Below are 58,462 nucleotides of genomic sequence, written 5' to 3' on the forward strand. Positions count from 1 at the left end.
AACCAGGACTAGAGGAGTGGGCAGCGGGTTGACTTCTCTGAAGAGAGAGTGAAGACACATGCACGGATGGGTCATGGAGGAGGGGAGCTCCAGCCATCCCTGTTTCTATCACCTTGCAGAATGCACAGCTGGTGGGAAAGGTAGATTTGGAGCACTCACTTGCTCGATTTATATCCTGCTTTTCCTGCAGGAACTCAAGAGGGTATGTACAGCAATCTTTCCCCCACCTTGTGATGTGGATCGGCTGGGAGAGAGTGAGTGGCCCAAAATGATCCAGGGAATTTCCATGGCTGAGGGCAGACCCAGGTTTGTCTTGGCACTCCCAGTGCAACACCTTCACCATTGCACCACATTGGTTCTCCTAGATTGTTCTACTCACAAATCACTTCAGTCAATTATGCTCTTGGAGTAGGACTTTAGGGCACCAATCCAGGACCCTAAAATCCCCAGCAGGGGGAACTCAGTGCAGCAAGGCTGGTTTGCTACATTTTAAGTAAAGCAAAGTTTGTAATATATATGTCAAATGGGAAGAGGGGTATATGATAATTAAGTCCAGAGCTGGGCCCATCAAGTCAACCAAAGGAGAAGTGAAAATGTTTGGGAGAGCTGAGGACCCCCAACCAGATGTGGCTACAAATTGGGAGCTGTATTTGGATGGAAAATTTGGGGATCTTTGCTTTTGGGGAAAATAGTGGTGCACATTGGTTGATTTGAGTATGTGCCATCAAGCTCCTGAAAATATCATAGACAGCCATGCTTAGTAACCACACAGATAGACCTTCTTCTGGATGACCTATCTCCAATCTGGCCCTTCAGGTCTTTCAAAGGTGCCACCCATTGCTGCTGTGACCTAGTCCAACCACCTTGCTGCTGGCCACCCGCTTCTCTTTATTTCTACTTTTCCCAGCTTTATGGACTTCCCAAGAGAGCTAGGTCTTCACATAATGTGTCCAAAATATGATAGTTTTGAGCCTGGTCATTTGTGCCTCAAGTGAAAACTCTGAATTGATTTATTCTATGATCCATTTGTTTGTTTTCTTGGCTGTCTATGATATTTTCAGGAGTCTTCTCCAACACCAAAGTTAAAACTGTCAATACCCTTTCTAACCTGCTTTTTCAAAGTCCAACTTTCACTTCCATAAAGTGTCACAAGGAAAACATAGGTAATCTTAAATTCTGGTCACATAGTACACCTCTATAACCACCCCTTTACACTGTAGTTTACTGTAGCTTATATTATTCTATTTCCACTGCTGTATATTGAGGAACCTTCTTCTCCACTCTGTAAATTGGAGCCCAAGACTTCTGCCCCCAAGATCTACCTTGATAACACCAGTGGAGAAAACATCTCACAGAGTGAAAGAGACTCCCAAGTCAGATCTGGGAGAACTTGAACATGCTTAGCCAGAGGATGTTGAAGGTTGAGAGGAAAAATGTAAAAGTAATATGGGAGAGGTTAAAAAGGATGAAGAAAACATGGAACTGGGTGGAGGGAAGAACAGCTGACTTTCAGAAAATCTGAACCATCACTTTTTAAACTGTCACCTTTTCTTAAACCCTACTAGGACTTTTTAAAACATTGTTGGAGAGAGCCATGTAAGGCTACAGTAGTCAAAAATCATGAGTCTGATATCTCCTTTTCAGACCAACAAATTCTATTAAAAGACACACTCACAAAAGCTTCTGTCTCTTAATAAAATTTGTTAGTCTGAAAAGGTGCGATCAGACTTCTTCCGATTTTAGGATTTTTAAAAAAATTATTTAAAACATTTTAAAACATTTTTAATGCTCACATTTTGGAAATAATAAAAGACATGGGCTAACCTCTTTCACTGGCAGCACTATTTATAGGTAGTGTGAATTCATGCATAAAAATACCCAGAAAGGCCAAGAACCAAAAAGCAGTTTCAACATTTTACCAGCAGACCACTAGGATATTAACAAACCAATAATTGAAAAATGTGATAACCTTCCATATTGCTTGATACTGAGCAAAACCTATGCATTGACTCTTTTGCGTTTTGAATATGGTATACATCAGACTTCTTCAGAAGTGTTTGGGTTACTAATCCCTAGACTCTCGCCCAGATGTTTCTGCTGGCTGGAAATTCTGAGCATTACAGCCCCCCATCTGGAAGAGACCACATCAGGAAAACTTTATTGAATTCACACATATTGCTGGGCCATAGTTGAGTTTAACCCCCATTTATTAAATAAACTGTTGTGCCCTATAAACCATGGTTTACAAATCACAAGGCTGCTAAGACAAAACCAAGCAAACCATGTGACCGCACAGCACCATGTGTGAACTGAGCCATACAGGTCAGTTTTGGATTTCATCTCCCATCAACCACAGCCAGAAGGGCCAAAGGCAAAGAATTGTGGGGAGCAGTGGCCCAAAACATCTTGAGAGTGCCTGTCCTTCTTCTAAAGGAGTTCTCCTTCAGGACCTTGGACAGTCCCATCAAAGCAGCAACTAGGTTTGCCCCATGGTCAATTTGACTGTACCTCCAGGGTCTGCTCCTTTTGTCCAATGGAGATATTTAAAGCTGGGTTTCTCAACCTTGGCAACTTTAAAATGTGTGGGCTTCAACTCTCAGAATTCCCCAGCCAGCATGCTACTTTACACTGCCTGATTTCATTCAGGTTCAGGGAGTCATGGTGAGAGTGTCATAGGCAAGGAGCCCCTTGATTGGGTCAGCCTCAGGGACTGCAATCACTGCTGGTTCTAAATCAGAGGCCTTGGGTCTCTGGTCTCAGGGCCCATAGCCAGTGCAACTAAAAATTGCTCTGTTGGCTTCCATGATGCCTCTGTCCATCTAAGTCAGGATCCTTTTTTTTCTCCTGGAATTCTGGGTCTTGGCAAGTCCCATTTTATTTATTTATTTAGTTAATGATATTACCTGTTTCATCCAAGGATGCATGGTGGTACACATAGCGCTCCCTCCTCCTATTTTTCCCCATGGCCACTCTGTAAGGTGGGTTTGGCTGACAGAGAGCAACTGACCTAGAATCATCCAGTGAGGTTCTGTGGTTGAGGATGGCCTTGAACCTGGATCTCCTTGGCTCCAGTTCACTAACTTAGCCAGTAAACCACCATGTCTCTCAGAAGTTCTGCATGCAGGTCCAAGATCTGAAAAGGTTGATGACTTTCTTGTCTATTCAAGGCTGTGAACACTCTGCAGCCTATGCAGAAGAACCCCCTGGCCAAGCTGTAAGGGCTGGAAACAAATATTACACCAGCAAGATCCAGCTGAAGTCAAGCTTTCCTGGGTCCGAGTCTGATGAAGACCCTCCATTTTTAAGTTAGTGAGCGAGGATGAAAAAGACTATCAGCCCCTTGCACATTGTTGACTTGAAGACTCTTGATGAAAGATTTTGATACGTGTGGTGAAACACAATCAGTTGACTGTGTGGTGGCTTAGTTGGAACATATCTGAAAAGCCATATTGTGGTTCTTTAGGTTTGACTTAGCATGTTCTATAAATCCATCTGTTGTGGATTAGACAACAAACCACAGGTTTTTTAAAAATTACATCTTAATGCAATAAAGAACCCAGCCTTAACATATTGTGCGAACGCAGGCATTCAGTATCAAGATCGGCTTTCCTTTTCCCATCTCTCCAAATACCCTTTTGCTTCACTTCTGAAGGCCAGATTGTCCAGGAACTGTAAGAAGCAAACACTTCCCTTAAACAGAACAACCAGGCATGCTATTTTATTGAATATGTTGCCTGGGATTCCTTCCCTTCACAGCTGAAACCTCCTTGTAAAAAAACATCCAGGTGGCCTTCTTCTTGGATTCGGGTGTCACCCTTTCCTCTGCTCTGAAGAATGAAGTTAGACTAGTAGCCAGCCTACCTGTCATTGTGATTTAGCATCCCTTTCCCCATCCATTTCTCTAACTTAAGAGTCCACACAGACTCTGATGCCTGCTGGTGCCCGCTTGGAATCCATTCACTTCAATGCCAATCCATGTTCCTTTTCATTCCCCTAATTTCATTATGCATTTTCCTTTGTTTAAAAGGTTTGCAGCCCCAAGGACCGTCCTCAAAACACAAATGCAAAAATTAAACCCTGGAACCTGGAAACGCCATGGATATCCTTCCAGGAAATTGCCCTCATCCCTTCAGAAATGTTTGTTTCGGCTCCTCTTCCGCCTGGAGCAACGTTGAAGAAGCCGTGGGGCCATCCAGCAGCTGCTGTGGGGTGCCTGTGTGAAAAGAACAGGGATGTGCAAAAATAAAAATCAAGAACCTGTTGCTCAGAAATGACAGTGGGGAAAAGCAGGGAGTGGGAGAGCTGAGGAGGGAAGCAAACTAAACCCAGCCTTGGAGATTAGGAAGGCTGTCGCCTTGCATCAAAATGCTCCGGCAGGGAGGTGAATCTACCCCTTTGGCAGCTGAAAACCACCATGTGTAGCAGAGGCAAGCTCCCAGAGTTGTGCCAACTGAGAGGCAAGGCAGGAGGAAGAGACAAGAGGAAAAAAGGGGGAGATTTATGCAAGGCGGATGGGAAACAAGGAATTCAGCTTTCTTCCTTTGAAATAGAAGGGAAGGAAAAGGCAAGGGGGCTATGCCAGCTCAACCAGCAAAGGAGAGCAATGAAATGTATGCACGTCTCCCTCCTGCACCCCCTTCTAAGCAGTTGGTAGATCCGGCAGGCGTTCCAGGCAAGCAACTCACAGTCTGCTGATACCCAAAGCATCTTGCAAATTGAGGAAGAGGGATGCTCCAGGAGACCATGGAGACTGACTAGACACAGGGGGTGCACATGCTTCAAGGCAGATTCCGTGAATTATTGTTCTGCTCCTGCTCCCCGATCTCGCCTGAGAGCCCTCCTTGGAGATCAGCCCTTCCATTTCTCCACAACTCCCTTGGTAAGTATGTCAGCTTGGTTCTCCTTTCGTTGGAGTGGAAGGAGGAGGGGTTGCACTTTCCATGTAGGAAGGAAGGGTGGGTGGGTGGACTATGGTGGGGTAGGTTACAGGTAACTCTCAACATTATTCATCTGGTTGGCTGGATGCAATCTGTTGATGAGCCAGCTAGTCAGGGGACTAGCCTCCTTAAGGTTTGAAGAACAAAAGAGGATGACCAGACAAGGTGGGAAAGGATAGGAAGGGCTTCTCTGGAAAAGCATGGGTGTGCAATGCAAGGTAATGAAACTTTCCAGGATGCAGCATTTGACGCCCCAGCTGCTTCCATCTCATGGCCTGGGTGCATTATGAGGTTAATGAGCATTCTGCAAAGATTCCAAGCCAACGTGGTGCAATTCCCAAAGGGAAGCAGGGAAGGGCTGCAAAGCCTGAAACCTCTTCGAGGGTGAGAGGGAGGGGTTAGAAGGTATGGGCGCGGTGGGGAGGTTAGATGAGCAGGGCTCATCTGTTGCTGCGGCCAAAAGGACATCAGAACCAGGGTTCCTGTGACACCTTAAAGGCTAACCATTCCTAATGCCATGAGGATGGATGGAGAGCATCAGCGAGGCAAGGCTGGGATTTGCTTGGCAGAGAATTGCAGATATCCTGTTGTAGGGGTCAGTGTGCAAAAATGTCCCCCCTGGAGGCTTTGGTTTCACTTAACTGGGCTTTTGTTTAATTGGGTGTTTGATATTAGCCAAAGGTTGGAAAGTTAGGGCATATTGAGAAAGAGAGACCATTGTGTGAGTGCCAAAAATTAGGCAGGTAGGCAGAATTTGATATCAATATTTTGTGACAATATGTCAAAAGGTAATGCAGCCAACCAACAGGAACTTCTCATTAAATCCCAATTCTTTCCCACGCGTACACCATGCAGGGTGGGCTTACACATTGGAGTAAGCCCATCGTATAGCATTCATTCTTGGCTGCGTGAACCCAACCGTAGTCTCTTGCTCTCTTACCAACAGCCAGACTCTTAGAGACACAAATGATCCAGCACCCAGCTCCTTTCATACTATAAATGTGCATTTCAGAAATCCACCCTCCACCCACTCGTGCCCTACTTAAGCACTTCCAATTTCTTCCTCTCACTTTCCAGCTTTTCTGGTCTAGATCTGGAAGGGAAGCTTCAATTGCAATCATTAGAACGGTGCTGGCATATCCAGTCCTCATCTTGTGCAAAGGAATTTGCTCATTCGCCTGCTGCTAATCTTCCTGAAGTTGAAGCCCACCAATTAAATCGCATGATCCAAATCTATGACGAAGCTACCTGGGTCAGAGGTGATAGGTTTCAACTCTGGCAGATTAGCTTTTAGTAGTGCAGGGAGGCAATGATTTCTTTTATTTCTTTTTTTTAATGTCTGTTTGCATGAACTGAACCATTTTGCTGCCCCTGAGGACCTCATAGCAATGTACAACTTTAAAATCATATCCATCAGTTAAGGGAGGTTCAGGCAGCAGAATCAAACAGCAGCTAATAAAAATGAAATATCCTGCTTTGTTCGCAGAATTCTACAAGAGTGCCAGATGATGTCACCTTTCATTTGTGCCCTTTTGTATTTCCCACCATTTCTTCATTTTTTTCCCCTTGTTCCTTATCAGAAAAATCAAATTAAGGAGAGAAAGATGGAACAGCAGCCCAATCCTTTTGATTGCTGGCACCAGGGGGTACCTGTAGGAAAACACCAGCAGTTTTTGCAGCTTTCTTAAACCTAGACCAAAATGAGGCTAAGATGACCTCTCCCAAGACTGAGTTCTACCACCAGAGTGCTGACACAGAAAAGGATGTGATCTGAAGCTCTACCAGCTTTAGCTGTCATGTCAGTGGCGCACCTGAAAGGGCCTATGCATTATAGGAAGGTAATAGTACCTAATTGTCCTTGGCTTTTCTAGAAAACTAAGTGGAATTGTCCCTGGTTAATATTTGGAGGAGAGACCACTAGGAATTGTCCAGCCTGTAGATTAGATTGGAAAGTTGGGGGAAATATCCTGGAAGAACACAGTGGCAAACCACTTCCATAAGAAAACTGCACAGATGTGCCCATGTAAATCACCAAGAGCCAAGCTCAATTTGAAGACATTTTTCTTACATGGAAAAAAGTGATTTCTCACTTATCTTGCTGACAAAGGATGTACAGCTTTATAAAGAAGAGCTGGCACATTGAACTGAAAGAACTTGGAAATGCAAAAGCCGCTTGGCTCAACTCCCTGCAGATGTAGGAAATCAGTTGGTACAGCATCTGGGATAACAAGGGATCACCTGTCCTCTAAGCTTCAAAGGAGGAAAACCCACAAACAGTTACTGGGTTGCATAAAGCCTTATGTGTCTGTCTGCTTCGTTTTTTGTCTTTGGCTTAGTCTGTTGGATCAAGCCAGCTATAGTGGCTTGGAACCATTGATTATACTTTAGTTTGGGGGGGAGGGGTTGTGCCTTTGAGTCAGTTTTTGATTCCTGGCAACTGCCTGGACTAGTCCCTCCAGTTTTCTTGGCAAGGTTTTTTGGAAGTGGCTTGCCATTGCCTTCTTCCTAGGGCTGAAAGAGAGGGACTGACCCAAGGTCACCCAGCTGGACTTATGCCTAAGGCAGGACTAGAACTCACTGTCTCCTAGTTTCTAGCCTGCTACTGTAACCCCTGCACCAAACTGGCTCTCATACTTTAGTACTACATGCAATTCAAGTCCCTATAGCTTCCTGAGCAAAACAAGGTTAAAAGCAAAAAGTATTGCTTAGTGCAAAATGTGATCCCAGCCGTTTTTCCTCTACTTATATCCTGGGAATCTCTTCCCTTGTGTTTAGTCTATATCCTGTTTCTTGCTGTTTGACTCTTGAAGTAAAGAAGACACATAGGGCTTGTGATTAATCAACATTTCACAACTCTTCACCAAAAGTGTGAGTTCTTTCCATTGACACCATGTCATGTGAAAATCTGTCAATAAGCATTTATCGCAGTTGTCTTGTTCACTCCTGCAAAGGATGTAGAGAAACCAGAATAGGTTCAGAAAAGGCCAGTAAGGATATGGAGTATGGAGGGAAAAACCCTATGGCCTGGAGGAGAGGGAAAAACATGATCACATTCTTCCAAAAAACCACCAGATGTCACATAGAAGTAGGTACTGACTGCCATTTATTATTTCCACTCTCCCCAGTAACTGGCAATCAAACGGGTGATTACATCTATTTCTCTTTCATGCCACATTCACTTCCTGGGCTCAAATTAAGGGAAGATGAACAAGCAGGCTGCATTCATGAAGAGAACAAGCAAGTCCATGTTATATTTCCCACAGTGGAGTTCTTGGTGCTCTCTGAGCTTGGTTGTTTACTTGCAGACATTTCATGGCCCAACTAGGTAACATCATCATCTCACACTGATGATGTTACCTAGTTGGGTAATGAAACGTCTGCAAGCAAACAACCCAAGCTCAGAGACCACCAAGAACTTCACAATTCAACCCTGAGCTACAGATATTCATTTCTATTTCCCACAGTCCTACGTAGCATCACTCAGGAGCATTTTCTTAAGTGGTAGCTTCTCTGGGTGCAAAGATCTCAAAGAAACTCCAGCACGAGCAGGTCCTGTTAAAACGTGAGGACGTAAGAGCTGCCTGCATAATGCAAAATGCTGGTATGGACCTTGCCTGGAATCTCAACACAGTTTTAAGATGTTTTTAAAAAAATAACTATGCAACAGGAAAGTAAGTGTTAACTTTTTAAATGGACACTGGGCATTTGAGGAGTAGTTCTGATAAACCTCAGAAAAGTCAAAGTCACCAATGGCCATTACAGCTACGGGCTTTGCCTTCCTGTGGCAGAGTCACCTTTCATGCATGCACCTGTTGCAGGCACACTTCCTTTGTCAAGAGAAAAGGGGCAACCTTCCTTGGAACATGAATTTGCAGACTATAGTTGCTAGCAGGGCTTTAACAGCATGCCAAAAGCAGATGGTAAAGTGCCTGGAAAAGGAGGGGGGGTGAGCATCTGTAAGACTGTCTGGGGAAAGAACAGCTGAAGAGGATCTTCTTTGAAGTCGTGGGTGGCAGCAGCTGGCAGAGTGATCCTTGAAGGTTTTCCCTTCAGCTGACTACCCCAATTATCTAGTCTGAGAATAGCAGTAATAAAGCCAGCAGGCACACACGCACGCACGCACACACACACACAGAGAGAGTTAATAGGACTGTATCACAGAAAGCTCCCATACTGTATCATCTTCTGGGTCTGTCTAGCCCAGCATCATCTAGATCAGTCTTTCCCAACCTGGCCAACTCTGTGATCTATGGATTTCAACTCCCAGAATCCCCCAACCAGCATGGATCTACACAATGGTTGAGAAACTTTTGGTTCTACAGATATTATTGACCTCCAGTTTCCACCACAACAGGTGGTTCGGAAGGTGGGGTGTTTTTCAGCTTTAGTTAGAGATGTTGCTGTCGTTAGAAGAAGAGAATGAGGTTAGATCAGGGATGGAGAGGTTCTAGAGTGGAAAGATCTACTTTGTTTTCATAAAACGCTGAGTTCCACCAACTGGAACTAAGGCCAATAAGAGATGTAGGAAGGCAAGCATACACCACAGGAAGCCATGGTTTGCCTATGAAGTTTAACTATAACAATGTGGGAATCAGGTCCAATCCAAATCAAATAGCCAGCTTCATTCAGAAAATTAATTCAGTTCATATCAAGCCACTTCAACAAATCATTTGATCTGATTAAATAAACCAAATCATCAATCCATATCAGCATGTTGATTCAATCTGGAGATTTGATCAAATCGCTTTTCCAATAAAATCTCCCCAAAGGAAGGCTTTGCCTTGTCCTAGCTTTTGAAATAAATTACCTTTGGCTGACTTAATAAGACATGTTAAGCCAAAACTGAACAAACCACAAACTAATTCAGGACAAACTTTCTTTTTAACAAGAACTGACCAACCCTAATGAGCATGTTTCTGATGTGTATGGCTTGGGTGAATGAAAGTTTATTTGGGGGGGGGAATCTACTTTACATCTACCCTAGTTGAGATACTTGACCAATCTAGAGATCCTGGTGTCATTTCAGGGGAAGTATGACTGAGGTGGAGCCTGTGCTGGATTTTGCATCATCAGGGCGCACTGGCCGAAGAAACGCCTTGCCGGACATCCTGGGCTCACCAGCTGGCGTCAGCCCCACTGACTTGCCCCTGAAACTGGCAGAAATGTCTATTAACTCAGGTAGACATCCACTTTATTTGTTTGACTTCCTACATCATTGGAGCTCTTTGCCAATGGAATAGTTCCCTGTTTCTTCATGTGCAATGCTTTTGTAAATGTGCCCTTTTCTGGACTGGGAGGCCTTGCTCAAGGTCACTCATGCCTTCGATAATTGAAATGCACTCTACATGAGGCTGCCCATGAAGACCACCTGTAGGTTACAACTGGTCCAGAATGCAATGGCGCATGCAGTGTTGGGCGCCTCTAGGTTTGCCGGCATTAGTCCCCTGTTCTGTAAGCTGCACTGGCTCTCCATTGCTTTCTGTGCAGGGATACCACCTCATAAAATAGTTTCCATCTCATTGCTGGCCTGCTGCTGAGACAGGCCAAAGCCGGCCACGGTGTTCAGGGTTGAAAGTAGGGTTTTCCCTGGGAAAAGAAAACCTCCCAGCCAGAGTTCTAGATCACATGGAAGAGTCATCTTTGCTAGGCTCCAGCTGGCCTGCTGCAAGACTGCCCTCTCCCTTCCAGTGGCTGGGCTCTGCGCCTCTGTGGCTGTTTGTGCTTGGGTTGCTAGAAATGTACCCAGGAGCAACTTATTTGTGGTTGAGATTTGGTAAAGAGATGATGGACCTTATGGAAGACTGAATGTGGGTCCTCCGTGGGGTTTGCATTCCCTTTGGTAAGGAGAAAGCAAGAACAGTGGCTGATTTGCTCTATCCCCTCCAATGCTTAGGACTAACGATCAATGGCAACAGCAAAATAAGGCCACTTAGTTGAGGAGAAGGGGTGAGGGCAGCATTGGAGCCCCCTCTTCCATCCTCGCTGGGGCAAAGAGCATGGGATGTGCTTATGGCTACCTTTAGAGAGCCATGGAGATGGCCTTCAAGGGAATGTTCAGAAGCCATTACAGAAACAAGGGCAGAAGCATTTCTTAAGCTCCGGGAAAGGCTGTAAGACTAAGAGGAGGCAGGCTGGCTTCTTCCTGACTCAATGAGGTAGAAGAGGAAGAGAAAGTAAAACACAGGCAGACTTGCAAGATTGTGGTACTTTAGCCCAGTGTTTCCTCACCTTGGCAACTTTAAGATGGGTGGACTTCAATTCCCAGAATTCCCCAGCTTGAGAAACACTGCTTTAGCCTATCTCAATAAAGTGTAGTTCTTCCTGTGGAGTTGGTTTTTTGATCTGGTCACCCTCATAGGGCTGACACTATCCTGCATGGAACTCAAAGGCCTTATGCTCAATTGACACCCAATTAACTATGGTGGCTTCTTCTTCTTTCCCTCTTCCTGTTGCCGAGGAGTTCAGCCAGGGGGTGGAGGTGACTCTTAGCTGTCCCCTGCCAGCAGCACAGAATGCATGGGGGTGTGTTTTCAGTTCTTCTATGTAATAGGAGAAGGTGCTCCATGTTGCCTGGTCAATTTCACTGCTGACACCTGGAGCACTTTCCTCTCCTACAGGGAGGAACAAAGTGAGGAAAGGCTGAAGTTGACCAGGTTAGATGGTGGAGAGAACCACTTAATGTGGACAACAGCAGTGACCAGTCTCATTGCTGAAGCCTGGCAAGGGTAGGCTGCGAGGACAGCCCTTTTCATATCCAAATGCTTTCCTCCCACATCAAGGACAGGAGAAAAGCCCATTTACATTGTGGTGTGGCTGCATCCTGAGAGTTTTCTGCCAAAGAAGTCTGTTGCTGAATAAGGGTTAAGCATCTGGAGAGCTGAGATTTATGGCCATGGGCTCCCTGGAGCCACCTCTGGCATAGCGTTTTGTGAGAACTTCACCAATTGCAGTTTATCAATAACCCACAATTAAACAAGCCATGGCTTAGCACAATGGGTGGAACTAGTCAGTAGTGTTATTTCCTAGTCACCTACTGACTAATACTCTTTATATTTCCCTGCCTTTCTCTCCCCAGACAGATCACAAGAAATGCAGTCACCAGCCACAGAGGTGCCCCCACCAGCACCCCAAAGTCCAGAGTTGAAAGATACCTCTTAACCCTTCCTCCTGGAAGTCAACTGAAGAAGGAGAAGCTTCTTAACATCCAAAGAAGTTTGCCTGGATTTTTCTGGGGTTGCCTGGCAAAACTTGTCTTAACATCCCGTGGCATGAAGGAGGGACACAAGAGGATGGAAAAAATAAGCAACCATACATTTTATAAAGACCTGGGTGAGACCTTTAGAGACTCCTTCTTCAGAGGGGACTTGAGGAACTGCAAGTCAGAATGGAAGGGGTTGTTACAGAGTTAAGTTTGTTTCCACAGTTCTGATGCAGAGAGCAACAATGAGCAGGAAGTCCCATCATGTTGCTTTGGGGTCATCTAGTTCAGGACTGTCTTGCTTGGAAGCTGCAAGTCCCCAGAGTTTCAGCCAGGGGCCTTTTTGAAGCTCATCTGGAGATGCCCAGAATTGGGCATGGGACCAGCTGTGTGCAAAACAAAGGCTGTTCCACTGAACTTAATCCTTAACTGTGCATCTGGTATGGATTTGGGGATCCCAAACATTATTCAAAAGTCCATGGGCTGTTTTTATTTAACTGTGCATTTTTCACAGTATGTATCCGTCACTGTGATGTTTGGAGGCAAAGCCTTCCTCTTTAGGAGATTGTGTGTTGGTTTCATCACCAGGCCTAGCGGTCCTCTCTACAAAACATTTTAGAGGCAACGTTTCAGGTGAAAGGTCAGTACCCCAGCTCCTCCCACCCTTGTTGTTGAATCCTTCTCAAGGGGTAGTTCTTTCCAAAATGATATTCTGCCTATTTTGGAAATTGCTCTGGCTTGTAGAATAAAATGAAAAGCATCTCATGTAAAGGAAATCAATATGGCAGTTATTACCAAAGATGCTTGTCACAGCCTCACCTATGAGATTTTTCAGGTCAGTACATTCCAAATATAAAAATTGGACAATATATTCACCTTAGAGACCACTTAGTCCTCACTGGAATTAGACTGAGTTTCATACTTTGGGAGGGGTACCACTGAAGTGGAATTCCAACTGATAACTTTTTGATGAACAAAGTTTTCAGTTAACAGATTGGGAAGAAAGATCTTCCATCTTGCTTTTTGTGGCAGTCTTCTAAGTTACTATTTTTAGAAAACAGTACAGAAGGGCACATGTAGATAAAACAGCTTTTGGTAAAAACCAAGCACCATTGGAAGACCTGAAAGACCAGGTTAGGGATAGATCATCATGGAGAAAATCTATCTATGTGGTCACTAGGAATCAAAAATGATTTGATGGCACATAATCAAACCAAAAACCCTACTATTTATTTACTTATAGAGTCTTCCAGTCCCAAGTGATTGAGTGGCTCCCACTCTGATATGCGGTAACAAAATTAAAAGCGTTCTGTAATATCCAGTAACACTCCCAAACAAATGAATAACAGATGCTCCTTCTCCAGAAGGCAATAGGTGCACCGTTGGAAGATCTGAAGGACCAGGTTGGGGACAGATCATCATGGAGAAAATCTATCTATGTGGTTGCTAAGAGTTGACACTAACTTGATAGCACTTAAGCAAGCAAGCAATCTTCCCCAGAAGGAACCCAAAATCATATTGATCGCTCGTGTGAAGATAGATCTGAAAAATACGGCAGCTATTAGTAAACAATCGAACTGAGGAGAGGGAGGGTGCAAAACATTTTCAGGAGTTGAAGATAAATGAAGCACAGAGATTGTATAGTCCCAAGGTTTTTATAGCTGCTGTCTCTAAAGAGGAGCAGCATTTATCACAATCAGATAGGCATTAAGACAGGATATATTTAACATATTCCATTCGTAATGGAAAATAAGTGCAGGAGAAAAAATCCTGAAAAGTCAACCGTGTTCAAAAATACAACTTCACTTTTGAAGGGGGGAGGAGGGGACATGCACATTTGCCCATTTTTCTGGAGTCCATCCATGTCTAGTGAGGATCTGTTTGTGCAAATGATACTCATTAAATTTCCACCATTCAGACAACCAACTGCTTTTACTGTCTTAGTTCCAGTATGCATCTTTATGACAAGGCAAGATCCTATGTTAAAACAGGCTATTTTACAGACCACTTCTTTTCATTGTTGTAAGCCCCTTTACTGCAAATTCAGGATGTAAAATACTAGAAAAATTTGTGTATTCACTGACCTTCTGCATGAAGTGTTACTTGGCTCAATCTAAGTGACGTTCTGCAGCAGCTGTTCCCCAACCTGGCACTGTCCAGATATGCTGGACTTAAAAATCCCTCCAAGAATTCCCAGCTGCAGATGCCAGGTTGGAAAAGCAGAACCCAGGGCTTATTTTTTTCCAAACAGCTGAGTATAGTAGTGTAATGACACAGTATAACCAATAGATGGTGCTGTTCTTCAAGTGCTTTTCAATGACTTGACCCAGTTGGGACAACCTTGGCGTTGTTTTTTTCTTGAAAAAAAAAAACCTTTAGATGTTTAATATTTTGGATTTTGTTCTTAATATTGATTTTACCCTGCCATCACTTAAGATTGTTAATCTTCAGATGTAGGTGGAATGCAAATCCCATAATTTCTGGTTAGCATATCATGCCTGTATCCTGTTTAATCATGTTTCATTCCATTAGATAAAACTGGCTGGGTTCAGGCCACATGCTAACCCATATTCCATGTTTTGCACACTGCATAATCTGGGTTGAGTCAACATGCCAAGCCAAGACTGCATGAATAGTGAAGGATATGTGAACCAGGTCAATATGGACTAGCATTTGGGCTCATGCTTTGCACTAACTGTATTTGCACAACAGGTTAAGCCAAAATGTCTAGCACACACGTTATTCCTCCCCTCTTCAACCAAGGCTCTTAGAGCTTTTCCCCACCATTAAGCTGCAGCGCTCTCCATTCATCCTTGAACTAGCATTTCAACATTTCTTGCTGCTCCCTTTCCTGTCTCTATTGCCACTGTTTCAAGTCAACAGTCACCTGAGTTTCCTTGCAGGTAAAAGGTAACAAAGCCTAATTGGTTTGGCACAGGTTTAGGGCTGCCCTTGGAACATAAAGGGAGTTAGAATAAGTGCAGGGGAAGTGACACTGATACAGCTAAGGGTGACTTAAGTGAATTGTACTCCTGGGCTGGGGAAAAGATGAAGGCAATGACACAGAGACACAGCAGAAAAAAGTTGTCACCCTAGATCGGTGCAACTGGTCACACAGCCTTAATCTTCCTGGGTCATCCTAACTAAAGTGGCCAATTGATGGCCATTATAACCAAAGCTTCTATAATCACAGGATGGCAGCTGTGGAGGATTTTGGTAATACTGCATGTAATGGGAGAGAGAAGTACATTTTCATACAGCAGGTTGCCCAAGCACAGCTTTGGCTGCTGAGAGTTGCTTGCATGCAAAAATTATTATTATTTTATTATTATTATCTTTGCTTAAGGTCTAGAAACATGATCTACGAACATAGGGATACAGCTGCAATCTGCTTGCTAGTCAATGTGCGTGCCTGGGAAATAGCATAGTTAAAGAGCAACAGGTGAGGTAGAGTGTAAGACATCACCCCATGGGTGCTCATTAACCCATTACAGAGGCTTAACATTAAATCAGGCATCAATGAATACTAAGCCACAAACCAGCTTTTCCAATGCCATGCTGTGACCCAAAGGCCCTTTGAGTCTTCCCCCCCTTTCCAATTACCATGTTAGCTGCTGTTCAAATTTATGCTCAGGCAGCAACATTGTGTAATCAGCTTGTTCAGGAGAAGTAAGTGCAGTTAAAAAGTAACCATGCTGGAAGAAGCAGAGAGAGTAGTTAGGAGCCAGGGGGAAGAAATAAAAAAGCTTTGCCTGCTCTTGCCAATTTAGTTTCACTCCCCAATCTAGATGGCAAACATGCTCTCACAGAAACCTGTCTCAAGCTGGTGTCCTCCAGGTGTGCTTCTCTCACCAGTTCCTGCAACATCGCTGGGCTATTTGCAAAGCAACAGATCCGAGGGCACATTACTTTTCCAACAAGGTCACTTTGTACCACTGACCTCCCCATGGGCTGTTTTCCCAGGACTGGCTCCAGGCCAGTGATGGCACGAGAAATTAGATGGCCTCTCTTGATTCCTTCCCCAGCCATGTCCTTTAGCTGTTCCACTCCAGTCAGCTGCAGAAAGCAACGAATTCTTTTCTGCTCAGGCCAATATTCATCTGACCCAGCGTGTGGGTTTGGATGTAAAGCTATACTCCCACTTTTGGCATTTAAACCTCAGTTGTTCAGGAGCAAGGTTTCGTGGGGTCTATTTTATGCAGTGGGGGTGCCCTGAATTTTCATGAACAGAAGCTGGAAGACCTCCAACTAATACAGTTGTTTCTCTGCATTGGGGAAGCAAGAAATCAAGTTCTGAAGCAGCGTCCAGAGTAGCTGAACCCAGTGAGAAATTTAGCTCCAGTTTCTCAAGAAAGAGAGTTAAACTGAACCAGAGAGGCCCACCTGGGGATGAGGCAATATTCCATAGCAGGCAAAATAAGAGACAGCTCTCTGGGGCATGAGGGCAACACTTCTTATAAAGAAGACATCTAGAAGTTGGTTGGAATGCAAGCTGACCTTCCCTTCTGTTTGCCCAAGGAACAAAAGGAAGAGTTCTGATTGCACCATGATGGCCACCATCTTGACTTTTCTGACCACACCCTGGTCAACTCGACTAACTACATTTTTAAGGCAAGCCTCACATTCTGAGCAAGAAGCCGCCTGAACGGTATCTGAACCGCAGCCGGTGACTTTGGAAGTTACAATGAGGCATGGGCCCGCTGCCAGCAGAACCCACCTAGTTGCTGCAAAAGTAAAACTGGACAAGGATCAAAGCAAACAGACCTGCCACGCTTACCCTCCGCAGGGCGGCACACGGCGCAACTATTCAGCAGAAGCGATAATAATATTACACCACGGGCAGGGAACCGGGGCCCTCCAGATATCATCGCCCTACAATTCCCAGCAGCCCAAACCAGCACAGGCAGCGGCAAAGAGCGCTGGGAATTATAACCAGACATTTCCCCCTTGCCCTCCAGAAAAAAAAAAAGCCCACTGTAGCGTTACAGCCTCCATAACCCCCCCCTCCTCCTCCCCTGTTGAATCCCAGCTTGTCTCGCAGCTGCGAAACAGGCGGGATCGCGCTGGCGAGTTTCTGAAACCAAGAGAAAAAGCGGCCCCCTGATTAGCGAGGCGCGGCCGCAGCTTTCGCGAGGGCAGGGCGGCGATCCTGCAAAGGCGCCGGCGGACTGGGCAAGACCGCGCTCGCATCCCGGGGCGAGGCGAAGCAATGCTGCAGATTCCCACATCCCTCGCTCGGGCTATTTAAAGAGACCGGCCGCGCCTGGGGAGGAGGCCGCCGCCACCGCCAGCCAGCCAGCCGGGCGGAGGGAGGGGAGAGGAGGGGAGGAGGCAGGAATAAAAGGCGAGCCCCGTCCGAAAGCGCGCGCGCGCGCCTGAGAAAGAAATTCGGATCGAGAGCGCGTGCCTGGCCCGGCGGCGATTGCGTTCCCGAGAAAAGACCGATCTTCAGGATCGCCATGGCGGAGGCTTTTGCCGGCGTCTGGAAGCTGGTCGAGAGCGTCAATTTCGACGAGTATATGAAAGCTCTCGGTAATGGCAGAGATTTGGGGCGGGGAGGGAGCCTGCCTTGGCCGTCGGCTTGGAGAATGAAGGTCGAACTGGCGGACGGCAGGGATGGCGCCTCGTCATGGCGCGCTGGGGTCTTGCTAGCATGATGGTTCTTGTGGTGATCATTACTCTTTCCAGGGGGGAAAATGGTGTCTGGCCATCGTGGCGTTCGTGTGCATTTGTAGAAAAACTGGGTGCGGTTTGGAAATGGGGATCTGGGTCTCCCATCTCGGGCCCCCACCTCCCCCCGCCGCCCAGCTCATAATTCCAGGTTGATAATTATTTTATTATTTATGGGAATCGCCTCGATCCAGAGACTCCTGGGGACGTGCAGGTTCCAACGGTAGAATAAACTCGGTGATGACCCCATGAATTGCAGTGAATGCAGTTCATACAAATGATAGACAGGTGCGGATGGCGCTGCAGAGAGTCAGCCCTCAAAGGCGTCTGCAAAAGCTGGGTTTTGACAAGCCTTTGCAAGGCCCTGAGAATGGGAGCCACCCGGTGGGGGGAGCAGAGTATCCCAGAGAAAGAGAGCCCGCACCATCAAGCCCCTTCCTATCACCCTTCAAAATGGGAGCTCTCCTTTTTCAAATGAGACTGGGTGGGCAGAATCTGGAAAGCTGGGCTTATAGGTGCTAACCAGCTCCCTGAGTTGCACTTAAAAATACTCGTGGCCAGTGCAATGGCTGTGGTGTAACATGGTAGTAATGAGCCTGACCAGTAAGCCCAGGGGCTGCTGCCCTTCGCATCCCACCCCAGTGTTCCTGAGGGGGGTGTTCAGGGGGGTCCCACGAAAAGCAAATGGAACTAAACCAAATGAGGAATGACAAAGGCATGAGTGACCGTCCTTGGTGTAATTCGAGGCATGTGGATGCAATGAAATGACACCTTGGGATTTTCCATTGCTCAGAGATAAAGCAGTAGAGACCGGTTTGCTGGGTTGGATTGTAGTCCCTTGATACTTAGCATTACCCTAGTTATTCCTTGTGTAAACTCATTGCTGTGTGGTAGATTTAATTGAACCCTCTTTTGGCCAGCCAAGTGCCTGGGGATCTCTGGTTTCTCCTCCTCATCCACTCAACATCTGGGAGCGATTTTTGCAGGAGAAGAAAAACCACATGAGTGCAAAGCCAGTCTTGCACTGAAGGAGAGGGTGTGTAGCAGTGGGGTGATCATTCATGTGGTGTGTCCTTTTCTGCCAGAAGCTGATGTGATAGGGCAAGACTCTGGGCTGCTTCCTAATGAGTAAGCTTTGAGCCCCGGAGGGCTTTCCTGCAACTAAAGTGCTTAGGGAGCGGATGCACTCTGAAATGCTGCCTGAGAAGGGTGCAGTGAGAGAAGAAGGTGTGGGAGTCATCGGGGTGTTTGCTCATGGAGCTGGCGTTGAGCCTGGTACAGCTCTCTCCCCACCCTGAGCTCTGGCTTTCTGGGCCTGATCCTGCCAGAAGCAAGAGTTCTGTGACCACATAACTCTGGTGTAGCCTTGGCTTTAAGCCAACTTTGCACAGCACCCACTTAGCTTAGGTGGTTGCAGTTTTTAATGACTTTTGCAGATAGAAAGGATTAAAATTCCAGCATCTTCCCTTTTTCTTGTATGTTGAGTAAGGATCATTAACCAGGTGATCCCCCTATGGACAATAGACCTTATTTCTACCTAAACAAACAGGATGGTTGTGGAACAATGAGGGAACATTTTTATTCATCCCAAACTCTATGTTACAGGTGTATCCTGTCTTTCATTCAACAGCTCCAGAGAGGAAGCAGACTGTTTCTTAATTTAATTTTTCCTGATTACACTCTTGTGGGGTGGGTGGGACTGAGAGAGAATGACTGGCCAAAAGACCCTCAGGGAACTTCTGTGGCTGAAGGTGGATTAAAACCTGGGTCATCTTGACTGCTCTACTACACGGTCTCTCTCTCAATTTTCATAATTGAAACTTAACTCTTCTTATCACTCTACTCTGGGTAGCTCTATTAGTCCCCGCTGGTGCAGTTAGCTCATTTTAAATTCTGCATTTACATGGGGAGGGGAGAAGCATTTAGCCGATCATGTGTATTCTTTTTTCTTTTTTTTAAGGAAACCAAACCTCCTGCCATAATATAACTGAATTTTTCCATTAAATTCTGCTGAGTAGAATCCTAGACATTTGCCAGAAACTGTCAGGGATATAGTATTCATGAATACAGCAATGGGAATGATTTATGATGGGAAGGTATTTGCCGCCTGTCTGTATCTGCAAGGAAAATGCTGGCAATTCATCAGGGTCTTTATGGCAGTTTTTATTCCTTTGACTTTGTCTTTTCAAACTACTGTGGAACAGTCTATGCTAAAGCTTTAAATGGAAAGTTTACTTAAAGTAGCACAGTAAAAAAGAAATCTTAGATGCAATGAGGAAACATATTCTCTCACTTTTATGAACCATAATATCTGACAAACAGGTTAAACTGTTGGGAAAGAGAGTTTGCTTGAATCTGTGACTTTTCTAGCGTTCAATCTCTGAGCAGTTCCAGTATCAATGTAGGCACCCAAACATTCAAAATCGAACTCTTGCCACCTCACAAGTGAACCCACTGCTGATGGCCAGGGAACTTCATAAGTTCGTTGGTACTTTCTCTAGCTTCCCAGTGCAGGGAAGGGATAAAAAATGGCATTTCAGCCAGCATGCCTTTGCCCCACATTTGCAACTGTGGAGATGGAAGCCTATGCTGGTGGTACTCCAAAAGAAATGCCACAGTATTGTCTTTGTAGTGTTTCCTTGGTATCAGCAACTAAGCCAGAAGTCCATGTGTATAGCTTCTTTGCAACCATCTTGAATGTGAATCCCCTTTAACAGGATATTCCTGCACAGCCAAAGAAGCAGGAATAAAACATCTGATGGCTGTTCAATGTTTGCAGACCAGATATGGTAGCCCTGTGTTAGCCAGAACTTTGAAGATGAGATGAGCCATCCTCCTTGGTGAGCAATTTGTATAGAGCATTGTTTCTTAACCTTGACAACATTAAGCTGTGTGGACTTCAACTCCCAGAATTCCACGCTGGCTGGGGAATTCTGGGAGTTGAAGTCCACACAGCTTAATGTTGCTAAGGTTGAGAAACACTGGCATAGAATCTACATGCCCACTTCCTCACCTCCACCAATAAGAAGTAGCTTGTACTTCCCTATCTGGTGCCTTTTCCACATTGTTGGATTTCATTGCTCATAACCCTCAAGAGCAGCTTTGGGAAGGGATATTACTCAATGGCAGAGCATCTGCATGCCAAAAACTCCAGGCTCAGTCCTCAGGATCACCAGATAGAGGTGTGAAAATCCTGCCAAAACCCTGGAAGGTTCCCACTAGTCAGTGTTATCAATATCAGACTGCATGGACCAGCAGTGTGGGACAACTTATGATCTTTGGCTTGGCTCTCAGTTTGAGAAATGAGGTCTAAGAGCCCCAGTTGCAGAAGGCTAGACTTTTCTCAGCTTTTTCTCATGGGAGTTGGAAAATCAGGGGAAGGGCAAGCTACTACAGGCCATACTGAGTTACATTTCTGGCCTGCTTCTGTTTCCCTCACTCAAAAGCATTTGGATGCTTTTTGCCTGAAGGGCAAAGGAGAGGACATCAAGAAGGAATGTCAGAACCTCCAATAGACCACCTTGGGACACTTAACTGTTTGCCCCCATGCTGTTGATGCTGATTAGCATCTAACAGAGGACCTTCCCTTCCCAAATTATTTTAAGCGGAGATGCAAGGGAATGACTTTGGGCCTGCAAAGCAAGTTTCTCTTCCTGAGAGTCACTCCTTCCACAGTGATGTTCTGTAATGTTCTCGAACTGTTGTTGCCTAAGGAAACTCCAATTTTAATAGAAAGGCTGACACGTGAAAAAAAACAGATATTTTCTCCCTTTTTGGTGAATGGAGAGGTCAATCCTTCTCATGGTTATATCAGTTTCCTTCCCTAACTTACTTTGTTACCCTACTTTTCCTTTGAAGTGGCATTAAGTGGGGTCTCTGGGATCACAACAAGCCCAGGTCAAAATAGACTTCTTGGGGGGCTAAGTGGGAATTTGAACTTGGATCTCCCCAGTCCCAGTCAGGCCTTTGAACGACTGCTCCATGCTACTTATTGGCCTAGAGAGGTTGAGATGGGCAGCTATATAAATTGGATAAATAAAGGAGCATGAAAGAACAATATTGGATGGATGGATGGAGCATGAAAGAACAGCTACTTCCTGCTAAATAAATCCATTAGATCAGGCAGCAAAATGCAAGAGGGCAAGTCCACACCAAAGAATGCTAAGTACTACAAAAGGGCCTTTACATTCATCTGAGAGGATCTAGATCACACATCTTGCTCCAAGAGCTTACATCAGGCAATTATATGTGCATACACACACCAAATGGCTCTTTGAAGCCCTCTCCATTAAATGGTTCCATGCCAGGGGGAAAAAAAAAACTGGCTTGGCAGCTGAAAGGCAGTTCACTTTCTTTGGGTGAGCCCTTTGCTAAAACAATCTCCACCTTCAGTTCAGCTCAGCTGGGATCCTGATAAGCAAAGACTTTGCTTTTGGGAGAGGGAAATATTCTTCATCGTTTCAGGATCTCCAGCTCTGCATCAAGAAGGTGCACTTGACATCACAGTTTCCTTGCTTAAAAGTTAAGATTGCTGTTGGCTGCTTTACACGTGCTAAGAGATGGTTTCTTTTAACTATGGTTAGATAATCTAGAATGGCAGATTTACTAACCAAATCCAAACAAGCCATATTACAATTTAATGTATTACGTGAGTCAAATCGTTATGGCTCAGTGCAATATAAGAGCCCAGCTCCTATGTTCTGCAGTCATGATTTATGGTTTAGTCAAACCGTAGTTAACAAAACCATGGCTGAGTGTGATATATGAAGCCAACCAGCTGTAGAAAGATCTCCCTAGATAGACCAGTTTGGTTCCTCTTTTTTTTTTTTTTTTAAACAAAATTATAGAATAGTTAGGAAGGGACACTTCAACCTAACTTAAGTAGATTGGACAACTCTCTTGATTAATTTGCAGTAGTTAGGAATGTACCCCAAATATTCCATGTTTTTAGGTTGAGCATTTGGTTTTTACAGTTGGCCTCTTTTTCCTTTCTTGCAGAGGTGAACTTTGCCACAAGACAGATTGCCAATTTGACCAAACCCACCACCATTATTGAGGTGAATGGCATCAACGTGACCATCAAAACCCAGAGCACTTTCAAGAACACAGAGATCTCCTGTGTACTGGGAGAAGAATTTGATGAGACAACAGCAGATAGCAGGCATGTCAAGGTAGAGTTCTGTTCACTAAGAGTTTGAGCTGTGATTTTTGCTGCATCCTTTAGCATCTATTGATAGTCTAGACAAGAAAATCAGCATCTGATTTTCACCAGGAGAGATTTTTTTTATCCATCTAGCTTAGCACTGACTGCTCCAATGAGGGATATTCATGTGCTCTTTTACCTTGTTACCGCCCTTCTCAAAGAATAGTGGTGATTGCAAAAATTTTAACTGGTTAATTGCTTAATTTCTCATATGGAATATTGCCACATCTGCATGAGATTAATTTACTGATTTAATTCCCTGCCCCACAGCACCTCAGGACAGCTTGCAAATAAATTGAAATACCACGCAGTATATTGTATTTATCATATTGTTACTATGTGCCTAAAATGCATAATACAATAATATTTGGGGAAAATAAGATCTTTGCCAATAGATGAAAAGTCTCATTAAGCAAACCTTCCTGGGTATGGGCTTTCTCCAGATGGAGTACAACTGAGAAGACCTCCTTGGTTGTCCTTTGACTTATTGTAGAAGACAGGACACCTGGAACATGGTATCCAGTAATGACTTTGATGATAGATGGAAGACTGAGCTGGGGCAATTTGTCCTTCTCTCTTTTAAAACTAGGAAGTGAGACCAATTCATGGAGGACATGGCTAGAAACAATTCTTCTCCATGGTAGTCTCTTTTTTAAAGGTAGCTCATGATAAGATCTCATGCTTCATTATTTTCTTATAGGCTTCACTGCTAAAATTGAAGGTACTGGTTTAGATGAATTTTTAGCCTGTTCAGAGTCATTCAATTTTTAGCCTGTTCAGCGTCTTTCAAAGAGTCTATTTAGCCTTTTCAAATCTAGATTGATAGAGTATTGTGCTGTGACGGTTTGCATATAGAGTTCATTCTATAGAGTTGCAGCCACAAGGAGAACAGTCAAACAGTACACCGTCTGTTGACCAAAGTCTGAAGCTGTAGCCCTTTGCACATTTAGATGAGCATCCCAGAGGGTCACACCTTCTTCTTGGATCAGAGGTTTATCCCTAAATAAACACTGAAACCAATCTTAACTTGGATACCTATTCATGAAACTGAACTGTTATCAGAACTCAGATAAACTAAGCCCACCCATATGGCTTTGATCTTCCTGGTCCTCAAAAGGAATGTGTGCTATTGTTTTTTTAAAAGTAGTTCTGAATGACAGCCTGACATACCAAAACTTTGTGATGATTATTTTTACTGGTTTAAAAGTATGAGTAATTCCTGTCTCAAACACTGCATAGCTGTGACTTGACAGAAGAATCTTCATTAGTGCTCAGCCTTACTAGAGTATTTAAAATAGGGCTATGAAACATTTTTTAAAAATTAGGGCTGGAGGAGGCCAGCAAGGCTTATGTTTTCAGTCCACTTTGGCTATAGTACATTACTGTATACAATAAGAAAGCCAGAAAATTGTTTCAAAGTAGCTGTTCTACAGTTAAATTGCATACAGTATCTCACTAGTTCCATTGTTCTGAAAAGGCACCTATATCAGGGACTCACTAAAATGCATTGTTATTTACTGTGACTACCAATTACTGATAAATTAAAAATACAATTTAGGTGGTAGACAGCTCTTTTGAGGGCACGAGTGTTAATGGAAATATCTTGTGGGCTTCCCATAAGGAATGTATATATATTATTGTGGTGGTACATGGTGGACCTTCAAAGCAAATCAATTTAGCTAACAGCCAGCCAGGGAAAACCAGCTAGAGCAGTTATTATCCTGGCTGGGGAATTCTGGGAGTTGAAGTCCACATGTCTTAAACTTGCCAAGATTGAGAAACACTGAGTTAGAGTGACACTATAGAAGCATGGTTCCCTGGGAGATGTGGCCCTAATATAAAGTCTACTCAGTGATAGTAACGCCAGTCATCTAGCTTTCAAAAGGATGTTATATGCTGCAAAGGGAGGGAAATAGTTGCTGGGGTGAAAAAGGGTTCCTTGGCAGGGTTGTTGTAGGGAGAAGAGGTAGCATTGTCTCATGAATTCCTCCTCCAAACCTGTTTCTCCTAAGGATCCTTTGACTACTCATGGAAAATTTTACTTCCTTAGCTAATTTTTCCATTGTGTATTACTGAAGGATCTGCAGCCCTATCTTTCACTGATGTAAAAGGAGGAAAGATTAGTGAGCTAATTGAAGTAGGGAAAAGCTTTTAGATGGGTCCATGGCAGAAGAGAAAAATATTTACTGTTCTCCTTAGATACATAATGGTGTTTCCAATCAGGAGTTTCTGAGGCTGCTAATTTTTAAAAAAGTAAAGAGCAACCCAGTTACATATCATTTCATATAATACCAGTTTGGTCTAAACAGCCACTTGTAAATATCCACTAATCTAATTGGGCTTCTGCTTTGAGACTAACGCAAATAGAGGTGGAAGGATGGGCAAGTCACAACTGCAGACTCAACTGTATTTTTAAGTCTTGCATAATCCCTTTTTCTATTCACAATCCCCAAGTTGTTTGGCAATTGAATTAACATGATTGTTTGTTTCTACAGTCCATTATAACACTAGATGGAGGGAAACTGGTTCATGTGCAAAAATGGGATGGAAAGGAGACCTCACTTGTTCGAGAAATAAAAGATGGAAAACTAATTTTGGTAAGAGTCTCAACATATCTTTTCCTTTCTTGCCAATTGGTGGCCTCTATTGGAGGAAGAAGTTCTCTTGGAAATTGTTCAGTCTGGTTGTGTCAGTGATGCCAAAGCATTTCTAGACAATGAACAATCAACTGGGTTTAATTGGGGATTCTGTATTCTTTCTCATTTTGAGAGAAATGTATAAACCATCAAGGGGAATATAAAACCATATACTGCAGGGTGGATCGTCCCTGTTTTACTTTTCTGGAATGCCCAATTTCCAGATATTTCAGAAACTCACAGTGTGCAAAATGCTTCAAGTTCAAACATCTGGTTTTGAGTGAAAGCAGGTTGTTTGGCCCATTTTAGAAAGTGTCTTGACACCCTTTCAAAGTGGTCCAATGATTGAATCTGGGTCTTTTGCAGTCAAAAAGCGTGTTTCAGACTTGAAACCCTTTTCACATTCCTGCCAAAAATGTCTTCAGCATCTAGTAACACTTTTGAGCACAGAATCGATCCACTGCTGATTAACAGAATTGATCAACTCAGTACTTAGAAACTCTGGGGAGGAGAATATAGACTTCTTGCAGAAAGAACTAAATACTCTTCATGCATAGGCAAAGACAGTCTTTATTCCACTACAAAAGGCAGAGAACAATCCTTTATTCATGGAGAAACACAGCCACAGGGCTGACCCAACCCACTATAGTATAATTTGGCTTATTTTGATTCAGTTTAGCATGCAGGGCAAGTCCAGCTCATTTTGGTTAGCAAAATAATGGTTGATGCCTTTGTAGATTGGGCAAACCAACCCTTAATAATTTACAGTTCAGAAAAGGTGATAATTTTTTCTCCTGGAGGCAGATTCCACTGTTCCAGAAATTTTTATCAGATAATTGTCTTACGTATCATCTTTTCTTTCAGACTCTGACAATGGGTGATGTGGTCTGCACTCGCACCTACCATAAAGAGAACTAGAGTTTCTACCTCCTTCCTACTACCAATTTTTCACTGCCAAATGCCGGTGGGTTTTTTTTTTCTTCCTGCGTTTTGTACACTTACTGACGTTTTGGAGACCATTCAGTATCCAACTTGAGCTCTCTTCACAAGTGCCAGTCACCTTGCCCTTTATGGAGTTTTGTGTGTGCGCGCACATTTTTAATACTGAAGAGATCTTTAAAAAAAAGTAGAGAATAATAAAGTGAAGCAGTTACATAAAAATGCTTGTTGAGTTTCCATCTACATGTTCTGCTTTTACTGGGATTATGACTATGTCTCATTGAAACCCCCATCTTTCCATCACAATTGAAGGTTAGGGTCTACTTATTTACCTCACTGATAGAATTGTAGGATTGCAAGATTATTGTTACACAAAGCTTTGGAACCTGCAAGAGTACAGACGTAACACTGGTCCGCAATAGCCTACAGCAGTGACGTCTTTTTTCAGGAAAAGAGGCAGTTGCTATGTTCGTGTTCTTGCATGTCTGAAGCACTCTTGGGAAACTGAATGCACAGCCTGCATTGGACCTCATAGTTGCTTGCTAGCAACTGGCAACTGAGCCACAGAATCAGCTATGCAGAGAAGGTGTGTTTGCCTTCTACAAAACTATATTACAAAGTATGTGTAAGACTGACATTGGATTAGACTCACCCAATCTCGCCTGTGTAGTCCAGATGGGTCAGTTTGCCAAAACTATACATTCCATTGCTTATCAATCAAGACCATTTGTCCCATCACAGCATGAGTTAATCAAGGTTCTCCCATCTTGCAGATTTACAAGTTGTCTCATTACTTAGCTGGCTGTGTAGTGACCTGGTAGCCAGAGTCACCTACATTCTCAACAAGGCAAGCTGATGTTAGAAAGTGATCTCTTAACCTGAATTATGGAATTAAGTGTATTACTTTGTGCCTTTATTCACCCAATAAATCTGGTCAATAATTATTTGGCACACTACTCTGGGGGGAACAGGTCTATGACTTAGGTATGCATCTGGACTCATGGCTTCTGTTAGAAGGGTACGTGGAGGCGGTGGCTTTGGCTGGTGCACCAGTTGCAGCCCTACCTTAGGAGTGTCTTACTATGGTGACTCATGCCCTTGTCACCACCTACTTAGATTACTGCAACACACTCTACATTTGAAGATCATTTAGAAGCTTCAGTTGGTTCTGATTCTAGCAGTCTGTGTGCTGATTGGCTTTTGCTGGTGGGATCATATTACACCAGTAATGCAGATCCAACAAGCTTCCAGATGCAGTTTAAAATGCTGACTAACTTATATAGCCCTACATGATTTAGATCCTCATTATCTGCAAGACTGCATTCCCCCGTTAGAATTAGTCCGCACAGTTTGATCTACTCAGGAAAAATTAATAGCGGTGTGCTATTTTGGGGGGGGAGAGGCAAAGTTCCTCTCCTGCTTTTCAGTGGCTGCACCAGTTCTTTGGAACAGCTTTCAAGTGGACATCTGACAGGCTCCCACCCTGATTGCCTCCCAGAACTGCTCAAAACAGACCTATTCCAAAGGGCATTTGGGTCTTAATTCCATTTTAGTTGGATTACAGTTTGGTTAATTTCATGTTACTCTATTTTCATTCACTTGTGGACCTTTTAGTGGTATACTAAATACTTATTGTATATTGTTTGTGTATCTTTCTTGTAGTCTTTAGGGATTTGACAGTCTATAAATGTAATTAATTTTTGTTAAGGGAAGTTTAGAAACTTTACACGGCCAACGTTAAACCTTTTAAGCATGCACTGCTTCTCCTTGTACCAGAAAGAGCAGATAAGATTACACTGTGTAGAGGCTCATGTCATCAATGTATATTGTGCTAATCAGAGAGTAAGAAAATACGGTAATACACTACCAGTGGTTTGCCATGAAGATCTTCCAAAGGCAATACAGGCGCGAACAATTTTTTTTGGCAATTATGGTTCTTGGAGTGCTTGACAGTTACATTTCCGAGAAATGGTATTATGCTGGAGGCATGATCTGAACAGACATTACCTAATCTCTGATCAAAGGAAGTTTAGCTACACACCTTATGTAAATTGCCTAAGATTTCCCAAAGGCAGAAATACAGGATATAACTAAACCATAAGCTTCAAAGTTGCCAGGATAATGCAGAAAAGCCGCCACTCCAAGAGTTACGCCACTGGCTACACCTCTGCAGCCTTTGTAGTTAAAATGGGGAGGAAAAGGAAAGCCTCTTTCAAGTTGAATTCAACCCCTGGTATTTCATGGACTTGTCCATGTAGTTTTCTTGGCGACAATAAGTCACTATAGTGTCACTGATTAGTGCCAGGCTGTTTTTCAACTTCCCAATCTAGCCTAGAGCCCTGGAATTGTCCAGCAGTTTCCCATCTAAGTAACTATGTCCTAAAACAGTGTTTCTCAACTGTGGCAACTTTAAGAAGAGTGGACTTCAACACCCAGAATTCCCCCACCAGCATGGCTACCTGGGGAATTCTGGGAGTTGAAGTCCACTCTTAAAGCTACCACAGTTGAGAAACACTGCCCTGAAGTATTACAGCCAGCGTGCTGCCCCTCAGCTCCATTTATGTGAGCTCCACTCACTCGTGCAATTTTCTCTCTCTCTCTCTCTCTCTCCCCCCCCCAAATAGCTCTTTTAAGGCTCACTAAGGTGCTGCCCACCCTTGTGTTTAAAGCATCTCACAGTAGGAAATTAAGACAACTGGGAGGCCTCCTGATTTATCTCTGTCTCTCCCCAAAAATCCAAACCTACAATAAAGAAACCTCCACAAACAAAGGCCTTTATTCATTGGCTCATTTCTCAGTTTTTAAGACAACTGCTCCTGTAGCTGAATTCTTCCTCCTACAGTATGGCAGGGCAAGTAGGACAACTGGAATGCAGTGGTGTGATCTGTTCTTCACCAATGAGACCCTGTCAGGCCAGAGAGTACATCCACAGCTCCTTCTGCTGGTAGGCAGACAATAGCTGGCAGATGCTGAGTCCGCATACAGCTGTTCCCGAGTGAGAAAACGCACTGGCTGCCAACCCCATACAGGTTTCTGCAAGACGGCTCTGGGTTGCTCCAAAGAGGCTGGCTCAAATCCAGGCATGAAGAAATGAAAGAATAAGATGTCACAAGTATGAAACCAACGTCTGGGACAGGGAACCACCCATTGGCAAGCTGTTCTTTCTTTTCTACTTTATGGGAGAAGATTAGCCATCCTTGAGAAACAAAGTTGATTTGCAAAGAAGGAAAACCATTTTATCTTAACACATGCTCCTGGTTCAGCTCTTCTTTTTCCAACTGACGGCCAGAGAAAAGGGAAGCCACAACCCACATTAGGAACACGTGCCGCCCAGAGTCAGATCCTCATTCCTTGTGCTTTTTCTTATGATGCTTCTTTTTCCTCTTCTGAGATGGACTGGCTTTCTCTTTGCGTTTTGCCTTCTTCCGAACTGGCTGATTCCCGCTGTTGGAATCGGTGCTGTCGGAAGCCTGCAAGTCTGTGTTCTTGTGTTTCTTCCTTTTCTTTTTATCCTGCTTGGAAAAAAAATCTCAGGTGGATTCTGTATGACAGATTATGAGCAAATATATCACTATAATGGAGCTACTTCTTTGCAGTAATAAAGTTTTTGCCCCCAAAACTAAATAGAAACAGAAGCCACTGTTTGTTACATAGTACACAAGCTAAATTTTATGGCACGGAGGGATCCGGACTCAGGAACTTAGAGAGTACCTTTAAGTTCATTATGCATTTGCCATTTAGACGGCTCTATTACATTAGCTGGCTCTTCAATATCAGCTAAATCAACTATCCTTATCAGCTAAACAGAAAGCAATTCCAGTTGTTTTATCTTCTCCTTTTGCTAAAGCAAGTTCAGTACCATATGTGTAATCATACCCATTTTAAAGTATTTGAACTGAAGATAATAAAACATAAAGGAACCATCTCCTATTACAACAATGTGTTATTCTCTGCATGCACACTACTGGTTGTTGTGGGGGAAAAATAGGAAGCAGAAGTGCTATGTATGTCACCTTGAGCTCCTGAATGAAGCGTGGGAAATAAATACATAAATATGAAGGCACTGGCGTTCTGAAAGTTGGACAAGCTGCAGCAATCTCAAGTCCTTTCCATAAATAACTGCATCTGGAGACATACTTTTCAATTACATTTTAAGAAAATAATATACGAACCATTGATAAATTATTAGAAATACTGACTTTAAATCACTGCAAACTGCCTGGGAAAGTCATAAAATTTGTCCAAACCAGCCCAGTATCTCAGATCTGCTGATCTATTACAGCTTTTCCAAGCCTATGAGCTTACAATCCTGGAGAACACAACATAAACTAGGAGGAGAGGCACTCTTTAGTTTAGCAACATGCAAACTAAACATGTAAGAGCTCTGACAAAATCCAGTATTAAAATCTAATTTAGCAAGAGTTTAATCTTTGAGACTTGAGATCTCTAACATCTTGACTCACTGAAATATTCTAGGTAATTTTCTGGGACTGTGTGCAGTAAATAAGCAATTCAGCAACCGCTAATTTTTCTTTTTGTAGAATTACTATATAGAGGAATGATTGTTCTAAAATTCTGTAGGATTAAAGGCACCTCCAATTCTGCTGACAGCCAGCATTACTTAAGAAATAAACCAGAAATGTAAATCCCTTTTTAAGTTCTATCAAAAAAATCCAAGCATGCATTTTCAAAAATGATTCATTTTATTTGGGAGAATTTTATTGAAAAAAATGTTGAAAAAATATATTTGGGAGATATGGAAAACTACATATGTAAACTGGCATTTAATTATAAATTAAGCATGCTCAGTTTGTGTACAGAACTTTCAGTAGATACTTCATATCTTTTAAAGTCAGGGCTCTAAAATGCTACAAATTCTATTCAACAGCATAGCTCTGTCAAGTCACATCGACATGCAAGAGTTTAAGAAAATGAACTTGGTACCTTTTTCCTTTTCTTCACAGAATGATGGACTTTCTTTTCATCTTCTGCAGGGACTGCTTCATCCTCTGGTATAAGGGTATATTTCGTCCCTCCTGGCTGCATGAAGCAATCTTTAGCAAAGTGACCTGCAACAAATTATTTATACATATAGATACATAAAGTAAGGCAACATTTTTAGATTTCTCTTTTCTGTTTCCTCAAGATTTACACATGAACTCAAGGTGCTATTTATAACTAAACGTTTAAGTCTCATTAAATTTATGTTCTCCAGTTTAGGAGAATGGGATATATTGTCTTCATGTGGGATAAAAATACTGGATGCCCATAAATAAAATTATATCTCCTCAGTTTCTCAAATCATTTCAAATCCCTACCCACTATAAACATCTGAAAATGCACAATAAACAACAAAATAAAAATTTAATGTCAGCATACCTGGACAACCACACTTCTTACACACTGTGTTCAAAACAGCTTCTAGAGTGATCTTTTGACTGGTATAATCTTTAAATGAGCATTTTTTCCGCGCATCTTGACTGCATGGAAACACAAGAATTTTCAAAAACAGAAACATTAGTATTGGTAGGGGAAAACCCTTGGTTCCACTAAGAACAATGACCACATTCTAAATGAGTTCAAGAAAACTGGCATTAAAAGATAGCTTCCTGAATTGTCACTCTCTATGATTCCATCTACCTTATTGTCCATAATCAGAAAACCATGCAGTCACAAAATTATTTTAGCAACAGTTTTATATCACTCAACTTCTCACAACTCAAGGCAGTTTACATAATAGAAAAGTACATTTTATAAAAACATACTAAAAATCACAAACGCAGCCCAGGACCACTGTCTACACTAGTATTTCTCAACTTTGACAGCTTTAAGATGTGTGGACTTCAACTCCTAGAATTCCCCAGCCAGCACATTTTAAACTTGCCAAGGTTGAGAAACACTGGTCTACACAAAAAGCCTGCCACAACAAGATGGTTTTCACTGCTTTGTGAAATCCATGTTTCTTATGTAGTTAGATTACTTATTTCTAACAGAAATAGTGAACTCATTTGCCAACTAAAGACACTTAAATAGTCGAAATGGCACCATTTATACGCAACCGTGTGGAGTCCCAGAGTCTGCATAACTACAAAAAACTCTAAAAATCATACAAAGGTGGGGAGAATCCAACAAAGCGTGTTACAATCACGCTTATTAAACATAAAGCATTGACTGGCTGTTGTTAAGTGTGGGCAAAAAATCAGCAGAAAGTGGAGTGGAATGAAGCGCTTTACAAGAAGGCTGGATGAAATATTGATCAGGAATCCTCCACACTACATTTTGTCACAGGGCCACTTGGTCTCTTCTACTGAGCTCAGAACAACTGCTGGATTTTACACTTTCTTATCCAATTTCATGACAAGCCGTACTAGAAGGATAGAGGGGAGAGAAAGAATAATGCAGATTTCACTTACTCAAGGACGACGTTATTGGGGTCTAAATCTTTTCCAGTTCCTTGATTAACAACTTTCATGGAAAGAGAGAGTTTCAGTTTGTCATCCTTCTTCTGAAAACACAAAGCAATACATTTTTATTTTTGTTTAATTCCCTGACATCCAAGACAAAAATTGATGTACAGGTTATGACAACCACTTTAAGGTACTATTCTTTCATCATTAATATATATTAATATAAATACAACATTAGCTATTTGCAATGAACCTTGGGATATTATCAACCTCTCTAAGATTTAAGGCAGAATTTAACTAGATATTTCAGACTGGGTATTTTGTAAAGTATGTAAACAACATTGACTCTCTGAGTTGCATACACCTGAAATAAATTTACAGAATGGATCAACTGCCTGTTTTGTCCAATACTGAATAAGTTTGTCACAAATGTACAGAGTAGAATGTAATATCCAACAAATATTTCTGAACTCATTTGAGACGCCTTGTAAACATAAGTCAGCATCATTCATAAATCTCAAACTAGTTTCTCAGTTCCACGTTTATTTAAAATTCTAAAGAAATTAATAAGATTTCCATGAGAATTTAGATTTTCAGGTTGCATGCTTTTTCAGTCATTTTGCCTGTGAATTTCAGAGTAAATGTAAGACTGTGATATCATTCCTCTCTAATAAAAATATTTGTGCAGTTTATGCTGTGAAATGGAGCAGCAAATTTACCTCTTTTCCTATAAGTTTCACCCACACCTTTTCTCCAACCTCTACCATCTCTGAGGGTTTGTCCACTCTACTGTTTGACATTTGGCTTTTGTGAACAAGGCCTAAAGCAATGACATGAGAGAAAATGTTTTATTTCCTGGTAAGAGATCAATACAAAAATTTTCTAAAATACTACCTATGTTCTACAAAGAAACTAATCAATTTTATTTTCTATTCATTTTCCCATGATATAAGCTTTGTATAAGCCACCAAGGCCATTTGGGAATGGGCACCTGTAACACTTATAAGTGAAAAAGTAACACAATTCACTATACTAATAAAAGAATTAATCAAACCTTGTTTTTGAGTTCCTGGAATTTTTATAAATGCTCCATATTCTGTCACAGAAGCAATCTGTAAAAAAAAAAAAGTAAAAATAAAATACATGCAACTACTCACAAATGAAGAAACATTCATTAGAATACTGTCTCCTTATCCTGCTCCCAGTAACAACAGAAGCCACCACAATATTGTCAGTTCTGTCTATTTGATGCTAGATAGATAGATAGATCTCAAGAGGCCACCTGATCTTTTTATTTGGAAATGTCAGAGGGAACACTTACATAAATATGGCTCTACTGCTGTGTTACCTCTTTCTTTGTATCTTACCCATCTCAAAAATTGTCTATTTCTGTATTCCTTAAGCTGAAATTCTGTGTGTACCTGGAACTAAACCTTGTCCAATTTAGCATGGTTAACTTATAAATATATTAATATATATTAGAAATTATAATATTTAGCATCAAACTACCACCAGCTGCTACAATTCTACAGTATTTCAAAGATGTTATTCAAGAAGCCATTTACTTTATCTAAGTTCCTAAATCTACTAATTAGAGACATCCTATTAGTTTCTGTGGGGGATTTTTTTAACAATGGAATCCTATGCATGTTAATTGAAAAAAGTGCCTTTATGTTTATTAGGCTTACTATCCACTCAACCTATTTAGGCTTAAAACCTTGTAAATTATGTTTTGACAATTAAAAAATACATTTGTTTTCTAAAAAGTGTGTCATCTTATTTCTCTGAAAATTAACCGTTTGGGAACATACCTCTCCTTGGAAAACAGCATAGAGTTCTGGAAGCACTTCCATTGCTTTCAGCTACCACAAAAGGAGTTCATACAAAACTTCTGGTCAAGTTTCCTTCTGTATATTCTATATTATCCCTTGGCAGCTAAGAAAGCTCTTACACTGAAATAGAAACAAACAAAAATAATAGAAACATGTTACAACTAACATACAATCAATCTGGCTCCCTTATTTTTAACATCTTTTTATTTTCTGTTTCATTTTGCTTTTTATATGTTTAATGTATTGATTCTTTTTAGCTTTGTTGTACACTGCCCATAGTCGCCTGTGGTGAGATGGGCGGCCATACAAATTGGTTAAATCAATCAATCAAAATAGCACCTATACATGTTTTAATTCTTTCAATATTTCACATGCTGGTATTTCATCGAACTCCTAAATGTAGGTTTGCGGAAATCCAATCTGTTTCACATACAGAAGGTCTCAGTTATAACATCTTTCCTGCGCTGGGGTGATCCAACTTCAAGCTTGGGGATATATTTATGTTCTAAAGAACTCCAGATGCAACAGACTTGAAAAGTAAAGAATTGGAAGAAATTGGAAGTCCACAGTAAAATCTCACATCTCCTGAGAAATAAAACTGAGTTGGCCTTCATCCCAGGTAAGTGTAACCAGGATGAGAATTTAATCCCCAAGAAGTATGCCCCAGTGAGCATATCACTGATCACTGAGTTGACCAAATATCATCATCATGACTTATTCCCTGGTTAGTGGGACTTAAGAAGATATGCCTGCGAGCCAGGGAGGAGCAAGTGAATTCAGTGGAATTCACCTGCCAGGAGAGCAAAGCTGTACACACGAAGCTGCAAGTAACAAGGAATAGTTGTGTTTATTTAGAGAGCCAGCTTGGTTAAAGTGCTGGCCTATAAACCAGGAGACAGTGAGTTCTGGGCCTTCCTCGGGCATGAAAGTTGGTTGGGTGACTTTTGGGCAGTCCCACTCTCTCAGCCCAATCCACATCGCAGGGTTGTTGTGAAGAAAATAGGAGGCAGGAATATTAGGTATGTTTGCCACCTTGAGTTATATATAAAAAAGGCTGGATAAAAAAATATAATAATGATAATAATGATAACTTGTGCTCATCACTAAGCAGAGGACAGCCACAGAATACAGCAACGAAAACAATAACACATGGCAGTCTCCTCACACAAAATAAGGAGCCTTTAAAGTACAGTAAAAGGCTCTTTACCTTATAATACATTATTATATTGCAACTATAATTGAATAAATCTATACATTTAACATGAAAGGCGTGGATTAATGCTGAACCGACTTCACTGGGGCCATGAAAAATAAGTATTTCTAGAGCTTTCTCAAAAGTTGATCGGATCTGAGTCCCAGAACCAGAAGACAAAACGCTCTTAATCCGAAACGGCTCCCGAAAGGCGGGGGTCAAGCAGTTCTTTTCCATTCCGATCTACGTCTACCTTGCCCCCCCCGGCAGCGGATGATGGGAGCCGTCCTTCATTCCAGTTTCACATTCAATGCTGGACTACAACGACCATCACCCCACCAGCAAAACCGTGAGGACAAAATGACGGGCGTTGTAGTCCATCCCCTAGAGAAGGAGACAGACTGAAGGGAGGGCAACCTGAAACAGCCTCCCCCTTCCGTCTTGCCCTCACTCGCATCTTACCGCCGTCAGGATGCGCATCCAGCCTCCACCGCAACCGCCGTCTTCGTTATCCACCACCCTCAGAGCACAGCGGCCTACTTCCCCCTTTCAGCCAATCGGGAGACAGAATGAATTTAGCGTCGAGCGGGAGTCTTGACCATTCAGGGTGCCCCTTGTTAAGCATTGCGCCCTCGTCGCTACGTCATGGTCTTCCCGCCTCTTCTCCAGCGTTCTCCACCAACCGGCGTCGGGAAGGGGGCGTGTGCTTTGCATGAAGGCTCCAATGAGGACGAGGAGGGCGCGGCCTTTGCTCTCTTGGCCTCGCGCGACGGCGTTGAGGGAAGGATGATCGACCCGCAGAAACGGAAGGCTCCCGGGCCGGATATGGCTCTGGTGGCGGCGGCGTCTGCTGCTAAGAAACCCCGCCATGAGCTCATCTTGGGGCCGGGTCCCGGGGCTGGGCAGCCGCCTCCGGGCGCCTTGCTCCAGGCGGTGAGTTTCTCCAGCGGGCGCCGCTGAGGTTGTCCGTGAAGTGGAGGGGGGGGGGGGCTTCTTCCCAGAATCGTTTAATTAAACGGTATTTCCTAATTCTTATGTCTTCTTGCTAGCCGTTTTAGAATTTTACTTTGCATTATTTTCAACACTTCATTTTTTCCTTAAAAATAGGTTACCCAGCTGCTTGATTTTTTGGTGGAAGATATAATAACAGTAATAACAATAACAGTGTATTAAATTTGTACGCCGCCCGACTGAACGATGATTATCCTTAATTTTTAGGGGATTCCTCTCTTTCTATTAAACATGTTAACCGGTTTTCACGTGTATTTGTTGCACTTTCCCAAATGTCTCTGTTCAGCTTGTGTGTGTGAGCTTTATTTATTTGTTGGTTCAGTTTATGTAGATTATCTGGAGGTTGAGTCATGGCAACTGGATTTCTTGTCCAAGCAGCTTCAGTCTAGAAAGTTGGCTGGGGGGACCCCATAAATGTCTTCCAGGGTGGCTGTGTTTCTCACTGACATGATGAAGGGACAATAGGAGATGCGATTAGTAGAGTCTTTGGGATGTGGGTGTCTTGCTGCTAATCCCTCACTCATCCCCAAGTGGGTCGTTAAGTGCTGCCTCCCTGGTGAACTTGTGAAGTGGACTTAATTTTCCTGGGGACTGATGAAAGAGCAGCGTGAAAAATGGGAGACAAGTTGTGTCTGAGGCCTCCACCTCTATTGAGGGAAGGATTTTCCACTTTGGCATAAATGGATTCCTTCATTCCTCTCTCAAACCACTTATTTTCTCTGTCCAAAATGTGAACATTATGGGGTCCCCCCTAACCAACTTTCTAGACTGAAGAAGCTGCTTGGACAAGCAGCGAAACGTATCAAACCAAAAAAAAAGAAGTCCAGTTGCCACGACGCAACCTCCAGATAATTCCACTTGGGTGACTGAGAATCTTCATCAACAATTTATGTAGACATTGATGCCCACATTAAAACTGCAATGGATAATATAAGCAAAGATTAAAAAAACAATGCAAGGTCTAGATTCCATTTTAAGTTATTTTGCAGTTATTTTTCATCACTTCTGATGAAAAGAATGAATCAATATGAATATGACAGGGAAAAAGGAAACAATGACATTAAGAAAAGGATTTTCATCATGGTGGTGTTAAGGCTTTCTTCAGAAGAGGCCCCTCAGTTTGGTATAATGTTGGCACTGGGTAGAGACATTTCTGTGATGGAAGGCATGAGCGAGGAGGATCTTGGAATGGAGCTTCAAGGTTACGGGGAGGGGGAAAGGCATTCCAAGCATCTCCTCAGCCCCCAGCTGAAGCATGTGAAAGTTAAGAGAAGGAGACTGCCCTCTCCCTAAGGGGTTCAGGGTTATAGTTGCTGTTGTTGGAGGTTAGAGTTAGTCTGGCGAGAATCTGTCTAATAGGTGTAAGCTAAGAAAGTAACTGAACTGTTCCTGGATTTGTCTCACTGTGGTTCTTGGGCTGAACCTGACAATTTCTTATATTTAAGATTTGGAGATTCAACACTCTTAGAAAGTCACTGTATTGGAAGTGGTTAATTTCAGCCATCCAGTCCAACCCCCTGTCCAGTGCAGGAATCCAAAATAAAGCATCCTAGATCGGTGGCTGTCTAGCTGCTACTTGAATGCATCTCATGAACAGAAGCTCACAATCTCTCTAAGTAATTGGTTTCACAGTCAAACTGCTTTTATTCTTTAAAAGGTTCTTCCCCCTGGAACATTCCATTGGAATCTGTCTTCCTGTAACTCATGTTTTTATTCTTATCTTATTCTCTGAAATGAAAGAACTGATCTTGAGCCTTTTCTATGGGATGCGGAACAAATAATAAGAACATCGTATTGATCTCTCTTTTTGTGCAGATGTTAGTATGACCAGAAGAAATGCTTTTTAGATTTTTTTTAATGTTTTTCCTAATTCATTGTCTCCAGATGTGTTGGATTTGCAGCTTCTGCTACAGTTTTAGCCATAGCTGAATATTGGCATTTTCTAACGGCTACAATTTTTATTCTGTTTTATTGGCATGAAGTAAGAGGTCTCTGAGCCATTTCAAAATATATAGATCAATTTTTTTTCCTGACTTAATTTTTTTCTATCAACAGTTTGTGCTTATTTATATCTTTTTGGAAATGTTCCATCACATCAACCCGTCCCACCCGGTCAGGCAGAGAGGGCATATTGCGGATCCTGCCAGCAAGAGAATGTCAGCTGGTGGGGCCCAGGAGGAGAGCCTTCTCTGCGGTTGCCCTTTGGAATATTCTCCCTCCAGAGGTGCAGCAGGCCCCTACCCTCCCGGCTTTCTGGAAAGGATTAAAGACCTGGCTCTGGCAGCTTGCGTGGGGTGATAGCAATCTTACCCAGTCCTGGGGGTGGCTGGCACCTTGATGATGCTCCCTGAGTGACTGCCAATTTTATATCTATCCTTGGATCTATTTATTTTCTATTTATTAAGATTATTGTATATTGTAATTTTAATTGATTTTAACGGTTTTGTAAACCGCCCAGAGTCGTTTCAACAAGATGGGTAGTGACAAATTTGATATATAAATAAATATATAAATGAATGAATGAAAATTTCCCTTCTATTTTAGGGGCCTCCAAGATGTTCCTCCTTGCAAGCACCCATAATGTTACTTTCTGGGCATGAAGGAGAGGTTTATTGTTGCAAATTTCATCCTAATGGAGCCACCTTAGCCTCAGCTGGGTTTGACAGGTTGATACGTAAGTCGATACTATGATTTTTTTTTTAATGTAATGGGCTTGTTAAAGCTGCAGATTAAGTTATAAATTGTTTTCTCAGAAGATTCCATTCCTTTCTAATGAGCGTAAATAGAGACATGCCTCTTCTCTGAGGATGTGATGATATAGCCTGTCAGTAGTTTTTAGCAGAACTTTCTTTTTTGTCATTTACAAAAGAACGCTTGCCCTTTTTCATTCATTAGATGAACCAAAATTTTACTTTCTCTGTACTTCCATCTGTTGCTAAATATGTCAACTTGGTATAATGGTATAGATATTAATGACATTTTCAATACTTGTAATCTTATATGTGATAATACCTGCCTAATCACAGACTGTGTGTCTTAAAAGCCTTTGATTTGAAATGGTTTGTGAATATATTCAAGCTTTTCAGAGAAAATGCTATACTTAGGCTTGATCCTCCCTTTCATTTCAGTCCTGTGGAATGTGTATGGTGACTGTGATAATTATGCCACTCTGAAGGGTCATAGTGGAGCAGTTATGGAATTACATTACAACACTGATGGCAGGTTGGTGTTTAATAATTTTTTTTTTTTTTTTTACATTTTGTAGGATATGTCAAAATATTTCGCAGCTTTTGAAAACGTGTAAGTAGTCAAGTCTGTGATTTGACTAAAAAACTCAATAGGAAAGCAGAAAACTCGCTTCACATCATAGTCATATGCTGTGTTTTGCTGTTTCCATGATTTGCTGTTGCTTTTCCTGTTTTCTTTGAAACAGAGCCTTGAATTTTTTAAAAAAAGAATTAGTTTTAAAAGAGCTAGGAAAAAAGAGAGAAAATACAAAACAATATATATTTAAAAACAGAAAAGAAACTAGAAAGCACATGCATGTACATTACAAAAAAAACCCCTACATGTTCTGCAATAAGTGACTCAGTTTTTAAACAGCAAATTAAACCATGCTCATAGCAAATCATATTCTTCAGTGTTTACATTGGATTGATAAAAAGCCAGTTCAAAGGCTGGAAGGAAGTACATGTTTTAAGCTGGACTAACTCTAAATCCAAAGTTGTTCATAAGGCAACAAATGCCAAGTTTCCATTCAACTTGGATAAGTCATCTTAAGCCTTTAAACCTTATTTCTGTTCTCAAAATTATATTAATAATGCCTTGAATATCATCTTAAAACACGACTACTGTAAAGCCAGCCAAAAGCATATGGGGCAAAATTTCCTCAAATATATTACATCTCTGGCATGAAAAGCTCAAAATGCACTCTTCATTTTATTTATTATTTATTTATTTATTAAATTTGTATGCTGCCCATCTCCCCCAGTGGGGGACTCCTACGTAAGAGATCATATTCCCAAAGTTTTCAATTGTTAGGCTTTACTTCCTACCCATCCTCTGTTGTGTAACAGCTGCTTGTTGCATGGTTACCTAAAATTTTAAGCAATTGTAGCAAAAGATACAAGATTGCCTTTTCCTTCGAATACTACAGGCAGTATTAAGGTGAGTCCCCAAAGATTTTTGTGTTCCTCTCTAGTATCTTTCTCTTACCTAATGGACCATTTTTTTAATGTGATAAATTACTTTAAGCCTTGAGACGTGCCTTAAGCCGTTATAAGTCTCATAACTATTGCTTTCTTTCTCAGCATGCTGTTCTCTGCCTCCACGGATAAAACAGTAGCAGTATGGGATAGTGAGACAGGAGAGAGAGTGAAAAGACTTAAAGGACACACTTCATTTGTCAATTCCTGCTATCCAGCAAGACGTGGACCTCAGCTGGTCTGTACAGGCAGTGATGATGGCACAGTGAAGGTCAGAATTTTTATTATTCTCTTGCAGAGTAATAGTGAGAGCCACTTTGGTGTAGTGGTTTGAGGCACCAGGCTAAAAACCAGGAGACTGTGAGTTCTAGTCCTGCCTTAGGCAGGAAGCCAGCAGGATGACTTTGGGTTAGTCTTTCCAGTTGTTAGTCTTTCTGGTTGTCTATTAGAGGTCAGTGACTTTCAGCGCCTTTTGGATAGGTGGTGCCTTTTTTCTCCTTTTTTTTAATACTTGGTGTTGTGATACTGTTTATATAAATGATAGTTTTGTGGCAGCATTAAATGAATCAGTTACTTAAAAGGTTTTGGGCCTCCCGAGGGGGATTGCTGCTATCTTTTCCCCCAAATAGATGCATGCGTACATTGGTCACCTGTGCCAAAGAAAGCCTACAATAGAAAAACTAGAGAAATACTTAGAATTTCAGGAGGCCTGAAGCATTTCTGTAGGCCTATAAGCATTCTTAATCCACCCTAGGTTTTATTAAGGCTCTCCTTGATGGATGGTTAATAGAGGAGTAGCTTCTTATTAGAAGTTTTTATCTATATAAAACATGTTTCTACTTAATATGTTCCATACTATGCAAATGTCAAGATTCCTGATGGAGGGAAATACCATAGTATTGGGGGGCTGAGAGGTTCCTCAGTCATGGCTCCTGTATGCTGGAATAGCCTCTCTTGAGGAGCTAGCTTCGCTCGGACTATTGTCGTTCTGGAAGCAGGGCTTTTCCAGAGAGCTTTTTTTATTGAGGGAACATCATATATTTGTTGATATTGCTCTAAGTTATTCTTTTCAATGTGTGTAATTTTTGTATGCTTCCCTTGTAGATATTTTACATTTATATGCTTTCTAACCCTCTGTTCACTGCTGAGAGTCGCTTGATTGTGGCTGTTCAGAAGTCTACTCACATGAATAATAAATATATGTTTATTTTTTTAAAAAAGCTAGAAAATTGTTAAATCCCTTGCCTTTTTTAAAAAATATGGTTGTGATAACTTGATATTGGCCAATGGGAGTTAATGAAGGCCTCTTCACATGAAGCAGTTCTGCGCACAGGATGTGGTAGTGGGGCTGTGGTGATGGTTTTACCTCCAAAGCATTATGTACATATGGGTTCTTTGCCCTGTTTGACATCCATATCATGAACGTGAACAGGGTTCTTGTCTCTGGAGGCATGGAAGTGTCTCAATTATATACGCTCAATCTGTAGATTTTGGGAAGTGACACACAGTAACTGTATCTTCGTTGTTCCTTCCCTACACAGTCACCTTCTGTTTACAGTTAGTAGGTGAAGAGAAGTCCTGATAATGCCTCACAATCTTAGCATATTTATATATAAAACAAAAACTTTTTTTTTCTCCTCAGCTCTGGGACATCAGGAAGAAAGCAGCTGTTCAGACTTTTCAGAACACCTATCAAGTATTAGCTGTGACTTTCAATGATACTAGTGATCAGATAATATCTGGCGGCATCGACAATGATATCAAGGTCAGTTGACTTGGTCCAGTAGTTCAAGCCCCATATATTTTAAAACTGATGTTTTCCTTTTTCATTTATAACAGTAAAATAAAACAGGCAGCACCAAGAAAAACGTGTTAAAAGCATAGATGGTGTGGAGGCTTTCTAATTTCCTCTGGCACTTGAAATGTAAATTCTTTTGTGAGGGTGAGGAGGCACGGCTAATTCTCTCTGATGTTTCAGGTTTTTCTAAGAGCAGGAATAGAAGTAGGTTTGGCTAGATGCCCCATATGTAGGCCATGAATAATGTGGGGCTGGGGGAGTATCTCTTTTCACACCTCTAAAACTACGTTTTGGATTTTGTTCCTAAACATGTGATTGTTTATAATAGAACCAGTTATTTCTGTCTGTTTTCCCTTTCAAAAGTAAACATTAATCCAAAGTAACGTTGGAAGGAAATCCCTGTGTCTGGAATATTGGAAAAAGACTAGGCTCTTTTTACTACAACTTAATGTGACACTTTTAGGGTCTCATTTTATTTATGGTCATTACTTCTTAGTTTTTGGTATGTCTTTCAAGTGTGTGGCCTGTGTTCAAATTTCTTAAAGGTATGGGACCTTCGTCAGAACAAGCTAACTTACACAATGAGAGGACATGCGGATTCTGTCACGGGTCTCAGCCTAAGTGCAGAGGGCTCTTACTTGCTTTCCAATGCAATGGACAATGCAGGTAATCACTTTTTCCTTACTCTCTGTCCTCCAGGCATGGTATCCTCAGCAGTTGGTCATTAGTGGCAAATGTTTGAGACTGTGGGTCATTTATTTATTTAAAAGATTTATAAGGCCGTCCATCCTGTAAAATACAACTCTGGGCGGCTCACAACGTTAATAAAATGACAAGCAGTAAAAACAAGAAAACCAAGAAAAAACAGGTGCCTGTCATCTATCATCTCCATCCATTCAACAATACTATTCTTGGGCTTCACCCTTTCTGTCCCAGTGCCTGGGGGAAAAGCCAGCCCTTAGGAAGGAGTTCTTGGGCTTCGAGCTGCAAAGTGCAAGAATGAAGTATGATGTTTCACTCCCATAACCAGAAGCTACTGCATCTGTATACTGGGTGTATTCTTATTTCCTCTAGGGTAGAGCTACCAGGGTAATAGCAGGTAATCCAATTGTCAGAAGCTGATTTGCAGATTCGCTGTTTTCTGGGCAGCTGAATTTTCTGTGCCACTCTTATCAGCTTAGCCAATTTGGGTTAGAGACTTGGATGCTCTATGTACAGTATAATAACATGGCCATGGTAAGTAGCCAGACCAACAGCGCCCGTAGTTTTAGGGCTACGATAGTGTATGCACAAAAATTAAGAATGAGAGATAGGATTGAGGGGCAACTTTCTGGTGGTATTCAGGGAGCGAAAGGAAAAGATAAAGAGCAGTTAAAAAGAAAACCCTGCAAAGGTTGCTATGTATATGTAACTTCCTGGTTCAAAGTGAGGAGCAATTTTAAATTATCCTCTTTGATTGAACTTTTCCTACAAATAACAGTGCAGAAATCAGAATAGGTGGAATTTGGCACTGGCATTCGGTTTGAGTATTTGGCCTTAAGCTGTCCTCACAGGGATCCTTAATCTTGGCTGTCAGGGAGAATTGAGGTGATAATCACTCTAGATGTTGTAACTTTGGTTGATGTTATTGTTGTTATTATTGCATTAAAATTACATTTTAGCAGCTGGCTGGCAATTAAACCTGCATTGTGAGCCAATATCTAAATAATTAGCTCTGGTTGTTACATGCTGGTTTTGGTTTTGCTCTAGTTCGCATCTGGGATGTTCGGCCCTTTGCCCCCAAAGAGAGATGTGTGAAGATACTCCAAGGGAATGTGCATAATTTTGAGAAGGTAAGTGAAGTGCTAGCTGAAACATCGCTTGTTTATGGCTGGTAGTTGAAAGTTAATTGATGAATAAATGGCTTTTAAAATTCGGAATGGCTCCAAACTCTTTAACAAGGCCTGTGTTGGAGATTAATGTGTGGAGTGAAATTCCAATTAGAGCTGCTGCAAAAGATCTCCCTCCCCCCCAATGCAGTTGTAACTGTCTATAAATTAACTATCTTGACATTCACAATCTATTTCACGTAAGATAACGATGCTGATAGTTCTGGCAATAAAATACAGTACATAACTGCAGACTAAGGTTTCAGAGGAAAACCACTCCTGAAGTATTGCTAATATCGGAAGCCCTGGTAGATTTCGTTTCAAATGAAAATAAGAACTGGAATTATGCCTGACATTGGACCATGTTTTCTTGTTTGTTAGAACCTTCTGCGATGTTCCTGGTCACCAGATGGAAGTAAAATAGCTGCTGGATCTGCAGACAGGTAAAAATCTGCTGGTTTAACCTTTTAACATTTAAAAGCCCCCCTCTTCGTTGGCATTCAGGAGGATCCTTAAAACCGAGCTGTTCCAAAGAGTGTTCTGGTTAGTTTCAGTTACAGTGGCCACCTTTATTTTTTACAGTATTTTATTCAGTTATTTGGCTTTTGTGGTTTTTCTTGTTTGTTTTTCAACCAATTTGTTGACTTACTATGGATGTTTTATATTACATCAGGTAAGCTGCCAAGAGTTGCTGGATTACAGCAGGATTCCAATTCGTTAAATGAATAAATAAAACCATGAATCACTTTCACGAGCACTAGTTAACTCTAACTCTCTAAAAGTTAGAACTAAATTAGGTGTGACATCAATAAATCCATGATTTAACTTTTTGGTCATTGTGGAGTGTTCATACTTCTACCAATGGCTCTTTTTTCTCCCCTTTTGTACCATAGAGGAAGATTTATAGAAACCAATAAGGTGCCTGTATATTTTCCCTTCTGTCACATTCAAACTTTTGACTGAGACTAGAGTTGAGAAAATTACTCATTGATGCTACATCCTGTTTTGGGTCCTCATTGCTATTTTTAATTTAAGGAAGGAAAATAAATATAAGATCCCATGTACATCAGCGTAGGGCTAATTTTAGGAACCCCTTGTACCAATCAGTTGCACTTCATCTGTCTATAATGTTCTGCTTTATAGGCAGGCAGTTAACTCTGATAATTAAAGTGAAAGTCTTTTCAGCAACTGAGAGTAAAAAAAACGGATACACTGCAAAGATGATAAAAACAGAGTAAACTGGTTTGGCATTTGAAAGCAACAAGTAAGATTAAATGGTCTTTGCCTGATATTGAAAGATCATAAGTGTAGGCATCAGGCCTTCTTAGAAACAGCATTTCCAAATTGAGGTCTTGCGTACTGTCACCAGCCCAAGTGGAGAAAGCAAGATTGTTTATAGAAAGAGTTTTGTGGTCTTATTGATTTTGAGCTAGTGTAGATGCCTCACAGCAGTTTGGGATCTGTTGAGAATATTTAGAAAACTAATGGAGTCTGTCCAAAACGTTTTGCCATCCTAAATTTGTCTAGTTGCAGTTAGTGTGTTCTCTAAAATAATTCGTAGTGACTTGGTTAGATGAGATGGTAGAGTATGAATATATTTATGTATTTATCAACCTTTATGCTACTTCAGTCACCAGAGTAACTGTAGGCAATTTAGGATATATCTTTTAGCCTACTTCATTAGCTTGGAACCAGCGGTTTAGCCTGGGAAGAGTCTCCTGTTTTGCAAATAAGTTTGATCAGCTAAATCTCATTTTTTCTGCATTAATGAATCAATAAAAAGGGCACTTAATTGCAGAATCTCCTACATGATGAACTCAATCTTCAGATATGGGGCCACATGTGGCCCTGACAAGTCCTTGCATGTAGCCTCTTGAGCCCCTCCCTACCAAACTGTAAAGTTTAATGTGACAGAAGGGGAAACAACTGAGATAGGTGGTGAATAATCATATGGATTTCATTAAGTAAACTCACATTTCAGGTTTTATCCTGGCTCTGCCCCATTCATTTGTTGCAGTGCTGCACTTGGCACATTGCCTGATTTGTACCCTATAACAGATTTTTTTTGTAACTTACACGGTAGTGCAATTGCTGAAGTAGCACATCATACTAGAAAAAAATTACTGATATGTTTTGTTAGTGAATTTGTATGGGCTGCTCTTACTTGAAAGGATTCCGTTGCTTATCTATAAAAAGTTACACAGCAACCTTCCTTTTAATTATAATACACACAATTGTGTTTTGATCTGCAGGATATAAAATGCACAGCAACCCATATACCTGTGACAGTCTTGCAGCAGTATGTTCAGATTCATTGATTCCAACTCCAGTTATACAAGATTGTGTTAAAATAGCTGCAATTCACTGGCCTGAAGTCAGCTTCTGAAGTTGGCAGATTAGGGTCATATTGGAAACTATTTAACTTTCTACTAACATGACAAATTAATACTAAAATGCAAATCTAAACATTTTTTAAAGAATTCTATTCTGGTGTTTAATGTGGATAAAACAACATTTCTCTACAGTATGTATGCAGCAGCTTCTGTGTTATATATTCTTTGAGATTCAGTTAAAAGGGAATTGATCTCTTATGTGCGGGGGGGCTTTTATTTCTGTTTGTCATCACACACAGGTTTGTTTATGTGTGGGATACAACCTCCAGAAGGATCCTGTACAAACTGCCAGGCCATGCTGGTTCAATAAATGAAGTGGCCTTTCACCCAGAAGAACCAATAGGTAAGTCCTTTCTATGCACAGCCAGCAAACTTGAAAATATATGCTGATTTGTGAAATCATCCTTTTTAATAGTCAGCTAACATACCCTGAAGGAGCCCAACTTCCCTGCTGTCCCCCTCGTTCATTGCTCTGTTAGGTTTGCCTAGATGCTTATGCTACAGATACTTAAGGAAATACCTTAAGCCCAGATATTTGAGGTGAGAAAAAATGAGTACAGAATGATTAAAACAGAACCTTGCACTTGCCTCTAACCAAGTTTGTATTCCTTTCCATCAGTACTTTCTGCATCTAGCGACAAAAGACTGTATATGGGAGAGATCCAGTGAGGATGAGCAGAAGAGGACCATGAATTAATTCTGAAGATTTGCAGAACTGGATTGCTTCCAACCAGTTTGAATTGCTATGTACAGAAAAGAAGAAGAAGATCCATGAAGAGACTGCAACAGTAATGCTTCCTAGGCAGTGTTAAATAATCTGCATCCTAGAAAATCCCTCCTTGAATTCTTGACCCATCTTTACAGAAGCCTGAAACACACGGCAGTCCAGATCTATTATGTTTGATGGATGTACAGATTCTTTATTTTAGCTTCAAAACGTGCTCATTTTTGAAATCGTTTTGACTACTGTAAAGCGGGGGAAGAAGCATTTAATATTGCATGCTTCCTAAGATTCATATGTCATTTTTATATTAAAAAATGAAATGCCTTGTAAAAACTGTAGGTGGAATTTATTGACATATACATCTTTTGCCAATATACAACGGTCTAGGGGCAGAAGACGGGGCTGGATGCAGTGAAGTTACTCTACGAAATAATCCTTACAGTGGGTAGCAGTGTGCTAGTAATATTTCATACAGATCTAATTAAGATTGTTTTTATTGGATTTTTTTACTCAAAGGATAGCTTAAACTGAATTGCAGAATCACTCGTCTGCTCAACAGTGAGTGTAGCCTAGCATAACCCATTCCGAGAATGATTCATTGATAACAGAGGTAAGGGATAGTGGTGGTATTCATTCACTTAGGTGGTTTGGTTCTTTCTGAGTAAACTGCCTCTGTTCTTTCCATTATTGCAGTGTTGTCCAAACTTGGCCACTTTAAGATGAGTGGACTTCAACTCCCAGAATTCCCCAGCCAGCCATGCTGGCTGGGAAATTCTGGGAGTTGAAGTCCACTCATCTTAAAGTGGCCAAGTTTGGACAACACTGCATTATTGTAAGGGTAGGAAATTTCTGTGAGTATGTATCTTTTTAGAAAAGAAAAAGCTTATTTGACAGAACACATGCAAACCCTTACGTGGGTGCGTGTATATTTCTCACTACACCAGCTTTGGAAATTATGTTTCTGTTGAGACTCTAAAGATACGAATGAGATCTCATAGCTCCAAGTTTCTTGCTGAAAAAGAGTTGCCTTTTCAATTGCTATCAAACTCAACACAACTCAACAGGATTAGAGCAATGGGTAAAGTGTATGAAACATCCATGGGGCTGAATCTGTCTTCCGCATAGCTAAATAAGTTGTCTATCCTGTGAGTGTATAGGCATGAACCAACTTTTCTTAATTAATGCCTGTGAGCTGCAGCTAAACTGGGCCACCAATTTGTGTGGGAAAATATCTGGGTTTTTTGGAGGGGGGGATACTTGTGCACTCTTGCAACTATTTTCTTTCAGCCCCCAGGATTTATAGTGTATGTTCGCTGCTGGAGTAATATCTTAAAAAGGCAGGATAAAATTATTATTATATATACACAACATGAAATCACAGCTGCCAGTTCTGTAGCTGGCGTTGGCCTTCATTCGCATCGAGTTCTTCCCAAGAACCTAGGACCGTATAATATATTGGCATAGTGTATGTGCGGATCCAAGCAGTGTGGCCTTTTGTAATTGACAGATGGAAATTTTGTCAATGTGCAGATGTTTGGGGTTTTTTTAATATGGCACCCAGCGTACCAGTAACCACTGGTACCACCACGGGTGGTTTATGCCATAATCTTTCAACTTTGGTTTTCAGATCTTGGTACTTTGTGATCTTCTCCAATGTTTTGTCTTCATTTCAACTATCCTCTGGTATTGCCACATCAATTATCCATACTTCTTTTCCACCACAGTTAAGTCTGGTGTGTTATGCGCCAAGAGTTTTTCAGTTTATATTTGGAAATCCCCCAATATTTTAATCTGCTCATTTTTGACTTTTTTGATTATATGTTCCCACCAATTTTTCATTACTGGCGCGCGATAATTTTTACAGATTACTGTTGTTATTAATATTATTTCCAAAAGGGGTGAATATTGCTTTTGTCTGTATAGCAGTTCTGGGTCATGCGTGATGCCCTTCTGTCTAGACATTAGGTAGAAAGGGTCTCTGTTTTAGTGCCCTGTGTTCACATATGGTTTCTTGCCATGGTTTGTTTACTGCTGATTTATTGAGTAAACCACAGTTGGTTTAGTTCAGACAGTATGTTAAAGTGTGAACCATGGTTAGGATAACACGATGGGATTATTCAGTTGCTTTATACCTTCATGCCATACCAACAGCTGGTTCCACTATCAGACTGTTTTTACTATTAGGATCTTTGTCTTAACATTCACCTGGAACCTGCCTTCCTGTAACTGAAGGATGTTATTCCATATTCTTCTGTATGGTAGGAAGCAGTTTATAGCTGCGTTGTGTATGACACCTCTTTCAGATACTTGAGGATTATACTTTTACCCCCAATCTTAACTCTAAATGGATCAAGGGCCCTCTGCCTTTATACGTTATAGGAGTTAGTTTCCAGGGGGTCTCATTGCCTTTCTCTAAACCTGAATCTGTTTGAAAGTTCTGTCCAGAATGGGACACAGCATTCAAAACAATGTTGGACCAATGAAGATTAGAAGAGAACTATTCTCCAGGTATAGAAACTGGATCTATTGAAGGCAGGATAGAGGATGAGGATGAGGATTGCTGCTTATATTGATCGTTGAAGAACAAGAGTGAGTCTTCTGGGGCGTGTGACTAGAGCAGAACTGGGTTTGTGGGTTCTTAAATTATGGATAAGTATTTTTTGAATCCAGTGCACGCTGGATTGAATTGCACCTTGCAAAGAACAGATGTTAGTTTCTTAAAGATTACATCACATCCTTACAACTACGCGGCATCCACTAATGTTTCTTTTGCCTTTTCTCGATAAGGAAGCATCATAAAGGGAAATACGGATGTGGTGAAAGAGCCTCTTTGTTAATCATCGTTCAGTAGCAGGGTTTTAAGGGGAGGAAGGGAGGGATGTCCCTTGCAGCTCCAGACAAATGAGTGAAAAAGATAGGGAATTTGCTTTGATGTTGATCAGAAATGACAGGGCCACCTAGATAGGCTGAAGCGTTGCAGCTTCCTGGAAGTTTTTTCATGTTAGCAAGAAATAGCACTAAGTACAGGGAACATAACCAGTCTGGAGCCTTGTGTGGGGGAGAAGGACCGCTGCATAATTCTAATGGGAGTGGTAAAAGTGCATCTCTTCAGACTGCTGATGGCTTTGGGAGACCCAGAGATTTGTCTATTTAAAGGAAGGCTTCTAAACACTCATTTGGAGCAATAAGGAGTGGGTCTGTGTCTGCAACAAACCGTTGTGCCGTCAAGTGGTTCTACTCACAGTTCCAGCCATCCCATTTACTGTTCTTTCCCCAACATCTCTGATTTTCAATCTCCTCCCCAACACACAATCTTCCAAGGCCTTAAGTATCCTAATATTGGACTGATTGCTTCCTTTTCCTCCTTATAGGATTCTTCTCTTCTCCCCTCCCTCCCTCCCTCCTTCCCTCTCTCAGGATTCCCCCAAGTTTCCTTTTGTGAATGGCTGATGCTATTTTGGGTCCATAAGGAACAATGCTCAGAAAATGAGTGCCATTATTAGCTTAGTTACTGTAACCTTACAATAAAGGTAGTGCTAGTACTCATGATTGGTGCACCTTGTCTGGACTATCTCAAAGAGCTGACAGCCGGCTTCTGGAGCGAGGTTCCCCCCCAAGATTCAAACGGCCGCCACCCTACTTATGTTTCGAAGGGCCCTGAAGACGGGGCTCTTTGCCCAGGCCTTTGGTGAGGATGATCGACACCCCTTCTTTTCTTACGTTCCACCATCTTTGTTCTTTTTTGTTTTGTGGTGTTTTCTTGTTTCAATATCTTTTTTTTTAACACTTTGTAAACCACCCTGAGTCGCCGGGAGTGGGGCAGCATATAAATTTAATAAATAAGTGAGGGCCCCAAAGCCTCCAGGGCCTTGTCCCTGGATGTGTTGGATGAAATAGGGTCTGTGATGGAAAAGAAAGAAACATCCCATCTTTGTTTGAGAGGAAGGGGAAGGTGCATTCTTCATGCCCCCCTCCTCATCCTCAGGAAAATGATTCGGCTGGGGTGTCCCTGCTAGTCCCTCTGCCCCCTCGGAAGTGGGAGCACAATCAGCTCTGAAATATCAGCTCCGTTGCAGCTTTATTCAGTTTCATTAGCCTTGCTGCCAGAGCGAAACCCTTGAGACCGGCTCCTTCCCTTGCTAGGGTACCCTGGCAAGGCAAGGTAGCTGCCTTTCCACGTAATTAACCAATATAAAAACATAACAGCCAAACAATAAAGCGCAGGCAGTGTGCATCTTATTAATTAAATCACCCAGACAGGGACTGCTGGAGTAATTAACTGCTAAACAGCAGAAGGAGCTTCTGCTTAAGCGATTTGTGTTAGGAGGAGAGTCGGAGCGTGCTCAGCGTGGCTCAGACCCGTGGCAGGATTATGCCAAGCTTTGCTGAGGCTGCGTTGGACCGCAGCGGTCATGCAGGGTGAAGAGGATGGGAATTGTAATCCAACACGATGTGGATATGACCAGGCTGGGGATGGCTGCATTTTAAAGTAGGAAATGTCCTATGAGTGAGACCCATTTTTGCTCATTTGCAAAATGCTGTTGGCGTCATCAGATAATGCTATATTGCATGGAGTCACCCTTCCTAGAAAGGAGATAAATATAAATGTGACCTGCAACAGAATGTTACAGCATAGAGTGCTGGCATACAGTAATTGATAATAAGAGCCTAGCAATTTCCCCCTCCCCCCCCAGTGACTCCAACTCCATATCCATGAACATAACAGCTGCATTCACACGAGCCAGGATTTATTTTAAATGCCATTTATTAAAGAAACTAGGAACAAGAAAGTGCCAGTCTTGCAAACAAGCAAAGTAATCAGGGCCAAGGGAAAAAAATCCTGCTTTGTTTGCTTACAGGCAGAGTCGGAAATCATTATATCTTTTGTATATTGTTTTTAATGTGATTGCTGTATCCGATCCATGCTGTAATACTGTTTAAAGTCCCTTTATAATGGGTGTGTCATATCAACTCATTGATATGGAGGAAGGAGAAAGAGAGAGAGAGGAAGGAAGGAAGGAAGGAAGGAAGGAAGGAAGGAAGGAAGGAAGGAAGGAAGGAAGGAAGGAAGGCAGGCAGGCAGGCAGGCAGGCAGGCAGGCAGGCAGGCAGGAAGGAAGGAAGGAAGGAAGGAAGGAAGGAAGGAAGGAAGGAAGGAAGGAAGGAAGGAAGGAAGGAAGAGATAAGCTTTGAGGATTTGTCATCCAACCAGGGAACACAGTCTGATATTGTGAAAAAGGAAAGTAGGAAAGGTTTGCCTGTGAGCTAAACCAAAAACATACTAACACATTAGGGTTTCTCCTTAGGTGCTCAAACCTCTTGATGTCAAAGCACCCATGGATTTTAATGCCAATAAAGTCTATGTCTTCCACCAACACGTGCAGCCGACTGTTAGTGATGCGGCAAACGGTGTTTTGGAACGCAGTGTCCTCTTTCAGCTTCCAGTGTGAGCAACGGTTGTTGCAGGGCTTCGGTGAACCTGGGTGCTTGTCCTGAATGATTCTAATGCTGGGGCAATTGTGCGGGACAGAATGTGGCATGGATAAATGCAAGACCAGACACTTTTGCTGATCCCTGCAATTCTTGACGGATCAAGCAGCATTTATTTTATCAAGCCCCCCTGGGACCCCCAGTTCCTTAGAAGATGGGGGAACCTTTCTCCTGTCTTCAGTGCTGTTTTCTCTTATTCAAACTTAGAAGGGACAAACAATATAAGCAGCCTGGGAGTAAAGAGACGTCTTGGCTGTCATCTGACAAAACAGCCCAGGAAATCTCCAGGGCTTTACATCAATGTGCAATCCTGGCACAGAGAAATTGTTTTCTTAAACAGCTGCCTGGTTTGAAAGGAGCCATTTGCTTAAGATATTTTCCACTCTAAATTAAATCTACTCAGGGATCTACATAAACTGTCCATGTTGTGTCAAGATTTTTTTTTTTTTGAAGTGGCAGCCTCAGAGGGGTCTGCAGAGTGTGGTCAAAAAAGTCAAGATGGCGGCCGTGATGGTGCAATTGAAATGCCATGTGTTATGTGTGTGTGTGTTGCACTTTGATTGTACCATCACAGTCACCATCTTGACTTTTTTTACCATTCCCTGCAGACACCCCTGTGGTTGGCTTGCTCTTTAGGAAGGGAGTGACCTGGGGCCAATTGGTGCCCATCTCATGTACCTCCATGGAGAGCAGAACATTTCAAGGCCATCTCTGCCAGTGGCTATCGCCCCATCTTGTGGGGGTGAATTCCCCTGGTCAGTGGGCTTTTCCCTGCCTGTCTGGAATCTTTGGCTCTTTAACTCCACCGGACAGTCCTTTACTGGATAACCCTCCTCTCCAATCTAGTCACATTCTTCTTAATTAAATGGTGACCTGTGAGCACCTATTTAGCTTTTCTCCCTAGATGAAAGCTGTAGCCAGGAAGGAGCCACCAATGACCCACTGGCCTATTTGCGGCTCCCCCAGCCCTCCTTTTGTGCCTCTGGAGCACCCCCAAATTGCGCTGCCAAACAGTATGATTGTATTTTAAGAGATTTCAAGCCATTTTTAGAGCATTTTAAGCAATTCCCTGAAGCTATGATCATGCTTCTGAAAGATTTAAGCCATCTTCTCTTCTCTTCTCTTCTCTTCTCTTCTCTTCTCTTCTCTTCTCTTCTCTTCTCTTCTCATCTCCTCTCCTCTCCTCTCCTCTCCTCTCCTCTCCTCTCCTCTCCTCTCCTCTCCTCTCCTCTCCTCTCCTCTCCTCTCCTCAGCTGCCTCTCTCTCAAGCCAAAATGTCTGGACTTTGAAACTACTGTTAGCCCTATGACAGCCCTCTGGGTTTGGATGACCCCTTAACCCTACAGAACCTACAGACCACAGCTGTAAGCTATGCCAAAGCGCGGTGGGGTGGTGGTGGGGGGACAACTCCCCCCCCAGTCCTGTTAATCACAGCCATGTGAATAGAGGAGGAGATGGGATGAATGTGCCAACTGATCCTTTGCACCTCACCCCCAAGCTGCCCCTCTTCCCTTGTTAGGGGCAGAGAGTGCAATTCCAGTTCTGCAGTGCTGTCTTGCAGTTTGTTCCTTTACCTCTTACTCATGAGTAGTCTTTCTCTCTCAAAGCTTTGACTCTTCCTTCATTCATCTCCTGAAGCTGCTCCCTCCAAACATTTCCTTTTCTTTTTCCTAGCCATGCCTTCAGGCAAAACTCCTTTCTCCCATTCTCTCTCTCTCTCTCTCTCTCTGTGTGTGTGTGTGTGTGTGTGTGTGTGTCTACAGTATGTGTCTCACAGAGCACTCTGCTTGTACTGGTCTACGACCAAATTGACTTGACTTGACTTGACTAGTATGTGTCTGTGTCAGAGACCAGCACCAACAACTGCAGAGTTTTCCCAGATTCTGAGTTTTCTTTATTCCCTTTTTAATCCTTAGGGCAGAGTCCTGCTTCCTTCTAGGGTCCTGAATTCTGATTTCCTTGTGCAGTCTGCCAAGAAGCCCCCTATCTCTTTCCTTGATATTTACTGCTCTTTACCTTAACGTCTTCAAGGCTCCTATTCCCTCCGCTTCTAACTTCTTCCAGTTACAGACCTGGGCCATCAGATCCCAGCACCTAAATTAAGGGGCCTAAGTCCCTTCTCTGGCCATCATCCTGCCAATTGGCCCGAGACTTAATTGCTTTCCTTATTTCTCAAGTTTCTTGCAAGGAGCTGGTTTCATACATTGTGCAGAGTATCGCCATCAAGGATCCCCTCTTCCTGAGAACACTTCCCCATGCTGAAAGGATGCTCCTCTTTCACTTTAAGCAATGATTAAAATTAAAAGAGGTTGGGGAAAAAAATAATATCAAGGAAATCCAGGAGTGGAGAACTGCATTTCAGTGGAGAAGAACTTTCTCTGTCTATCAAACTCTCTGCACCTGAGCTATGATGCTTTATTACTCAATTACAACAGTGCAGAGATGTTCCCTTTCATGTCCCCCCCACCCCGGCTGTAGCTGGCACTTAGCCAAGTCTTTTCTTTTTTGTTCTGCAGAGGAAATATGGGAAAGAGAGGGAAAGTGAATTTACTGGGCAAGAAACAACTCCCAGCAGAAGTAATACAGTAATTTGGAACTCTTGTTTATTGTTTTTTCCAACCAACAGAATATTAGAAATTATGCAAAGAGTCTCAGGACGGTCCATCAGCAGGATAATTCCTCCAAATGTAACAGAGTGGCACCAAATTTAATGTTGGGGAGAGGGGAGGAATTCAGCAAAAGAGAAATTGAGTTCTAAAACAGGCTGAATTAAGTTGGAAGCTGCAGAGAAAAAACATTCCAGAAAAAAAAAACATCCTGTTTTTTGCTGGCAAGCAAGGAACAAGATATGTGGCATCTGAGCATGTGAAGTGATGTTGCTAGACAGGTCCTGCCCTACAGCGGTGTCATGACACAGGGACATAAAGGAGGGGCTCGCGCAGCGCCATCACTGTGGGCAGGACTGCCATATCTTGTCCCATTTGTTTGGGACTGTAAATAAATTTTGATTGATTGATTGTCCCATTTTGCAGCAGGCAACCCTGCTTGGTGGCCATTAAGGCTTCTGCTAGCCTGCTTATGCTGAACGTCACACTGAATGTGTAACTGCATTTAACATACTTTTGGCTTAGTTGTCATTAGCTTGTTGGGGGAAGGACTGGAGAAAGCTGATCAGGACTTGGGCTAAAGGTTTCACTCTCCTATCACGAAAAAAGAATGAATCAGAAACTGCTATGTGCTGTAAAAGAAAATATAGTACGCCAGAAATTGCAGCTTTGTGGCAGCTGAGGTTTTGTGTAATCTTTGGGAGGAATGCAGTGATGCAAAATAAGTGAGTTTTGGTCAAATACGTGGTTGGGATTTGATTTTCTGTTTTGCTTTTTTCTTTTAGGTGCATCTTGAAATAGTCTTTTTTTTTTTTTATAGTCAGCAATGAGCCAGAAATGAATAACAGGGTTCAAAACCCTAACGAAAACCTGTTGTTGTTGTTGTTCAGTCGTTAAGTCATGCTCAACTCTTCGTGACCACATGAACCATATCGCGCCAGGCCTTCCTGTCCTTCACTGCCTCCCTGAGTTTGCTCAGTTTCATGCTCATTGCTTCAGTGATACTATCTAACCATCTCATCCTCTGCCGTCCCCTTCTCCTTTTGCCTTCCATCTTTCCCAGCATCAGGGTTTTTTCCAAGGAGTCCTCTCTTCGCATTAGGTGGCCGAAATATCAGCTTGAGCTTCAGTATCAATCCTTCCAATGAGCAGTCAAGGTTGATTTCCTTTAGGATTGACTGGTTTGACCTCCTAGCAGTCCAAGGGACTCTTAAGAGTCTTCTCCAGCACCACATTCAAAGGCATCAATTCTTCGGGGCTCAGCCTTCTTTATGGTCCAGCTCTCACAGCCATACATTGCTACTGGAAAAACCATAGCCTTGATTATGCGGATCTTTGTCGACAAGGTGATGTCTCTGCTTTTTAATATGCTGTCTAGGTTTGCCATAGCTTTCCTCCCAAGGAGCAAGCGTCTTTTGATTTCATGGCTGCAGTCTCCATTTGCGGTGATCTTGGAGCCCAAATAAATAAAGTCTGTTACTGCTTCCATGTTATCCTTTCTATTTACCACCCATTCAAACTAAAATTCAGCTACATGTTAAACATTTCTTGATGGATTCTCTTGGCTAAAACACAACATTTAGCTACTGTCGATGATATATTACAATCTTAATTAAAAGGAAAAAAATGGACATAAAATTAATTGGTACAGCAAGCCTAAAAAAGTATAACAAGAGGTCACCATTATGGCATTTATTGCAATAGAGGAAAACATGAGCTAATGTTTCTACTGCCCCAGAACCAGAAGGACATTTTAAAAAATATGTTAAATCTACTTGTGAGAGTTAAACAATTGTTTTCATCTGTTTCCCACCTTAGAATAATGGGGAACTGTGCTGCTAAGTTTCAGTAACATGGAATTACTGAAATTTGGCAAGATCATCTGGAAGGTGGAGGAAAAAAAGGAAGCTGAATTAGCTTCTGATTGTAGACTGCCCATGTTTGTATGTGGATATCAGATGCTGCTGTTTTTCCACAACAAAGAAATTTGGGAGAGAATTAATCTCCTGATTCTCCTCCTTCCATGCAGCTGCAGCTCAGAGAGGGGAGAAAGAGAAGGAGAAGGAGAAAGATGACCTATAGACATGTTAGAAGATCATGCATTTAACCCAGTTTGTTGCTTAGTGGATGACTTGCCCAGAGTATTTCAGAGACCTGCTGTGGATGCAAATGCATATTTAAAAATTATCTATTGTCTAACATCACGACTGAACAAAAGGAATAGGGAGGGGGATCCAGACAGATGGCAGTGCTCCCCGCCATGCACACGTCCCTTCTAAACCAGCCTTGTGACTACTCATATGAGTAATATGGAAATGAAATTCTGACAAAAAGAGGTTTTCTTCAACAACCCA

At 42.1% G+C, this 58,462-nt stretch overlaps 4 protein-coding genes across 6 annotated transcripts; 3 read left to right on the forward strand and 1 right to left on the reverse strand.

Annotated features, from left to right (window-relative positions):
* Positions 1–4,222: 4,222 nt before the first annotated feature.
* LOC148216132 (cAMP-dependent protein kinase inhibitor alpha-like) lies at positions 4,223–15,926 on the forward strand. 2 transcript variants are annotated; one of them, XM_088140052.1, is made up of 2 exons: positions 4,223–4,879; positions 9,964–12,022. In XM_088140052.1, the coding sequence occupies exon 2, from the start codon at positions 9,971–9,973 to the stop codon at positions 10,175–10,177; it is 207 nt and encodes a 68-aa protein (XP_087996178.1). In that variant the 5' UTR covers positions 4,223–4,879; positions 9,964–9,970; the 3' UTR covers positions 10,178–12,022. The 2 variants fall into 2 exon arrangements, with proteins under 2 accessions (XP_087996178.1, XP_087996179.1); XM_088140053.1 differs by lacking the exon at positions 4,223–4,879 and having other exon boundaries at positions 8,278–10,115; positions 12,013–15,926.
* Positions 15,927–17,489: 1,563 nt separating this feature from the next.
* FABP3 (fatty acid binding protein 3) lies at positions 17,490–26,588 on the forward strand. The gene is made up of 4 exons (XM_007425356.4): positions 17,490–17,667; positions 22,804–22,976; positions 25,504–25,605; positions 26,509–26,588. The coding sequence occupies exons 1-4, from the start codon at positions 17,595–17,597 to the stop codon at positions 26,560–26,562; spliced, it is 402 nt and encodes a 133-aa protein (XP_007425418.1). The 5' UTR covers positions 17,490–17,594; the 3' UTR covers positions 26,563–26,588.
* A 2,623-nt stretch (positions 26,589–29,211) lies between these two features.
* Positions 29,212–36,593, reverse strand: ZCCHC17 (zinc finger CCHC-type containing 17). 2 transcript variants are annotated; one of them, XM_025164860.2, is made up of 8 exons: positions 36,477–36,593; positions 34,802–34,942; positions 34,045–34,102; positions 33,710–33,810; positions 32,997–33,088; positions 31,963–32,063; positions 31,528–31,652; positions 29,212–30,098 (listed from the first exon to the last, which is right to left on the reverse strand). In XM_025164860.2, exons 2-8 carry the CDS (start codon positions 34,841–34,843, stop codon positions 29,928–29,930), a joined length of 690 nt encoding a protein of 229 aa, XP_025020628.1. In that variant the 5' UTR covers positions 34,844–34,942; positions 36,477–36,593; the 3' UTR covers positions 29,212–29,927. The 2 variants fall into 2 exon arrangements, with proteins under 2 accessions (XP_025020628.1, XP_007425419.1); XM_007425357.4 differs by having other exon boundaries at positions 29,215–30,095; positions 36,477–36,592.
* Positions 36,594–36,753: 160 nt separating this feature from the next.
* On the forward strand, positions 36,754–48,346 carry SNRNP40 (small nuclear ribonucleoprotein U5 subunit 40). The gene is made up of 10 exons (XM_088140054.1): positions 36,754–36,947; positions 39,570–39,699; positions 40,154–40,247; positions 41,336–41,501; positions 42,873–42,995; positions 43,574–43,694; positions 44,778–44,860; positions 45,278–45,339; positions 47,529–47,632; positions 47,909–48,346. Exons 1-10 carry the CDS (start codon positions 36,801–36,803, stop codon positions 47,956–47,958), a joined length of 1,080 nt encoding a protein of 359 aa, XP_087996180.1. The 5' UTR covers positions 36,754–36,800; the 3' UTR covers positions 47,959–48,346.
* Positions 48,347–58,462: the final 10,116 nt, after the last annotated feature.

This window comes from Python bivittatus, unplaced genomic scaffold, assembly GCF_059951505.1.
Source record: "Python bivittatus isolate LINGU-HERP-01145 unplaced genomic scaffold, Pbiv_v1 ctg000310_np1212, whole genome shotgun sequence".
Classification (NCBI taxonomy): domain Eukaryota; kingdom Metazoa; phylum Chordata; class Lepidosauria; order Squamata; family Pythonidae; genus Python; species Python bivittatus.

What these genes read in the sequence shown, in the direction of transcription:
- LOC148216132 (XM_088140053.1), top strand. Translation starts at nt 9,971, where the DNA reads ATGACTGAGGTGGAGCCTGTGCTGGATTTTGCATCATCAGGGCGCACT. An exon ending in AGAAATGTCTATTAACTCAG is followed by an intron (nt 10,116 to 12,012) that starts GTAGACATCCAC and finishes TTCTCTCCCCAG; the next exon opens with ACAGATCACAAGAAATGCAG.
- FABP3 (XM_007425356.4), top strand. Translation starts at nt 17,595, where the DNA reads ATGGCGGAGGCTTTTGCCGGCGTCTGGAAGCTGGTCGAGAGCGTCAAT. An exon ending in CGAGTATATGAAAGCTCTCG is followed by an intron (nt 17,668 to 22,803) that starts GTAATGGCAGAG and finishes CCTTTCTTGCAG; the next exon opens with AGGTGAACTTTGCCACAAGA. An exon ending in CAGATAGCAGGCATGTCAAG is followed by an intron (nt 22,977 to 25,503) that starts GTAGAGTTCTGT and finishes TTGTTTCTACAG; the next exon opens with TCCATTATAACACTAGATGG.
- ZCCHC17 (XM_025164860.2), bottom strand. Translation starts at nt 34,843, where the DNA reads ATGGAAGTGCTTCCAGAACTCTATGCTGTTTTCCAAGGAGAG. An exon ending in TCCAGGAACTCAAAAACAAG is followed by an intron (nt 33,811 to 34,044) that starts GTTTGATTAATT and finishes TCATTGCTTTAG; the next exon opens with GCCTTGTTCACAAAAGCCAA. An exon ending in CTGTGAAGAAAAGGAAAAAG is followed by an intron (nt 30,099 to 31,527) that starts GTACCAAGTTCA and finishes TTTTTTTCCAAG; the next exon opens with CAGGATAAAAAGAAAAGGAA.
- SNRNP40 (XM_088140054.1), top strand. Translation starts at nt 36,801, where the DNA reads ATGATCGACCCGCAGAAACGGAAGGCTCCCGGGCCGGATATGGCTCTG. An exon ending in CGGGCGCCTTGCTCCAGGCG is followed by an intron (nt 36,948 to 39,569) that starts GTGAGTTTCTCC and finishes CTTCTATTTTAG; the next exon opens with GGGCCTCCAAGATGTTCCTC. An exon ending in ATGTGCATAATTTTGAGAAG is followed by an intron (nt 44,861 to 45,277) that starts GTAAGTGAAGTG and finishes CTTGTTTGTTAG; the next exon opens with AACCTTCTGCGATGTTCCTG.